The sequence below is a fragment of the Patella vulgata genome, chromosome 9, assembly GCF_932274485.2.
Source record: "Patella vulgata chromosome 9, xgPatVulg1.2, whole genome shotgun sequence".
NCBI classification, from domain to species: Eukaryota; Metazoa; Mollusca; class Gastropoda; family Patellidae; genus Patella; species Patella vulgata.
In genome coordinates this window covers 28,621,896-28,682,843 of record NC_065887.2, presented here as the reverse complement: position 1 = coordinate 28,682,843, position 60,948 = coordinate 28,621,896, and the positions used below count along the sequence as shown (strand labels likewise).

The 60,948-nt window shown below is 35.4% G+C and overlaps 1 protein-coding gene across 3 annotated transcripts; it reads left to right on the top strand.

Moving 5' to 3' along the window:
- The first annotated feature begins 3,691 nt into the window (after positions 1-3,691).
- On the top strand, positions 3,692-36,240 carry LOC126832669 (electrogenic sodium bicarbonate cotransporter 1). 3 transcript variants are annotated; one of them, XM_050563531.1, is made up of 23 exons: positions 3,692-3,789; positions 19,940-20,093; positions 20,508-20,624; positions 21,649-21,669; positions 22,410-22,545; positions 23,049-23,209; positions 23,620-23,820; positions 24,530-24,621; positions 24,935-25,180; positions 25,555-25,701; positions 26,236-26,321; positions 26,507-26,681; positions 26,921-27,054; positions 27,673-28,264; positions 28,939-29,052; positions 29,286-29,450; positions 30,040-30,218; positions 30,892-30,964; positions 31,287-31,355; positions 31,795-31,971; positions 32,642-32,776; positions 33,491-33,675; positions 34,381-36,240. In XM_050563531.1, the coding sequence occupies exons 2-23, from the start codon at positions 20,009-20,011 to the stop codon at positions 34,460-34,462; spliced, it is 3,372 nt and encodes a 1,123-aa protein (XP_050419488.1). In that variant the 5' UTR covers positions 3,692-3,789; positions 19,940-20,008; the 3' UTR covers positions 34,463-36,240. The 3 variants fall into 3 exon arrangements, with proteins under 3 accessions (XP_050419488.1, XP_050419489.1, XP_055959416.1); XM_050563532.2 differs by lacking the exon at positions 3,692-3,789 and adding an exon at positions 9,489-9,631; XM_056103441.1 differs by lacking the exons at positions 3,692-3,789; positions 21,649-21,669 and adding an exon at positions 9,489-9,631.
- Positions 36,241-60,948: the final 24,708 nt, after the last annotated feature.

Below are 60,948 nucleotides of genomic sequence, written 5' to 3'. Positions count from 1 at the left end.
CATCTGAGATATATCTGATTAAGATTACCTCGATCAATTCTTGGTAATGCTTCGGGTCGTTTGGTTTGGTTCTATCTATCCCACACGCAATGGGAGACAGGGGGCTTGGGATGGAGATGAAATATGATTGACGACTTTTAATTAGTTCGGATTTTGTGCTTTAAAAAGACGTTTATAAGTCGGTGGACCCTACCCCAGCCACTGTGGTACTAAGAATATTCTAAAATGTCCATCTAAATGAATGAATGAATGAAATGGGGTTTAACTTCCTGCTTTTATGCAACAACCCGGATGATGGAGACGGGCATTCTTAATTAATTAGCTCCTCTACTGTTGTTCCGTAAGCTCGTTCACATTTGGTTGATATAACTGAAGGGCGTGGTGGGACCTTTTAAAGGACACCGCTGGTTGACCGATATTTTAATTCCTACATCAACGATTTTAATCGAAAACAATAGATAACTGAAAAAGCTTATTTAGTATTTGTGTGAAATGAAATGAAATGACATGAAATGGGGTTAAACGTCCTACTGTCCTGCTCCGACTGGGCTAATGAAGACGGGTATACGCCATGCAGTGGGCAATGAGGTAAATTTTGCCCGGGGAGCGGCGCTACTGCCTACTCTTATATCGAATTCCAACTGTCAAGGGATCATTTACGTGCACGCCAATGTGTACACGGGACCTCGACTTTTCATCCCATCTGAACGATTAAATAGCTGTCCTTCCCATGCACCTTAATTCGAATTCCAATAGCCAATAGCACGTCAATGTGTACACGGAACTTTGGTTTTTCTTTTTATCTTAGATACTGTCCTTGCAAGGCCTTCCGCCCTGCAGCCAATCACAAATGGAGGAGGGGGGGGGGGCACGCTTGACAATTCCGGGGAACTTTCTCGAACTCCCCCTCCTGGTTAATTGGCCAGCACCTTACTTACTGACCCACCGCGACTCACAAGCCTTGTTTATATCAGCACGGTAATAAATATTAACCTGTCATCACGATTTCATTAAGACAATCCTACGAGTGCCTTTTATTGATTAAAGATGTCGCCGTATATCTGTGGCGCACAAAATAACATGACACATAATCCTGGCCGCCATGTTCTCGCCTTCGAATGATTGACAGGCAAACTAAGTGTTCTGTCAATCAAAGATCAAAGAGAATAATCGCTTACTTATATCCGGTATAAAACAACAGGCTACATATTATCCCATATAACAGCAAGATTATTCCTGAAGGGTAAATGGCAGAACAATACGACGATTCTTTCTTCTTGCACATACAACAGTGAAGTATTTGTCTTAAATCTGCATCAAATAAACATGTCATTTTTTAAAATTAGTTTATAGACATAGGCTATATAAACATGTCATTAAAAATAACTGTATTAGTGCATTAGGTTTAAATATGAATGTTATCAACCCCCTTAATTTTAAATTGTTGATGTTAATGTAACACTATGTCATTTTTAAAATTAGCTTATAGACATAGGCTATATAAACATGTCATTAAAAATAACTGTATTCGTGCATTAGGTTTAAATATGAATGTAATCAACCCCCTTAATTTTTAAATTGTTGATGTTAATGTAACACTATGGCATTTTTAAAATTAGCTTATAGACATAGGCTATATAAACATGTCATTAAAAATAATCGCATTAGTGCATTAGGTTTAGATATGAATGTAATCACCCACCCCCCTCTTAATTTTTAAATTGTCGATGTTAATGTAACACTATTTCATTTTTAAAATTAGCTTGTAGACATAGGCTATATAAACATGTCATTAAAAATAATCGCATTAGTGCATTAGGTTTAGATATGAATGTAATTAACCCCCTTAATTTTTAAATTGTTGATGTTAATGTAACACTATGTCATTTTTAAAATTAGCTTATAGACATAGGCTATATAAACATGTCATTAAAAATAATCGCATTAGTGCATTAGGTTTAGATATGAATGTAATCACCCCCCCCCCCCTTAATTTTTAAATTGTCGATGTTAATGTAACACTATTTCATTTTTAAAATTAGCTTGTAGACATAGGCTATATAAACATGTCATTAAAAATAATCGCATTAGTGCATTAGGTTTAAATATGAATGTAATCAACCCCCTTAATTTTTAAATTGTTGATGTTAATGTAACACTATGTCATTTTTAAAATTAGCTTATAGACATAGGCTATATAAACATGTCATTAAAAATAACTGTATTAGTGCATAAGGTTTAAATATGAATGTAATCAACCCTCTTAATTGTCGATGTTAATGTAACAATCAACAGATTCGATATTTGAGCTTACCACAGTTGATACTGAACGCGGCAAGGGGTGGACCTAATCCAACCTTACGGGACCATGATGCATCCAAAATACACGTTTAATTCTTACATAAATTGAGAAATGAAATGAGGTTGAAATCAATAAAAAAAATAATTAATTCAAATCAATCAATAAATAAATAAATGCAAAATTGATGTTGGTATTGGAATAATGACATGGGTTTGCCATCCTACTTGTCTGAACACACCGGCTTATACCATGCAGTATGCTATATGTGAGACAGAGGCGTTGCTTCCGTCTGCACTTCATCGTATTCCAATTACAATGGGTTATGTGCGTGAACACGTAAACCTCTGGTTTTCATTCCATCCGAATAACAAAGTGTTCTTTTCTTGCCAGACCCTTCGTTCTGCACCCCTGCCAATGAGAAAACAGACTGGAAAGGAACCTTCTCGGCACACATCATATAGAAATAAAGTTAAACTACCAGCAATCAGATGTCGAGTCGTCATAGAAGTGGCTTCTCGGTCAGAATTTATTTCTCTGGACAGTTAGAAATCGAAAGTCATAGGTACAATAAATGCCCCATATTCAAAATAATTGAGTTATTCTGTTGACAAAACGTAAACTTCGTTCTACGCTATCAAAATCATGTCGTGTTTATTGTACTTACGAGGTTTTCCACTGTCCTGTCAAATTTGGCCCCCTGGTGTCTACTCGCAAACTTGATTTTCAACGTAAACATCGAGTTTTCAAACAGGAAAAAAAACCATAACAATTCGAACTCTATTTTGATGTTCAAAGTCGTAATTATCGCAAGCGCCCTATGTTATGAGCTTTCAAATAGAAATAAATTGATTCCAACATTATTTTGATGTCCAAAACTCGTCATTAGCGTTAGGTCACATTTCCAATGGAGAATTAGTGCTTACAAAGCAAACCTATTGATGCCAGCAAAGCAACGCAGCAACCTAAAGAAAAAAACCAATCGAACTCAACTCGAAACGAAAACAGTTAACAAAACAAGAGAAAATCCCCCGATAATCAAGCGTACATTACTAAAACTCAATCAAAGAGTCTGTTAGCTACCTTTACCAGATGATCGGAGACTAACGATCTGTTATACAGGAACAAAGACGAACCAATTACAATTAGTCGCTTGTTTAATATTAGGGACTCCGAACAAATCTAGGAGTCATAAAATAAAGCCATTTATATATCTTTTGTTGCATATAGCCATAAATATATTAACGCTCAAGGAGACAGCTTCTGATTTGTCACGTTGACACTTTTCAACCAGCCCATCTATGTCACATATAATATGTTACTCACATTAATATTATCTGTCGGTTTTAATACGTACCAAATCTCATTTGGATTCTCATTTCATTAACTGTCTTCTTATTGTACAGAAGACTGTCCGCTGGTAGAACACTTTCACGGGTGGCATAGCATAGAGTGTTCGGATACTACACAGATATGATATAGCCATTAAGGTAAGAATTCTACTTTAATTGTTGGAAATTATTTATAATTTTTCTCTCAAATCTGATGATATGTGACTCGTGTTTCAAAAATAAATAAGTGCTATCAGTCAAAATAAAATTCACAATTAATTATAATTACTATTATAGTATGTTTATGCTTATCTTGGGCACGGTAGGACTAAGGGTTTCAAAACTGTAATGAAACGAATTGGGGGTTAACGCCCTACTGTTTTGCATTGACTTGGCTAATGAAAACGGGTGGGGCGGGTCTATAATACTATTTGTCAAAATAAAATTCCCAATTAATTGTAATTATTATTTTGAATTTTTATATATTTTAAGGCAAGTCTTGAATTTAACTAAGGAATGTCTTTCTCGCTCAAATAAGTTTTTACTCAAATCATATAGCAAACTCCCCAAATCAGCTGCATGTCATAATGATTGTATGTTTGTATACATGTCACGTGTTATTATACATGGGTAAAACATTTTTTTTAAAGATTAAGAATTGACATATGAAAAAAAAAATATATCAAGATCCCAGTTTTTAGCATTTAACCAAATCTTTAAAAATTAGTGTGATGCCAATAATTCGGGGTCTAAAATTAATCACTGGATTGTGTGAAATGCATACCTAGGCATTTGGGGTAATTGTATTAAATACCTGGCCATTTTTGACATTTCTGTAAAATTCAGTAATATATGTTCAAGCCGGAGATAGTGAAATTATCTAGCCATAAAGTATAGCAGCTCAGTCTCCAAATCTGCTAATGGTTGGTTAGTTTTCAAATCATTGGGTGTTACTATTGCACTATTAAGCAAATCAAAACTTTACCAATTTTATTTTTTTAAATTACTAAATCCACGAAGATTTATTTTTCCTTTGAATTGAGAAAGATACTTCAGAAATTCGAACTTTACTAGATCAAAAATGTTCGCAGTATAAACCAATGAGAATTGCTAGTCTATTACTTCGATTGCATATTAAATAATAATAGTTCCATCATTGTTCCCGATGGCATACAAAAAAATTAGCGTAGTGTCTGTCGATGAAATGCTGGAACAACTGTTTGTTGTTTATTCGAAGAGGTGATCGATCGGTATACCGTTTACCTCGAAATCGGCCCAGCGGCGCATTCTCCGAGATCCTGTTTATTTCCGGAATTATGACAATCTAAAGATCTAAATTTTGTTTCGTATTTTATACTGTCAATGGCCTCGGAATATGAACTATTAAAAAACAAAAAGTAATTTGATCTATGGTTTCATCACATGGGAGAATGACCGGCTAGTATGAACATTGCAAATGAACAATGGCGTGTATTCACAGAATGTGTATAGTGTAAAAAAGCAAGAGATATATCATTATATTATATTGAATTACAATCGCTAAATATCATTCAGACAAAATGAGCTGATAAACTATATTGACAAAATATTACATAATAGAGACACACGTTTTGATATAACATATAAATCAGGTATCAATAGTAATTTAGACTAAAAAGGGCAAATGGATTCTTTCATACGATGTGATACTTGTATAATATAATACCCTTAAATCATAGCTGAACATGGGGAAAAGATACGACAGACCTCTGCTAAGGAGCATGTTCCTGAAACAACGGTCGCGAGTTTTATAACATCTAGTCAGAAATTCCCGAACTTATAACTACGTTATCTCCCTTCATAGAAGACACGTGAACAGTAGCTTCCAATTAGAGGTTGTGACACAAACACACTCAAATCAAACATGGTGACCGCCACGGAAACCTTGGCAATGAACGAACCTTAGACTTAGCAACTCGATTATCACAGGTAGACATTTTAGCTGGAAAGCGCGAGACTTGGGATTCGCTATGATCGAGGAATCTGATAGGCTCCTCAGCTGGGTCGGTAGCTAATGGAAATTAGTGCCGAATAGGCGGGATATTACGTGAATGGCTTGATAAGATGTACGGAGTTAAAGCTAGATCAAACCTCCTGTTAAAGATGGCTAAGGGATAGATCTTCTGGTTTAACTCGGTAACTACACTTCCAACTCCACTTCCTTGCTACTAGTATTATGAACTGACTATTTCACAGTCGATATTGAGTTTGTGTGACATATGTGCATTGACTTATCGAAAATCGGTGACCTAACTCCATGCCCTTGATTGCCCAGAAAGACCATGTATACACAATTTCCGTACATTATGAAGTGGGAGTGTCAGAAGTATGTCCCTTATTCTAGGATTCTAAAATGTATGCAACCGATTCAAATTAAATGCCATTTACACTTTTTTCTATTTTTATTTCATATACAATGATCTTAATCACCAATTAAATAACGCTTTCTATCTGCGTACGTACGATTTGAAAGGCAGACGAGGGGTTCAATTGCGACCAAGAAAGGTATTATCCTAAACTGATGGAGTCAATATGGTCTAAAATAAACGTTTTACTTGAAATGTGAAGACTCTCGAATTTATAAAACATAAACAGTCAAGCGGTCGAAATTAATCACGGAAAACCCGAAGCAATTATATTGGCTGCTGCTAAATTTTAGTGTTATAAAGTTGGTTAGATCTAAATCATTGTAAAAAAAAAAAAAAAAAAAAAAAATCAACGAAACGAAATAGCAATCTAATGACAATAATATTGCCTGAAAAAATCAAAATACAAAGACGGCAATAAAATGCAATAAATTATGGAAGGTGTATCCTCGTTATTCTAGTGAAAGTCAAGAGAGAAGGTCAAGATGTTATGTGAAGAACTCTCTAGTTTTATGAATAACACGTGACCTCTAGCGTTGCTCTTCAAGACGAATCCAATGATAGTCAAGATTGACGTAATAATATATGACAGTTCTAGAATTGTAGCCTACATTTGGTTTGTAGTGACATATGTTTTGTTTTTATTGCTATGACAATTACTATAATTAGCATAATAACAGTTGTATAATGGGTGTACTTTTTACTGTCATCGGCTTACATTGCAAGGATATTTCTTTTTGTAGCGATTTTTGGACACGCTCGGGGACTTGCTGGTCTTGCGGACACTTTAATATCCCATCGCATAACATCCCAACACCGTGTCAATCATGAGGCATTGGAAGAAAATAAATGTAATTTTGGTCTAGCTGTCCATGTTGTTGTTCTTCTTCTTGGAGTGACACACCAAAAAATGTCTAAGGCTCCGCCAGTTTTAGTGAGATCGCTATAAAACTTGGCATGCGTGTTTCTGCATCGATTGACGGACTTGACATTACAATTCTTGTTATATTCTGAAAACCCAAGCCCTAGAAAACTAGCATAATCATCCACTGAACTCCGTGAAACACCGATACCTGTTATGGGATAAAAGTGGTGCTGAAATATCAATATTTCTTTAAAAACCAATAACAAAATGTGACTGGTAAATGTACAGTTTAAACTCTTTTATGTGAGGCATGGTTTGACAGAAATTTTACCAATGGTGCCCACAATCTTTTCTTTATACCTCCGTGATGTAACTGTATAATAAAGATAACGAAATAAAAAGTATTTGGAAAGACGAACTGTACAGCATGATTGCCAATTTAACGCGAGCCATAATTCTAATCCTAGATTTTAGCCAGCGTCATTCTTTAACACTATTCTTCAAGATTATTCTTAAGCAATATTCTTTAAGATTATTCTACCAATTCGCTTCTTTAGTGATTCTTAATGTTCAAATGGTTCTCTTAAACAGGAAACTCAAATTACCAGTCAGCCAATTTTCAGCTTTTGTGTAATTTCTGTTTGCTAGAGAAAGCAAACGAAAGACTTTGCACTGCGTAATATGTAGTGAGACAAAAATACATACCTAAATAGTTTTAATATAGTATAATATGTCATCTCAATAATTGGTTTATGAGATATTTGTTTTCTACACTAATGGTGTCTTTAATTCATTGTATTATTTAGTATTTGTTTTGCTTTCTTATAATTACGATATTACACTTGACTAACTCCTAATATACATAAAAATAATGTGATATTTTTAGCAGTCACTTCAATAAAAAAAAAGCAACAACGATATTAGGGCATGTGAAACGTGATAGCTCATAGTTAATATTAGAAATAATAAATTATATAAAATTTGCGAATGTAAAAACTATTGTTGTTACTTGTATTAATTTATTTAATTAAAGAAATGACCAGAACTTTAGTTTGAATCGATAGTTTTGATTATTATTTCGGCCTTAATGATAGTTGGGTTTTGCATGGTTTTAAACTTTATATTTAACCTTTATTTTGGCATGTTCGGTCTTTAAGCTAGTTCTGGCTAGGTGATCGAGAAAAGAAACGAGCATATACGATTGCGTTGCAATGTGCTCCAAGCTCTGATAAATTGTGTCCAAATAAAGACATTGCAGCACTCAGGGTTGCGTGCCATTGGAATTCCAAATCACTTCCTTTTCACGCCTAGCACCTCCGATTCTCTGGGACCCATGTCGAATACTGAACCTAACAAGTTCTTTAACAACCCGAATACAACCACCCCAATAACAGTTCTCAAAATATCTCATCTAGATCTCATTCAATCGATGTAGTTGAGCTACTTATACACAAGTAAATGCATTTGAAAAAGACAAATGGAACACGGTAAAACCCCACACTTCTGTGGTTGTCATATATGACCAAATTAAACCAACCCATGTTCCATGATAGCCAATTCCTGTATCACACGCCTGGCAAAAAAAAAACGAAAAAAATTATACGACACCGTGGCCAATCACCATTTAACGTCCTAAAATTGTCATTTAAAACGCGATGGATTTATTTGAGTTAGCCCTCACCCATTTTTAACGCCATAAATACTTAAATATAGATCTAGAATGTGTTTTATTGGTCTACATCCAGACGTCTATGTCAGAAAGTAAAACGACCTCTAACGGTGAAATAATTAGTTAAAAGTTAATGTATTGCACAAGGAAACTGGTTTTGACAGCTGTAACGGAATTTACAACTTGGTGAAAAGACCATGATGTGTTTTAAGATGGGAGACTAAAATAGTCACAGTTTCGTGATGTTACATTTTTCAGGTGTTTGGTAAAAAGTGATATTAAATTGTCTTCGTGTTTATAAATGGCTGACTACTGAAATGCAATTGGAATTAAAGTCTTACTTTTCTGCAAAAACAGGGCAGTGTACTATGACGTGTCCTGACATATATTTGGAATTCCAACTGTCAAGGGTTCTTTTACTTGTACGCCAACGCCCAAACCTACTGACGCCATCACGCAAGTCTGGCAGTTGTATATGATCACAGATCGGAAACCTCAAGACGATACAGCAAATATGCTAGGAGCGTCTCCCTCACTTCCCCGGTTTCTCGAAAAGCTCTACACATTAGACCACTTCTTCTCATCCCATTTCCCCCAAAAAAGGATTTAACTTGATTCATTTAGTTCACGTTCGTTTCGCACATACAATTTCAATGAAATAATAATCACGATCACGTCTTGGCTAAGCTCTACGCTCTGTTTAATATCGAAATTTAAATCTAATTGAAACACTCATTTTTAAATATTTATTAAGCTTCATATCGGCAAAGTTACTCCTTAAAATAACCGGCAATCTATCAAAACCGGTAGCACATGCGCACGTAGCGTGTCGACTATATAACTCTTCACGAAATGAGATAACAATAGTAATATGACCCCAGATAACCCCGCTTATTAGCATATGAGTAAGTATGAAAGGTATATAAAGAGTTGGGATGTTTGTAATCGGTGGTTATGTTTTCAATCAGCTATAGTATGCCCACAAGACAGTGGGGTAAGTCAGTTTGGACAAGTTTTGATTGTATACGTTGGGCTACGATCAGTAACCATCTTTTCATATAGGTAAGAACTTATAGTTTGTTATAAACCTATCATGCTTTATATCACCCGGTGGGCCATATTTAATACATCTTTATTACGTTGAATAAAACCCGAACGATCTCAAAAGAACATTCTGATTAAGGCAATAAATTTATAAACGAGGAAAGAGGTTAGTCAATTAAGGACACGTAAAATTAAAGAAAACTAATTAAGCATAATTATTAATTTAATCTAAACATTATGTTGAAATTTGTGTGAAATAAACAGCTGACATACATGTAGAAAAAAAAATAATGTTTTGAATATTGTAGCTTATACAGGGAATAATGAAAACGTGTTCAGTTTTAAATATAAAACGTCGGGACCTAATCGTAGTTTAACAAGTTGATCCGATTTTGTGATTTTGTTATTGAAATGTCTAGCCATCTGTTACAATTGATTTTTCAAATAAATATTTTTATTTTATCTTTTGTATATCTTATAAGTTTTGCTGTGTTATTAGTCTGTATATTATGATGAACACAGCTAAATAAAATTGAATATATTTAATGTCTCGTCTATAAGTTAATTAGACGGTTATTAATATTATTAATTATTATTTTTCTTATGACAACAAGAGAGGCGACAGCGGACTAATTTGTCAACATAGGCTATTTAATGTCTATTGTAGCGTGTTACTCTTTCTCCCAAAATGCACTCAATAGCGATAAAGCAAATGATGGAATACTCGCAGAGGATTTCTGCTGAGATGTGGAATCAGATGCTCTTGTTGAATAGATATACCATACATTGATCACGACACTTGACAACAAGAGAGGCAACAATTTAAACAGGTGGCTTCTAAGACGACACATGTTAAAGAACCGTCATTTCATTTCTTTGTCTAGAACCTAAAGTTGAACTTTTGTTGTCCGACCAAAGAAACGCAAATGATGGGTTAATTATTTTAACCCCTGTTCCGTTCGTTTAACTTTAAAGAGGTAAAACATTATATTAAAATGCTTCCGATCAATATAATAAACCTAGATATCATGGAAATTTATTATAAATACAACATTAATAATTATCAAGTCGAATAAACGTTATTTATGGTTGTATATAATTATGGTATTAGTATTGAGGCAAGAGCACAGTATGGTACTGACCTACGAGTAGGAGTTTACGTACTAATATAGCAACAATAGTTATCAAATTACTGTGTATATCAAATAAATAGTCGATATTTATGGATACTAATTTCATTAAGTCGCGGTGGCTCAGTGAGGTCTCTGGTTCGCTTCTGATTTTGGATTAGAAATTTATTTCTCCGTATTATCAGACGTGGTTTCCTCTTGTCAGTGGCAGGAAACGGTGTCCATTGTACATTGGCATGTACGTAAAAGAACACCTGACAGTTGAAATTCGAAATAAGAGTAGGCTATAGCGCCGCTCTCCTGGCTACATTTCCCTCATAGCACACTGCACATCTTCATTAGCCCGGTAAGAGCAGAAACGGGTGAAGTTATATAAAGCACATTTCATTTCATATATTACTAATGTTAATGATTTAGATATTCTACTGACCTAACCGTATATAAATGATTAACCAACTGGGGAGTCCACCTTCAGTCATTTTTTGTTAAACTTGTTCTTCCGGTTCTTGGTGATATTAAAAGCTAAAGGGAAATTTTGTCGAAAGAAATTATATTTATAATACTAATTACTAATAAATGTTAGACTGTACTATACTGGTAAGAAGTGACGTATATTGTTTTATTTTCGTTTGCCAAACCGGCATATTACAGCGTTTATATAGCAGGCTTTTGATTATATTGCGCGAGTTGTGACCCTTTACGTGTGCAAATCGTCTGCGTCAGCACTGAGTGACCTTACATATATCAAAGGAAATTATAAATAATTGTGTCAATTTGCTCTCTGCGGTATGTAAGCAGTAAAGACATTCACTGGCAGCTGTAGTAACAATTGCCACTAGATGATATGTCCCTTCAAATGACATCCGTTGGAATGAATGAACCGTTACTCATAGAGGTGGGGGATGCTAAAGGATTGGATGGGATATAATATCTCAGTTTCTCATTGGCTGTTTTTTTACTGAAATAACAATAATTGGGTACGTGTGAGAAAATATAATCCATGTGTATTTTACGTATTTCATTCATTCATTCATCCATTCATTCAAACTCCTATTTGTTTACTATATACTATTATCATCGCGAGCTTACATGAACGCCCGTATTTAATACATGGCCGAACATTTTCCGAATTGTTATGAGTATGAATCTTGTCATATGTATGTTTTGTTCATCCTCGCTAAAGAATGGTAATATGATCAAACATCTTGTCGCCGATTATAAAAAATTGAAGAGATATTTTTGTATGAAACCCTATGATCTTAGTAAAGGTCATTATTTTAATTGAAGTAATTCAAAATGTAAAGATTTAGAGACAGTCAATAAGGAGAGAGTTGGGGGCGGAGGAGATGGGATTAACGTCCACTCAGACACAAATTAGGTCAATTTTATTTCATTAATTCCCTTGCGGGTAGGGTCTTTAGCAATGGGAGGACCTGGAGTAAACTCACCAGGCTGGAAAGGCGACCCTACTCTTTGTCACGTACAAGCGGGGAATCGAAACCACGCCACTTGGCTCAATGAGAGATCTTATCGTTTCACAAGCACGCTTTAAACCATTTGACCACCAAACCCTCGGTCAATAAGGTTTGAGCATAATAACATCTGGTTAAGTCTATCTACACCGATGTCCATAACACGAACAAAGATCTCAACTGTATAACCTAAGAGTTAAGAGAAGAAAATTATTGGGCAACTCCCATCTTTAAAGGCTCAATACCACTCTTGTTGTAACTGAATAATATGTCCCAATCTTTATTCTGGTCAACAAATTGTACTATTTTACAATATTCCAATTAATTGATGATACAAATTTCATCTTAACACACCTAATTTAAAAAATTGGAAAAATTCAACTAAATGATTTTAAAAGCTTGACGTAAAGCTTTTCAAATGTGACCTGGATTTAAAAATATTTTTGAACCCTCTGGACAAGTAAAATAGGATTTAATGGATAATTTACACAACAGGTAGGACACTAACACATCTAGAACTTAGAATAAGGCTATTCTTTATTTTCTGGAGCTGTCAAGCCAGCAAGAGTGTTATTGTCCCTTTAAATGAAACATATTTACACTATGATATAAATACTGATTCTATTCATTATTTTTGATTGAGATGATCAGGCTGCTCGACTTCCTGTCTATATTCTAATTAGTTTAAATTTAATAAAATATGAAATCTGAACATCAATGATAAGAAAATGCTTCATCTATACAAATTTGTCGTCTACTTAATGAAATATACAGATGAAAATTAATGTTTCTTCAATCTTTTGACTTTACATTACCTCAGCTTCTGAAGTGTTATCACAAACCACTTGAAAGATGTCGTGCACAAGACGTAATAATAATTTTGAACATCCGGTACCAATTTTCAACTATAATGTCTTCCGCACTTTTATATTATAGTTGATGGTTGTAAAACAAAAAATAAAATCCCCTAAACTCCAAAATAGGGTTTATAATAATATCCTGGTGTTGGAAAAGTATTAAAATATAATTTCTATTATGATCAACAACAAAGTGTGCTATTTATCTAGTTTTATTTGTATATAAATGACGTAAGCAACATTGGTAAATAGCATGTTATCTTTTAGATTATAGTGAAATCAGTGATGCAGGATGGAGGGCCTGACAAGGACAGCTGTCTAGTCGTTCGGATGGGACGAAAAACCGAGGTCCCGTGTACACATTGGCGTGCACATAAAAGATCCCTTGGCAGTTGGAATTCGATAAAAGAGTAGGCCCTAGTGCCGCTGCCCGGGCAAAATTTCCCTCATTGCACACTGTATGGCGTATGCCCGTCTTCATTAGCCCAGTTTAGGAGCAGAACAGTAAGACGTTAAACCCCATTTCATTTCATTCCATCTTTCCTATATGACATGATTCTCATATAGGATGATAAATGATATCCTGTGACAATTCCGTTTCATTTTGTAAATGTAAAGAAAAGGAAATGCCCGCAGGTCGGGTAATTTTATACGAAACCATAGGATGTGACAATTATACATCTCTTCTACATTGACGTGTTCTGGCTTTGCGCCTGTTTTGCTATTTAGTTCACTGGGGCTCTGCCAAAAGTGATAAAAAGCGTTACGAATCTTCAGGTCACTGAACTTGACTCTTTTCTTCTGGCATTTACATGATATGATTCTGTAATGAGGAGTAGAAATAATATCATTTACCATATTTGGCAGTTGTCTGTCACAAAATATATTTGGTAGTACGTTAAGAACCGGGTTGAATGATGTCCGGATTGTACAAACTTTTTTGACAAATACCACCGGGATCCTTTAATGAGAGGATATTGCATGCTAAAATTGGTATCTCTGTGGAAATGGTAGGAAGAAAAAGTATCTTTAATGAACATTTTTAAATAATTATCAAAAATATTTTACCAGATGTGACATGTTTTTGTCTTTTGCTTTCATAACTGTGTCCGTGGTAGAGGTCCAGGTTTTACATACTTATATACTACATAACTATAGAAACACTACACAATTATCGAATACATAGTTCAAGACAACTTACATCAACCATGCAATATGTCCTCTTCAAGAAACAGCATACACGCACATGTTGTGATCTACCATAACTATACATACCATATGTCCCGGGCGAGTCAGTTGAATATAATATAATATTTATATTTATTGTGACAATTGTCTGTGGTAATATATTTCTGGGACAATAAAAAGAAGAAAAATACGAATTCCTTAACCATCTGAAACCATTTTAGAAGTCTGTATAACTCAATAGAAGCGATATTTATAAGCATTTGCATGCTTGTTTTCGTATCCTACATACTGTAATTCAGAGCAATGAAAATAGTAAACATTGCACATAAATATTTTTTAATCAATGGGCAATCGAAAAGAACAAATGCAAAGTTATCATCAGATTTCAGGTTTTTTTTTCTTTGTTTGCTCGATAAAGTCTTAGTGATGTGCAGGTTGGTGACATTTATTTTCTTCATAATTAAATAAAGTTCACGTAATATAGAGCCTTGTAGAACACCGATAACGCATTTCTAAAAATAACATTATTTCGGTATAATAAAATTTACAGCGTGATAAAGCGTTTAAGAAAAGTCCGTCGGCCTAAAATTTGATTTTTGGGGGACCGAAAAAGGCCCCTCGTTCTATTTATGTATAACTTCAGGTTACAACATAATAATAAAAAATTGGGTGTTGCGTGTAATATTTCAACTCGCTAGAGCTGATTTATGACTCTTGATTAATATGCATATCTAAATGTAAACATATATTTACTTTACATATTATTGTGATAAATTCACCCACATCATAATATATCTTATAAATCTATATAATTTGCGTGACAGCTATAACTGAGATACATTGTACATGTATTTGGGCAGACCATTAACACGAATCCTTATCGTGTACACTGTACCTAGTTCCAGACCTCTGCCACCTCAAGGGAACACGTCGATTTGTCTCTGTGTCAAGGTTATTTACGTGCAAGTCGATGTAAACACGGATGTGTTTGGGCTTTTTGTCCCATCTAAACATCTAAGCACACGTTCCTTGTCAGCTCAGCTGGCGCTACCACTGACAGTAGAAGGGTGGGCGATGTAAAATCACACGGGTCTTTCAAGATTTAAACCAGGGCCATTTTGTTTTCGAGAGTCCAGTACCCTTACAACTCACCATCCCTACGGACCTTTTGTCGTCATTGGAAACCATGCTCAATACGAAATCAATGAGGACCTGGACCTTAAACTATTTAGGACTTCACCCGATCGTGCATATGTAAGTTCTGATAAACTTACCTGCCTGTCAGTTATAGCTTGTCGTATGACAAATGATGCAGTTCTTGTCTAGCCGTATTTCCGTTGACTTTCATCTGACTTTCAACATTTTTACATGTTAACATTTCTACTTCTTAACCTAAATTTGAATTTAAAAAAAACACCTATTTGTTTGAGGTTACAATGAATTTTATGATGATTAATGATCTACTGTAGACCCAGCCCAAATACGTTTAAGACCATTACAAAATTGTCTATTGAAAGACATCCACTTTTATTGAAAATTAAGATGCATAACTTAACGAGGTAAAATGACAGCAGGATAATAAAGTATTTCATTATTTAAATCAAACATAACCACAGGGTGTCACAAGACCTATAAATGAAAGTTTGATAATATCCCGAAGTCGATGTTAGCACATACATGTGTGATCTAAATCAGTAGAAACTAATGTAAACTTCAAATCAGAATGGGCGGTTACGTTTGCAACAGGCATTTAGTTAAAGGGGAAATGTGTAAGATTTAGGTAAAGAGCTGGCCATTCTCGCTATAATATTTAAAAATAGATAATGCAAAATGAATATATTGACAATTCCATTCAAATTACTTTATTTTAAGCAAAGTTATCAATGGTTTAGCTTTGACAAGATGTGTGCATGGATCGTAACTAAAATGGTCATTCGAGTCTTGGTCTCACTTCTCCATTTTAAATTAAATTTAATCTACTTAAAATCGGAAGCATCCGGTGGCATTAGTAGTTGGTTATGGTCTTGTCATATTAATAAATGTCTAATTAATAATTTTTATAACATCTTAGGCCCAACGAAAGACCCACAATAGGCAGATTTAGCTCTTACATTATGCCTGTTTAAATGTTATGTGTGGTCCTCCTGCAGGTACTATTACTCTATTATGAGTGTAATAACCGTTGGTCTTGTTTGCTTTTTAGTAAAAGTACTTTTGTTGTGTATATATTTTGACTATGAATCTAGCTGCCGGAACTAGTCGGTTTAATGAGACAAACGTGTTATTAATAATATTGTTCTGAACATTGCTGATACAAATGTATGTCTAATTGAGCCTTAAGTTACCACCTTCTCCTTTAGTCTTAAAAATCCCATCGGCTGTTGTTCTGGGGGAGAAATGTATAGCAAGCCATTGTCGAATAATTCTGATATACATTTCCACAGGGCGAAGCTACAAACGGATGGGCAATCCCAAGAGGGACACTCAACATTTTGAAAGACTAAAATAGCGCTACAGTGTTAAAATCATCATGTGGACATATTTCAACCTTGATAATAAACGGTTTTTGTTTCATCAACAAACATCTTCCATCCATTCATATGGGGTGGGGTGGGGCTGAATTATAGTATAAGACATTTTGTAATGTTGAAAATTTATGATGAATAATTGTATTTCATGACCCATCGGTGTTTGACAAGAAGTCAACAAGAAACATTCGGCGTTCTTTGAAGGTGGTATAAATAATCCAGTGGCACCTATAAGTGTTGGATAAAATCTTTGATGATTTTATTTTTAAAAAAAAATGATTAATTTCAATACTTTTTAGCGTGGATTTAGTGGTGACAAATTAGATACTGGTCGGAAAAGTCGTGATCGTCAACTTTAAATATCGGAATTAGCTCACACAATCAGTTGATAACAAAGTAAAAAAATAAATAAGTATGATAGTGGGTAACTGATAAAATATAAAACTTTAATACACATCAATATGTAGCACAGTATAAACGGGTTTGGAAGATATTTTATTGACTAACAGTTTTAACTGATCTATGGCTGGTTTTGAAACATGAACAAAGCCTGTGGAATACAATTATTGTTTATTACTGGGCGATGTTTCGACGAATAACCATGTATTCTGTGTATTTTAGTTCATTTACGCAATGAAGTCAATGCAAATGAAACAATTTATCACTGCTGATCATTTACTAAGAAATTATGTGTTACTTTTAAGGATTGTTTTATGAAACTAATAACTAGGTCTAGGTTTAACTACTTGGTACACCGCTGACTAATGAAGGGGTCCCTGACTCTATGAAGTTAGAATACCCATAACTATGCTGTTAACAAGATTTTGCATGTCAGGCCTTACATTTTGACAGCCAAACAACAGTCAACCATTGACTTTGCAATACAAAACCACCCCAGCTCGAAATGTCATTTATATTGCCCTAACCATAGGCTTAACTACGTAAATTGACTGTAATCATTATTGTAGGAGGTTTTATTTGGTGAATTGTACCATTTTTACTAGCCTGGTGTGTTGTAGGGTGTGTGTGTGTGTGTGTGTGTGTGTGTTGGGGGGGGGGGTGTAGACCTCTTGCGGTGGCTCCAGTATAATCTGAAAATTACAATAGATGATCAAAATAGTAACGTCGTGATTCAGTGATAGATATGAACAGGTATCTAAGTGAAATACTTATATACAATAAATATATCAACTGTCAATAAAAGTATACAGTTATTATTATTTATATAGTACCACACTCCACACCTTCTTATGTCTTACTTACAAGCCTTTAAGTAGTTTAGAGAGACTAGACATATTACCAAGTACTGTAGGTGACTAAGCACAGTAAATGTCTAGTCTAAGGCTTTGAGACTAACATGTGGTCAATTTATACATACTCCATGCAGTGGGCTATGAACGGAAATGTTGTCAGGATAGCGGCGCTACGGCCTACTCTTATTTCGAAATCCAACTGTCAATAGATCTTTACGTGCACACTAATGTGTACACGGTACTTATACAACTACAGTTCGACATAGATATATCTTATACAGATATCTAAACGAAATGAATAATGCTTAACACATCATTAGTGCTATTTTTGTGTTATATTGAGACTAAAAAATAGTCAAAGTATTTGTTGTTCAGCTGAAAGAATAGGGACGGGTGCATAACCCATAATTTGTAACTAACCTACACCGTTCAATATTATAGAGTTACCATAGTTTTTCGAATGTATCGACGTAATAAATAAATATGAAACCATTGATACAATTGAATTTTATATTTTACCTTAGTTTGATAAAAATGAAAATTTCCATCCCGGGGGGGGGGGGGCGTATATTAAATTAGGGCATTTAATTCCGTTTAAGGATAATCACATTGTTCACTTAAATGATGGGACCCATGAGGGCATTTAATTCCGTTTAAGGATAAACGCATTGTTCGCTTAAATGATGGGACCCACGGTGGCTCCCGTGTTCGATTCCTGCGTTGGCCTAGAATGATCATCGGGATTTTCTGGTGTGCTTCACCCTTATCAGTGGCGCAGGGCTGATGGTCTGGCAAGGGATAGGGTTATCGTCCCGTGAACACATTGCCGTACGCGTAAAGATCACTTGGCAGATGGAATTCGATATAAAAGTGCCACTGTCGGGGCAAAATTTCCTTCATAGCACACTGCATGTATGTCATACAGTCGCAGCAGAAAAGTAGCACGTTAAACTTCATATTATTTATAAGAGCGCCGTCTTACATTTTTTCGCACAGTTTCGATTTGTTTTTTACTTCTAATAATATGTGGGGTTGTTTAATTATATTTTAAGTGTAATTAAACGAATTATATAATACACCAACTTCTTCTATTATTGGGTTAATTAAGAGCTTTGAGTAGTTTTTCCAGGATTAGAAACAACCAATATTATTTTGGTGGTTTTATTGACAACTCAAGTACGCAATTATTAATTTAATCAAGTCGCGTTAAATTTAATTGAGTTCATAATTTAACCAATCAAAAGACAGAGTCTGGCTTATATTTTGACTACAATATTATTACTTAGTATATTAGTACACAAACGGGAGGATTTTAGGCTACGATATCACCCCTGGTGGAAGTGGACGTTAAACTCCAGAAACGAACGAACGAAAAGATTTCAGGCCCAACGAAGGATCCAACGAACTTTTGTTTGCATTATCACCATCGGTGGAAGCGGCCGTAAAAGTTACAAAGAACGAATGGATTATCTGTGCGGAAATACACGACAAACCACAATTTATGTAGTAGCAGGTCCATCATCGTCGTCCAATCGGTGTTTCTAAGACTTATGATTTAGTTTGTACGAATTTTAGTATTTGTCAACCCTTCATATTAAAAACGATAAAAACGAATAGTTTTAGTGGCTTAGTTTTTAAGTTCACAAGTAATTGATGTTTTGTGGAGAAATAGATGCATGTTTAAATTAATATGCGATTCCACTCTTTATCCCATGCAATCGTGCAATTTGCATAGATGACCGAGTCGTGATCTGCGGCCTAGTAGCTTTGTTACTCATTTTGACCATTTTATTGTATTGTTCAGTGTTAGGATTGTACTATCTATTACATCATGACTGATCTGTGTGTAGGCCTACCTAAATTACGTATATCTATGGCCGTCTTCTTATTTCTTTCAGGTGATTGTACTTTACTAAGAGATTCGATCAAAAACTGTAGTCGTTAACGACTCTGCATTGATTCTCAAAATGGATTCTAATTTTACGATGGAACATCCAGTCAGAGATACCGGTCCTAGTCGTGTGATGGACGATATCGACATTGACAGTAGTGGTAAGTTGTGTGTATTGTATGTTTTTTTCATATATTATGTGATCTTTAATTGGCTAATATTGTCTGTCTCAAGTTCAAATACTGTTGCCGTGTGAAAACAAAAATAATGTAGCGAACTTGAGCTTCCTAAGTTGCCTTATGTTAAGCCCAATTCAGTTTATTTAATACAATATTGTATAAACCAAGACTAAATACAGTTGCTGTAAACTTCTTCAACGGTAACTTCATTCAGATCATTCGCAATGCCACGGGTGACAAGTATAGTTCCGAAACTGTCATTTGACATCGAATTCAAATTTATCTATCGCTAAAGAAAAAAGAACGGAAAAGGAAAAGTATCTGCGATCATGATAAAATGAATGCAATACCCTTCTCATTTTCTAATAATATTGGAGACGTTTCCTTATTTTACAGCACTAGACAGACGAAGCAGTAACGCCTTCATTGGATTACGTCTACCAAGACGACCACGACGTCCCAATAAAAACCGCAAGAAGGACAAATATACGATATCGGATGGAGTTACTCCAGGTGAGACATTAACACTTAATATCTTAAAATAAAATAAGTGCCTATGCAAATAATTCGCCATGTAAATGATAATTTTGCATATACCCCTTTTTCATTTATTGATTTATCTACAAATTATACAGGCGTTTTGATTTTTCATTCCGGTATAATTTATTCTAAATACGTTCGATTAAACGTAACACACTAATAACAACTCCCTAAATTTATTAATTGCACAAAACGTGGTAAAATTATCAGTTATCAATACATAAAAAAAAACATTGTATCGGTACCCAATCCTGATATTCACTCAAATATACGCGAAAAGTTTTATTAAATGTACTCGTTGATTTTTATCGTAATATAAACAGCGTATTTAATGTCAGATATTGATATTTATCGAAGTACATGTATAAACACCGTATTTATGATAGATGTGGATAGTTATCGATATGTAGATATCGTGTAGATAGATATTAGTTGTTGGTATCGAAATATAAACACCATATTTATGATAGATGTAGATATTTGTCGAAAAAAAAACAAAACAACATATCGTATTAATGTTCATAGTTATGGAAATATAAACTTCATATTTACGTCAGATAGTTATCGAAATATAAACTCCATATTTATGTCACTTATCGAAATATAAACTTCATATTTATATCAGTTATCGAAATATAAACTTTATATTTATGTCAGATATTGATATATATCTTAGTGGTGACTTTTTATAATTCGTAAAAGCTTGAATTCACTGTCTTAATACATTTTGCGTCCTTGGATCGCATGCATTAATAAGCAATGGCAAGTTAGCTAAAACAGCATGAAATGACAAGAAAGAACCTTGTCCTCCTTAACGCACATTCAAAAGGTCATGTGATGCTTTGCTTCTGGGATAAACTGCACAAATGCCCCGAAGAAACCAACGGTCAATAGCGCCGATGATATTTTCCTTATTATATTCATATGTGACACAATGACATATTAAGAGGTATCCATACAACCATGAAGATATTTTCTTACTTTTACAAATTTTCAGCATCCACAGAGCCGATGTTTAGTAAGTAATTTTGGTGAAAGGTTTTGTAATGTAGTATAAATCTGGGTACATTGTATTTGTAGTAAACGTATAATTTTAAATGGACAACGATAGTGAGGACACATGCTTTGATGTGAACGACGTCATCTTTGTACATGTGTTCAAGCTACCATTAGTAGCCCTAGAAAGATTTTATATGTTTTAGTTAGCTAACTGATTTAAACAAGTGACTTTGGGTCTTGCCATCACTGTCAAAACAATACTTAGTCTCTACGAAGTCTATCTTCACATGTAAATGCGAGTCAAGATTTAGCAAGGTCACTCTTACTGTTGTTGTGTTAAATTGTCGTTATAGAGTATCTGTTTGTTATGTACTAGTATTTGTTTATGTGGTATTTGTTAAGGTGAAAAGGTGTTGGTAGATTGATGGTGAACGTGGTGATATTTCAGAATATTTATGTACTTACATTATGTATTATTTCTCTGATATCCCTGACTGTGATAAAACAGTCACAAATTTCATATAATTAATAGATATAAAGTTTCCAACGATGTTCTTTGAAAAGTTCCTAAATATTTAGACGTTACATTTAGAAAACAGCTACTGTTTTGGTTTATCTCTGCTATCTTTAAACAATATATATCTGTTGCGGTGTATTTACGTATCTAAATGACTTATAGTTATTATGGTATGCAACAGGCGTAATGGATCTGAATATATATTTCCAAAGCTAATTTCTGACATGTTCCTTATTTTCCAGCATCGTTAACTCCCAGTGAACAGATTCAGCATCTACTCGGTGACAATGATGACGATACTCATTATCCAGATATATTCTGTCAGATGGATGTACTGTATAAACTAGCTGATGCTATGCAATGGAAGGAAACAGCCAGGTAACCTTTTTCAAATGTTTTACAACATACATTCCATTGCCCTGAGGTGTTTTTGGCATTCTAAACTATATTTTGGGATGCTGGGACTCCTCCGAGAGTTTTAGATCCAGTTACCATATCACTAGCCACAGAAATACCGAGGCATTGTTACCATTTAAGTTGGCTAGAGGTTTCATTGCACAATGGTTAAGGAATCAAAAATGAAATGGGGTTTAACGTCCTACTAGTCTGCCTTATCTGGCCGGGCTAATGAAGACGGGCATTCGCCATATAGTCTCATCGGGGACATTTTGCCTCTACAGCCGCGGTGCTATGAACTACTTTTTTCTATCGAATTCCAACTGTCAATGGATCTTGTACGTACACGCCAATGTGTGCACTGAACCTCGGTTTTTAGTACCATCCGGGTGTATATGTTGCCACTGACAAGGTCCTCAGTCCTGACAATGGGAAACCAGTCCACATAGTTTGTTATATAATATGTATACACTTTTATTTTTTAGATGGGTTAAATATGAAGAAGATGTTGAAGAAGGGGGATCAAGATGGTCCAAACCTCATGTAGCCTCTCTATCTCTACATTCACTGTTTGAATTAAGAAGTAGTTTATTATCTGGAGCTGTCATGTTATCTGTTGATGCATACCATATCACTCAAGTCGCAGGTAAAAATTATACATTATAGAAAAAAGGAATTTAAAAACAGTTTATGTACGTAATATGGGAACACGATGGGAACATAATAGGAAAGAAATATATGAGATTCGAAAGTTTGGATCCCAGCAGGGATGAAAAAATATATTGATTGACAACAATTTGGTGCGTACTCAGGAAATATTACATTCTAAACAATATAGTGGCTCGGATGGTGAAATGTCGTCCCGAGTATGTGGTTGATAGAATTTGTGGATAAAGAAAGGTTCAGTATTAGTTATTATTTCAGATTCTGACTTAAAACTGATCGTAATGCAACTTTTTTCTTACATAAGCATTACTGTAATTAGTTTTGGTAAATTAATTAATGTACATCAGCAATTGCACTAATTTCATGTTTTACAACTTTATTTTTGTTTAGACCTGTTGATGGATAATCTCATCAATGCCAAATTATTAGAGGAAGGCATGCGAGACCAAGTTAAAGCAGCATTCTTAGCACCCCATAGCTTTCAACATTCTAAGCGCGGAGGACGGCGTTCCTCTGTTGATCCTGAGAGTATGAATTTGGGAAGACGTCTATCCAGGGCTCTGATTGGTCAAATGAATGTTAAAGGGCGAGGTAAAAAAAAGGCAATATTTTTTCAAATGACAAATGTCTGTGTTGTAAATACATTGCGAATAATTTTATACTGGGGAAAATTACTTTTTAAGTAGGTCTTTCTGAAGAATTATTAAAAAGACGCTAAATTAATGTTAAATTGGGTTCGGTGGATTGCTGATTCAGAAACAAATCTATTAAAATATGATTTATTAGAAATTATGTGTTGCGGGGTGTAAATCTGTTTTTTTAAAAATGTTACGCCTCCATATGAAAGCAGTTTTCATATACTGTATATATACATGTATACTAATGTCCAAAAGAAAGTATACACACTAAAGATATGACTAAGTTTTGTTTAAATCAACAAAATGTGATAAAACTACACTGAACATCTCTCGTGCGTCCAAACTCAATATTTCTTAGTAAAAAAAATAGCAAAACAAATGGACATTGTACCAAAATACCGCATACAATGGAAATACGACTTTGTTTGAAGCAGGACGAAATGCACAGTGTATACTTTCTTTTGGACATTAGTAGTTAATGTCGGGTGCCTCTGCAGGCAAAATGTATACTGAAATCAGTTAACAAGATGCCCACCGCTTAATATAAAGGGTTTATCTCCATTAATTGTTGTTTCGTTTTTTGGGGTTTTTTTTTGGCTAGCTATAAATATTTATTAAATGAATGCAACCCGATTCAATTGACGTGATTATTAACTTTGTAGAGTCCAGTAAAAGTATATCAAAAGGAAACCCAGCAAGCAGCCCAAATATGCTTGAAAATGGAGATCTTCCGGAATCACCATCATCTACCAAGGTAATCTTCGATATTATTTATTAATAACCGCAATATTCCCCATCGGCGGGCACTTTTCGCATCTTAAAATTGTACCCATTACAAATTATTGTCAAGACCTTTACCAATTTCAGACAAACATGCAGTTTGCTTTATTCGCTATTGTTATGTGTGCAGTAAGGGGTGCGATTTTGGCCCAAACTGAATGAAGTGTGGCTTTCTAGTGGTGAACTCCGAGTACTAAGGCACTGTTGTTAGTAAGAATTGATGGGATTTGCTTGCTCCCCCGGATTGATAATATTACATATTATTACATAATTATATAATTTTTCAGTTAAATCAACAGTTTATGAGAAAAATCCCTGACGGATCTGAAGCAGCTAATATCTGGATTGGTGAACTGGATGGTCTGAAGTATCAAGTGACAGCCTTAATACGACTATCAGAGTCTCGAACAATAGGTGATCTAACCGAAGTGCCTTTACCCACACGTTATATTTTCTTCTTGCTCGGGCCACCTGGAAGTCAAACTAAAAATTATGAAATCGGTAGATCTATGTCAACCATCATGGTAGATGAGGTAAGTGTTATTTTCTGAAAATGAAAAGCTAAAATTGTTGTTTTAAAAAAGTATCGTGCTTAACGAAGATAGGGTAGGAGTGGGAGGAAACTAGAGATTTTACGCCCCCACACCCCAAAAAAAAACCCAACAAAAAGCAAAAAACTCAAAAACTTTGTATTTTATTGTGTGTTCCTCTTGATGTGTCAGTGGTGTAAGATGGAATACCCGTGCATGTAAAAGATAAGTTGGAGTTCGAAATAAGAGTCTAGCGCGGTCGCACTTTAACTTTCAGCGGAAAGTATTTAAATATTTGACCGACGTCCCCCAACCCCACCCCTCCATAACCCATTCTTAAATTTCACATTCACTGTTTGTATGGTCCTGGTTTATAGGTATTTAGAGAAGTAGTATACAAGGCCAAGACTCGACATGATGTATTGGCTGGTGTGGATGAATTTTTAGATCAGGTAACAGCTCTTCCACCCGGAGAATGGGATCCTAAAATCAGAATTGAACCTCCTCAAAGTGTTCCATCACAGGTGAGTAATTGAAAAGTTTAACTTCACAATATGTATGCCTCTGGTTTGAATTGGTACCATTTATCACAGTTGGAATGTTAATTATATCGAGAGTACATTTAATCAAGGCTACTGAAATTATTGGTCGTGTACTTTTTTACCGAAAGCTACAAATTTTGCGAAAGTACATGTATATACTAACATGGAAAATGCGAATATGCCATTTTTTTTACACGGCTGGGCTCTTGTTAATTTTCGAGTAGTTGTCGTCAACAGTAAATCAAACGGATTAATATAAGCTTTAAGAATTGTTTTCGAATCCATATAATTTATTATGTATTGTGTGTAATTGTGTGATCAATACTGTTTAAATACAATAAGCCAAATGCTACTTCCTTTGTAGTACGTCACTTCCTTTGTAGTACGTTACTTCCTTTGTAGTACGTCTTTTTGGTTCTGGAGTTAATGCCATGTTATAATGCGATCACTGTTTTTTAGAATCATACGGGCGGCATGGCTTATGCGATTTATTTATGGTTTATACATTTGTTTTAGGGAACACGGAAGATTAAACCAGCTGATATTATTGAAGTTGAAGAAGAAGAATCTCACTGTGACCCTACCCTCGTAAGAAGTGGAAGGTGCGTTACAATTCTAACCCAGTCAGATCTGGAAAGCGTCGACTACAACTTTTGTAGCGACCCATAGTCTACATTCAAATATTAGCCTACTTTAACTCGGACAGTACACTTAATTTTCCTGATTTCAATGATAACAATACAATATTATTGCTTCCGATCTTGAATTTTAAGTTTTCACATTTTAGAATATTTGGTGGACTAATCGCTGATGTAAAAAGAAAGTTGCCGTGGTATGGAAGTGATTTTAAAGATTGTCTTCACATCCAGTGTGTAGCGTCTGTTATATATTTATATTTGGCTACTCTCACACCTAATGTTACATTTGGTGGTTTACTTGGTCAAGCAACTGACCAATACATGGTAAGTGACCAGTGGACCATAATCCATCCGAAAATTCAATTAAATATCTGCATATCCATTTTCATTTCCAGCTTTTGTTTCATTTGACGTTGATTTAACCAATATTTGAAAATCCAAGCGATGTAACATAATGGAAAAAATAATTTCAAACAGTTTTTCTAGTGTGGTGAAGTATATTTCGTGTTTTCAATAACTTAATACCGTGTTTCCTATAACGTTTCGACTTTTTCTTGTAATAGGGAACAATGGAATGTATCTTAACAGCAGCTATCGTTGGTGTTTTATTTGCATTGTTTGCTGGCCAACCACTGAATATATTGGGTAGTACAGGTCCTATGTTGGTGTTAGAGATGATTTTGTATAATTTTTGCAAGTAAGTATTGCCGTTGGGTATTTATACAATAAATATACAAAACGGGTCCATTGGTGAACGGATGGGCTTGGTAATCTATAGAATGGATCACCCGTCTCAGACTGATCTGGCTTCTTGGTTAAGTCGCTTAAACATCGGCTATATCAAAACAGAAAATTAAATAAACAATGGAATGATTCTTTAGTGCAATACTTAGTTTTTATCTTTCTTTGTTTTCCTCTTTGGTATATTTGGGGAATGGTATCCCAAATTTGTAATGGCCCAGGCCTGTTATACACCAAGATTGTTTAGCCTTTCACCTGAACAAAACTTGATTACACATTTAATATCATACTGTAATTGCATACTGAAAACGTTTCATATCTACATAACATTATCTTTAAAAAGCATGTTGGGCTTCTCTAATGCAATTTCAAAACTATAACACAATTTAGTAGTGCAAATTGCTGTGTAAAACACGGTAAGACTTCACCTAGACATGGATGTGATTCCATAGATATCAATTAATCTATAGTTGAGATATGCTTACTCTTTTTAATCATCTGATACCACGTACTTTTCTATTATGTTTCACATTAATTATTTCTGTTAATTAACGAATCATTTTTTATATTTCAGTGACCATCATCTGGATTTCTTACCTTTTCGATGTTGGATCGGAATTTGGACGGCTATCATTTTGCTAATCATTGTAGCCTTTGACTTAAGTGCTTTGGTTCGATATATAACTCGCTTTACCGAAGAAAGTTTTGCTTGTTTGATTGCTGTCATCTTTATCGCTGAAGCTTTCAAGAAGTTAGTGGGTATTCTGACAATTTGTCCAGTCAACACAGATCCCGATCAGATCCTTAACTACCAGTGCGAATGTCTGGCACCAAACGTTACAAACTTCAACGAAACAGATTCCCATGACTTAGTTATGCCAGTGTTGAACTCCACCATGTCGTCAATGACCCAGTTTGTTAGTTATACCATAGAAGGCTTCAACAACACCTTAAATTCGACGCTTCACAATGACAGTTCAGTCAACTGGACATCACTAACCAAAGAAGAATGTACAAAGCAGAATGGTACACTGGTTGGGCCTGGTTGCGACACACCTGTCTATATAGCCGATGCCTTCTTCCTCTCCGTCTTGCTCTTCCTTGGAACCTTTGTTATAGCCAGTGCTTTGACAAATGCTAAAAACAGTTCCTTCTTCCCTTCATATGTGAGTAGTTTAAATAAAGCTGATATAATAGATTGCCTAATGCCACAATTTTAAATAACATTGATATAACACACTGACATGACAAATACTAGGACTGCCCGGGCGTCACAAACTTTATTTAGTCACCTTCTGCGCACTGCACCCGTGGTTATTTATTTTAAAAATAAACCAATAATTCTAGGTTGCGTTGTGGTTAATGATAGGTTCCCACAATCACGATTGTTTTAATCGTGGAGTAATCGTCGTGATCCTATCAGGTCTTATCATATACATTGTATTGAGGTCAGTGTTGATCGTATCGAAACGTATCTGAACGTATCTGCACGTACAAGGTCGCTGACACAATGGGGTCAATCCTATCGTAACGCATCGCCCGACAGTTGGAACCTAGCATTATTGATGGTAACAGAGTTGTCTTTTGAAAATATGTTTGTCTGAATCCATGATTCTTGGCATGCTTGTTGATGATGCATCCACTTTTAATTTGACGTCACAATTCAAACTGGCCGTGATGATGTTATGCTTGGTTACTAGTCTATATTACCCTGGTACTTGTTTCCGGTTGACTGAATTAGATTGTAATGATATTTTAAAGTAAGATAGAAGATATAATACTTTAGAGAATGCTAACTTCCTTCCACTAACTCGTCTAAATAACTTGGGTCTTATTACAGGTCAGACAAACAATGTCGGATTTTGCTGTTCTTATTGCCATTCTGTGCATGGTGGGCTTAGACGCTGCTGTTGGAATACCTACACCAAAACTGGAAGTGCCCCTTGAATTCAAGGTAAGTAGCACTGATCTCGATAATAGCCATTATCCAGTCGTTACGAGTCCCAAAATTCAATTTACCTTAAAATTTAGAATAATTGAAAAAAGTATTTCACAGGTACGTGAAAGCGTTTGTATATCAACTTCACCCTGTGCTTCAATGATCACCAGACATGTGTCCTGTTAGTTTCAAAATTACCAGAATACGAGAACAAAAAATCAATTAATTGTTCTCTTTATCCTTTACAGCCAACACGTCCAGGTAGACCTTGGTTTATTAACCCTATGAGCGACAAGAATCCCTGGTATTTAATCCTTGCTGCTATTGTACCTGCTCTTTTAGCTACCATCTTGATCTTCATGGATCAACAGATTACAGCCGTCATTGTCAACAGAAAGGAAAATAAACTTAAGGTATGTGGAAATGATGTTGTTAGTTTGCGATTATTTAGAGATTGTACAAATGGTTATTTCCCTTTGCAGTGACAGAATTGGGTCATCAGTGTTAAGCAACTATCTGTTTATAGTGGTTGATATCGTTCTTGCCATTTAATAAACATCAGCTACCGGATGTTTTACAATTTGAAAATGATTCGCTTTCTTATTGCCAATTCGTCCTTAAGATTTTGATCCTGATAACTGCTGGTTATGATCGACATTCAGCCACCACAACTACGCTTGTAGTTATCCTGATTCTAATCCGTTAGTATTTAGCAACCGAATAGATCAAGAAACCATAGCATAAACTTATAATAGAAAACAGCTACCAATGAATTTAGGCGACGTTTCGAAGAGTATTATCTTAACGTATGCGTTACAGTTCATTAAGCTATCGAGTTATCAAATGCCACTAAACGATTACTATCGTCATCGGTATGAAGATCCCCTTTAATAATTGTGACACCTAAATGTATTTAGTGGCCGTTTTTCATAAGTATGTGTTATAGTTTATTATCCTGGCGTTAATTATGACTCAAATTGGTTTAATTCTATGTACTTACAGAAAGGAAGTGGATATCATTTAGACATGTTTGTTGTGGCTATTTGTATTGTTATCTGTTCACTTCTGGGATTACCGTGGTACGTGGCCGCTACTGTATCAGCTTTAGCTCATGTGATGAGTTTAAAGAAAGAATCAGAATGTACGGCTCCTGGTGAACGACCGACTTTCCTTGGTGTCAGGTAAATATACCCCCCGCCCCTGTGAAAAATCATTCCTTTGAAATGCTCTTCTTTTGAAAAAGCCCTTGTTGTTTTTGAATGAATATATCCTTACTGTATGGCAAAAGAAAAATATTATAAAATCTGAAGGAACATAATCTTAAATTTGTAGTACGCCTTTTTTATGGGAAGTATGTCTCTGTTCTTTAGTACCTTAATATAGACGAAAATTTGTCTAAAAGCACATAATATTATTAATTAGTATGAATGTATATTTGTTTTATTATGATTTTAAATCATTTATGTTTGGTGAAATACATGAACAGTCGTTTACGCCTGCTTAGTCTTTAATTTCAAATATTATGGAGGTAGAGATCGCAAGTCATAGAAACCATTTCCCTATGATATATAAACAGGCAGATAAATACCAGGGCGTTTTCTGGTATAGACTATTAATCTGGCATTAGCATGTCCAATACACTTGGCGCGCTTTTGCTTCATAAATCTACTCTATATCTGGAAATTGCTGGGTCATTGGTACGCCATTTCGTTTCCCAACCTATTCATCTACGCTTTCTTTTTACATCTGCTATGGTGGTATGTATCTCCTTTCGGATTTGTAATCACATCCAAGAAAGTTTGTTCCATTGTCTGTTGTTTTTATATATTATAATACTCGTTACTTTTTCCACAGAGAACAAAGAGTAACAGCTTTACTGGTTGGTATACTCAGCGGTCTTTCAGTTCTGTTTACCGGTGTCCTTAAGGTAAGTCTTAAAATTGTTCAGTTTATGCAAGTCTTAAAATTGTTCAGTGTATGCCCTCTTTTTGTATGATTGCAAAGTACAAATCTCATAAATTGGTCCCAAATAAATTGTACATGAATAGTACGTACAGCAGAACCACCCAGCGCATTAACAAACAAAAACCCAGAAGAGAAAAAGTAATTAGTAATTCAAATTAAGTGAATCGATCCGCGATTTAATGTAATTTAATGTAACGGACATGTTCAGTTTCTTAGGCCTAAATCGTCCTATATATACGACCACTTCTTGAACCGAACCACATTTTTGTGCCCTTGTTTTTCAGTTTATTCCTATGGCTGTATTATACGGTGTGTTTTTATATATGGGTGTAGCTGCTCTGAAAGGCATGCAGGTAAAATATTATATATTTTTGACACCCGTTTTAATACATGTTTATATTTCTTTTTTAATGCAGTTAACTTTTCAATATCCAGTTATATTTAGATTGGATGTAATAATTAGACTTATTCTTACTCATAAACAATTCACATAGCTAAAGAATTTCGTTTTACTTTTGTATGTCATAAAGTGCAATAAAACTGCCCACTTTCCTTCACCGAAGACGAGCATATGCCATACAGTTCGCTATGGGAGAAAATTAGTCAGGACAGCTGTGCTACGGCCTACTCTTATTTCGAATTCCAACTTTTGGAAGTTATTTTACGTGCACACCTCGTGTTACTGTCAAGCACTTCCTGTATATTGATGTGCCATAGATAACAAATGTTTAGCCCCAACCCCAACCCATCTGTTGTTGTAATATTATATTCAAGGGTTCTTTTGTATTTCAGTTTATTGATCGATTATTGTTGGTATTAATGCCAGCTAAATACCAACCTGACCACGCCTATGTTCGTCATGTACCTATACGAAAAATTCATCTATTTACCTTCATTCAAGTCGTCTGTTTAGCTGTATTATGGGTCATCAAATCATTCAAATCAGTATCTATAATTTTCCCCATTCTGGTACGTATTTTGGCATTGTAATCATTAAACTCATGTGTCGTTTTATTTTGTATAGTTTAAAGGGGGGTTGGATGGCTGAATGGTTAGCACGTTCGCGCTTTATCATAAAGTCTGTCATTGAGTCAACATTAAGCTGCCTTCTATTTGATTAGCCAAATCCATGATTTGCATGCGGGAGTTTGGGAAATAGTTTTGAGCGATCTGGATAGAACGAACTGATCCGCAGTGGATCTCACTTTATCGATACTATCGCTGGAATGCGCGAGGGGAGAGAAGGTTCTGCAATGAAACCAATGTTTGATAAGAAGTTGTCTAAAATATCTTTCCAACTAATGGGCATTATGCCTGCTTGCAATGTACACGCATGCCATTAAGATATGACACGCTACAAGCGCAGATCGGTGTGTGTGTGTGTGTGTGACAGTGTCAGAAGCCATCAAAAGGTATAAAACGCGAAACAAATTTAGGATTTTCTAATATAAAGTAAAATCTACAACGACGTTTGAATGAAAGTCGTGTTCTACATTGACAATCCTTATTTTAAAGTAATGATGACTTGGTTACGCATATTCCAGTTTGTATTTGGGTTTCTGTTAGGTACTAAGCATTATATCTATTGAATGCACATTTCAAGGTTCGAAAATTATGTAGGTGTCTCTTTATTTTACAGGTATTGGGCACGTGCTTTGTGCGTAAAGCATTGGACTATGTCTTCCCTAGTCAAGAGTTAAAATGGTTAGATGATTTGATGCCCGATGCCGCTAAGAAAGCGAAAGAGGACGCTTTACACGAGAACGAGGAAGAGGTAATTATTGAATGAGGTTTTGTGTTCAGTACCTTCATTATTATTCCGAGCTCGAGACAGAGTGTGCTTACATTTTCCGTATAGAATATTTAGCACAACATTTCTTTTCATCACATGCAGGACGGAGGGCATGACAAGGGCAGCTGTCTAGTCCTTCGGATGAGACGAAAAACCGAGGTCCCGTGTATATATTGGAATGCACGTAAAAGATCCCTTGGTAGTTGGAATTCGATAGAAGAGTAGGCGATAGTGCCGCTGCCCGGGCAAAATTTCCCTCATAGCACACTGTATGGCGTATGCCCGTCTTCATTAGCCCAGTATAGGAGCAGAACAGTAGGACGTTAAACCCCATTTCATTTCATTCCCTTTCATTTCATTTCTATTCATCACCAATTTGCAGGGCCGTAACTAGCTCAGAGCAACGAGGGGCGGGATGTGTTCTCAGGCGTGCTGTAAAATTGACGGACAATGTATATCTATTGTTTTTATGGTCGACATTTTTCTCACGGGGGCTGCACCCCCCCACCCCTAGTTATGGGCCTGCCAATTTGTCCACTGAGATAACATGGCGAATTTGCAAATTTCCGTCTGCAAGAGAAAGCCACGTCGGAAACTTTCTCGGTCAACACCGTGGGTAAACCCGAGACGATGTTTGCCTAGAAAATGTTACCATTCGCCATTTGATTGATGACGAATTTAAATCTCTTCTTTCAGGCAGAGAGCTTGATGGACGGATATGACAAGATGGCTGCCATAAAATTACAACAAGAGAAATTAGGAGAAAAGTTTGCTCCTCATATGATACGTAGGGCTTCAGTCGACACAGAAAGAGTGAATATTAGTGAAGAAATGTCAAAAACATCAATCTGGTTAAAACTGAAACAAGATAGCGAAGACAGGTATTAACATTACACATATCTTCCAGTTCCCACCTTTTTGCTGAAGTCCATATTATAGGGTCATTTGGCCATAAATTGCAACGGGTATGTGTACACGGTAGAGTCTGCGTACTACTAGAAACTGATTACACCTTAGGTTACTTTTCTACCATTATTATAGCTTCCACATGCACGAGTTATGGACGAATAACTGTTTTAAATTGAATCCGGTCATTAGAGCTGCTATTCTTAAAGTTGTTTTGACTGATTTTAATTCTTAACAATGTATCAAAATTTAGTTGAGACATGCTTAAATGTGAGGGGACTGTCTTATGCTTATGAAACTTGATTGATTAATTGCACTGAAGCCACACCACGACAGATGCTTCATGTGCACTATTTTAAGGTAAAAGCTAATTACACCCGAGCTTTAAAAATCTTTAAGAAGAAAGAAGCCTGTACGAACTAGACCGATCCGCATATTTGGCGTAATATATAGAGAGCGGTTGCTGCAGCCTGAGGGGTCATTAAACACCATTTCATTTCGACTTGCCTGATGTTGATTGTGTATTATAGCATATGTGGTCTTTATTTACGGAAACAATATTTATATTTATTGTTTTGTTTTAGAAATATATATACGGACGATAATAATAAAGAAAATAGAAGAAGCATAATACATGCATTAAGTAAATGATTTGAAATGGTATATATTTCTTCTTTCAGTGGTAAACGAAGACGAAGCGAAAATAATAATAAAGAAAATGGCGCTTCGCCACTAAAGCCTGCGTTTTATGTCGGCGATTAAATATATTTTAAATGTGTAAATATTAAAATCAAATCTACCACCATGTCAATATTAAACGTATTCAATTATGTTTTTTTTAAATATTATAAGCCTTCTGCGTTACAAGGTGGGTGGAGTGGACTACAGACTTTCTCAAATTTTTTAAGAAAGTTTAGTTATTTTCATTGAGTTTGTGTTATATATTCATTGATAAAATGAATCTCACGCTGATTTAAGAACAGCTTCCCTTCCCAGCAATCCCCTACTATTAGTCATACATATCGTGATGCTACGTTTTATGTATTCGAGTGGGCAATATGTAACGACCTAAAGCAATAAATGAGCTGCTGGAGAATATATATGCAGGTCTTATTTTATCTTAAGGAAAGAAATAATCAAAAAAAGTATGTCAGTTATTTCATTTGTATATAGTAAATATTATTATTATTATTATTATTTCATAATATTTTTGAGTCACATTCCTGTTGTCATAACAATTGTTTTAATCTATGATGTATATTGGTGCTTTTCAAATTCATGTGTATTGGTTTGATGGAGAACTAAAATGCGAAAGGCTATTTTGCATAGTTTTGCTTTTTAAACGTATTCGTAGACATTGGTCGTGATGCACTATATGGACAATATTCAATAAAAATTGTATCCATTATGTATCTCATAATATTTGCAGTTCATTAAAAGGTAGAAGTAAAATTATTCTATGCATTATAGAAAATTTGACATAACAACGCACTGATTAATATTTCTGCATGTGAGCATTGCGTCGAACTAATTATACCGTGCGTCACGGTATATTTGGCAAAACAGTGTTTGTAATTGTGTTTAGAAGACATGACTTTGAATCTGTTCAACACACGACAATGTGTTGTGCATCACGCGGGATATTAGTTTGCATCCTAACCATTCCATTATTATTTTATTGTACAAAATACTAGCATCTATGTATGTAATATTTATGTGAAATAAACATTGTACTTATATGCACATTATAAACGAAACAATAAAAAATAACATATCTGTAGAATAACTGTAATATATAAGGGTGATTTCAACATAATCAAAATCGTTTCATCTAGTCAAACATATTTAGGATCATTATGGATAACGTGCGTAGAAAAAAGTAGAATCAGGTTGTGTGTGAATGGATACGTTTGGTTCAAAACGTTTTCCAGAATGGAGAGCCAGAATACAAGTAATATTTAGAGTGCACGGCCATGCGCTAATCAAAAGGAAAGTTTACCCAAAAGAAAAACACACACAAAAACAAAACCAACAACAATGGCATGCTGCACGCCATGTGGTCAATGGTGAGATTAAAAGATTGAGCCGTTCTAATTAAAATGTTTTATTTGGAAAGTTGTATCCGTGTACAATGTACATAAGTTCTTATTTGTTTAAACAATTTGAAGAAATGAAACTGCCAATATTTCGACCCGTAACCCTGATAAAAATTCTCCAAAATTAAAAAGGATTGGTAATCGACAAAGCTATGGGTCGATGGCGTTCCTTTGTTCAAGTTAAGACAAATATACAAATTTAAATTATAAGTTTTCACAAAACAGTTTGTTCTGCCATGTTAATAATTTGTAAATTAGAGTTGTTTCCCTTAATAACCCATGGGCTGGCGTAAAATCACACATGTTATTAATTCAATGAATTCTGATCATTCATAATTGTATTTATTAAGTTGAAATGAAAAAAAAACCTGAAATGTGCTTGTACCACATTATGCAACTGTATATTTGAATTGGGCTCGGTGTCATCATTATATTATGTTTTATTCAGAATAAATGATACTATACAAATTTTTAATAATTGTATTTTGTTGTATTAAATCTAAATAGAAGACCCCCCCCCCCCCTCCCTCCTACACACACACACACATATACACACAAAAAAACCAACATAATTTTGGTTTTGAGAACTTGCTTCTATCCAAGCACACGTACACGTGTTCTGTTCGCTATATATTTCATAATTTCAGAAGACGCCCACACTCCGTGAAATAATCGTTCAATGTTCCCAAAATGTGAAGTGAGCACCAGGAGTGTACAATCCTTCATTTGGACCTTAAAATCAGGGAGTATTCTAGATTAAGTCTGCTATAGTAAAAAGAAGAACGTCTCTTTCATCCACAGATAAATTTACCAGAATTAACATGTTTTTGCTTTAGATGTGATATGCGTCCTCTTATATATACACGCATAAAAATACCACAAATATGAAGTAGAAAGTTCAGAGTAAGCTGCATCGCCCATGCAATGCGCCCTGTTGATCTACCTTACCTACAGATATCTCCATGATATTTCTCCTGATAGTGGTAATCCATAGCTATACCGTATGTCCCGGACGGGCCAGTTTAATATAAATATATATTGTTGCCTTTGTGCGTCATTCATCTGTGGTAATATAATATCTGGAACATTAGAAATAACAATACACAGATTCCTTAACCACCTCAGACATAGATTATGAGGACACGAATCCATAATCATGGCTTGACATTCTAACGTCACAATACGACCCACCCAAAGAAATAAGAAGTCGTATGCTTTTTTGGAAGAATAGGCATAGTAATGTATGGCAAACAATGTTGATTTACAGTATGACATTGTGACTGGGAATCTGTCATACCAAGTATAAACACAGGTTGTGGCAAAAAAGTGTGAAGGGTTCTTGGGATGAACTAGTGGTTAAGTGTGCCGCGCTTCGACCTCTAGCTGGCCGGTCACCTCTAGCATGCGGTTGTGGTTTCGATCCCTGGTGTGGACGTATGTGGCTTAGATATAGGGGCGCCTTCTCAACCTCGTGGATTTACTCAGGGTACTCCGGTATACCGAAAGTGTGAACAACCGAAGTCTGTTCGTGACAAAAACAAAATACAAATTTCCTTTTGTACGTTCCCACTTCTGCACTTCTCTCTCTCTCTCTCTCTCTCTCTCTCTCTCTCTCTCTTAGCCATTTTGGATTTTCGTTTTCAGTAACCACCTGTTGACATACCACTGAAGTACGAAAAAATCGCCAGGTTGATCGAACATCCTAGGGGAATACAAATCGAGGGAATCAATTATTTACATACCTATATAATTTTAAAGATCAAGACATTGTATTTCTATCGTGATCACTGGTCAAGTTAAATCTGAAAGTTCGCTGGCCAAGCAAACGACCATCACTAGTCCAGTGGGTCCACTTACTAACTTTAATTGGTCGGAATATTTTTTCTCTCGACGGCTTCTTATGGACCAGGATTGTGCGTTTTGAGATATCTAGGTAATTATCCTAATTAGCTAATTAGATGTAGAATATCTTATAAACTATGCACCGTAGATCCTAAAAATGTATTACCAACAGATTAAAAGGTGTACCCAATCGATGATCATCATTGTCCTCAGAAATTTTCAGTAATTCAGACGCTTTGACACTGAACATGCGCGCTGTATCATAAGGTCTGTCCAACCTCGTGGGTTTCTCCGGGTCATCCGCCCCCCCACTGCTGAAGACCCCTACGCGCAAGCGAATTATTGAAATAAAATTAAACCATGTGTTAGTCCCGAAATGACCTAGTTTGTGTCGAGTTGGCGTTAAACTCCATTTCTCTGTCTCTTGTCTCTCTCTCTCCCTATGGAAGACCAAATGGGACAATATTCATGATTCTTGTTTCTACATTCCAGTTTGAACATTTTAGACACGAACGCAACATTCTAAACTAATGATTCTTGTTTCTACATTCTTATGTCAACATTTCATGCACAAAATCAACATTTTAAACAAAAAATTGACTTTATGTTTCATTTTCGGCGTTTTATCGGTAACTTTTAAAAATCATTAAATATTAGAATTAAAAAATAATTTCTTAATTTTACACGACAAAGAAATCAATTCATTGGTTTCTGAAAGTATCTAAACAAAATCTGGAATTTGAACTCTTATGAAAATATTTTTCTACGTTTCAAAAAGTCTTGAAGTTAAAATCTTGAAATGAAAATTTCCAGAAAAATATAATGATTTATCAACATTATTACACCAGACGGCGTTAGCGTATGTGTACAACTTTGATACAAACTATAGATTTATCATCATTAAATATTAGAATTAAAAAATAATTTCTTAATTTTACACGACAAAGAAATCAATTCATTCGTTTCTGAAAGTATCTAAAAAAAATCTGGAAGTCTTGAAGTTAAAATCTTGAAATGAAGGTCTAATTTGCAAACACTGTCCTATAGTTATAGTTAATATGAAAAAGTAAACAAATAACAGTGAATAGATTCCATTTAAAACACAGCATTATCATCCATTTTTGCCATATTCGAAACACGTGTAGGTCTAATTTGTAAACATAAGAAAAAGTAAACAGCGAATATGTAAGAAAGGCCTTTGTCCTAATTTTTCTAGCTGTTTAAATTGTAGAAGTTATTTGTATTGTTATTATATCTCGAGCTTAATTTCTGTTTCATGCAACTAATTACTGTAAACACAACAGGGGCCCACTTCCACTCGTGGAAAAGTCTACTTTTGATTTCTAATCTATAGTCTGTATCAAAGTTGTACACATATGCTAACACCCTTTGGTGTAACAATGTTGATAATTCATTATTTTTTTCTGGAAATTTTCATTTCAAGATTTTAACTTCGAGACTTTTTGAAACGTAGAAAATATTTTCATAAGAGTTCAAATTCCAGATTTTTTTTAGATACTTTTAGAAACCAATGAATAGATTTCTTTGTCGTGTAAAATTAAGAAATTATTTTTTAATTTTAATATTTAATGATATATAAAACTTACCGATAAAACGTCAATTTTTTGTTTAAAATGTTGATTTTGTGCATGAAATGTTGACATAAGAATGTAGAAACAAGAATCATTAGTTTAGAATGTTGCATTCGTGTCTAAAATGTTCAAACTGGACTGTAGAAAAAAGAATCATGAATATTGTCCCATTTGGTCTTCCATATCTCCCTGGACCAGCGAGTCCTTTGTAAGCATAAATTGATTTCAAATAGCAACTTACATGGCTCTCTTTAGGTTCCATCAGTATTGGGGACGAGGTTAATGACTTTCTGAAGAGTGTCGGATGTCCTCTCTAGCACAAACTTTTCAACATTTCTACCGGATAAGAAAATATGTCAAAGTCAAAGATACTAATCCTTGCTCATGTGATGGCATATTTAGTCACGCGTTCGAATCATAAGCGTTAATAAAAACGTGTGATAACAATCAAAAATCGAGCGAAAAAGCAGTGGTTCTATCACTGACCACATGATGACATGCTGACTGGAGATCAACCCCGAAAATGATGACCGATTACTGAACGCTTGCAAACCCAACCCTAACCCGCTTCCACCCACTAACTGGACAAAATCTAGTAAGGTACTCAAAACACAGTACAGTCGAAAAATGGGCCGCGGCAGCCCATTTTTTGTTCAAAAGGTCTATGACGACCTAATGTGCCGGACCAGGGCCAGTTAAGGTACGTTTTTTGAAAGCTTAGGTGCACTTTTATATCTGTTGGTAATACATTTCTAGGCTCTACGGTGCATAGTTTAAGAGATATTCGACTTCTAATAAGATAAATAGCTAATTATCTCAAAACGCACAAACCTTTCGTTGATCCAGTAGGCAGAAACGCATTCTACTGGTCCTGTTCCATATGAAGCCGTCGAGAAAAGAAAAACATTGCTAAATATCCACCGGACTATTATAACATGGTTTGGGTTAACAGAAATAAAAGATGATCTGGATTCAACATTTTATTCTAACATATACAATGGTTTACTAAATATATGAGAAACCCTTCTCTTGTGAGCAACCAAAGCTCGTCTGTCTATATCCCAAAACCTAACTCAATTTATACTAAAATGGTACATTCATTAATGATACTGAACAAAAGAACTTTGAGATTATCTCACGATAATTACATAGCAGATTACAGAACAGTGATGTGTGACAATTGAACACATTGTAGTAGAACGCAACTAGCGGTCAGCGTATTATCTAATTTGACCGGGTGGCTAGGTGGGTAAGGCGCTGGCTCGCTAACATGGAGGTCTGGTGTTCGATCCCTGCATTTGCCGAGAAAGTTCTCCCGATTTTCCGACGTGGTTTCCCCTTGTCAGTTATGCAGGACGGGGGGCCTGACAAGGACAGCTGTCTAGTCCTTCGGATAATACGAAAAACCGAGGTCCCGTGTAAACATAGGAATGCACGTAAAAGATCCCTTGGCAGTTGGAATTCGATATAAGAGTAGGCGATAGTGCCGCTGCCTGGGCAAAATTTCCCTCATAGCACATTGTTTGGCATATGCCCGTTTTCATTAGCCCAGTATAGGAGCAGAACAGTAGGACGTTAAACCCCATTTTATTCATTTTTATTTTGGATCTAACTTGGCTACTAAACATATGCCAGCCGCTGGGCCTTTGTTAAATTACACAATGGTATGGTCAATTAAAGGACATCGGAGATTGTATCACACAAGCTGTCATATGATGATTCTAATCCTTTACCTATCACTGTCGCTCATATTATGTAACAATTCCTCCATTGCCAACAGTTTGTGAAACAAACAAAAATAGAATACGTATGTACGTGTTTTATTCGTTTCATATTTTATAATAACGTTAGAAATAACGTTGAGTAAATTTTATCAAAATGAGCAGTGATTAGCCTGACATGTGCAGTGAACATCCTGAAATGTATGGCGGTATATTAGATTCAAATTCTATAATTTCTAAATTAAGACAATGTATAATCCAACTTATTTGTTCAGTGTTAATTGTAATTCGGCTTCATCTTATTTCTATTATTAAAACGAAAAATGTCTACTTCATTGTCACTTTACATGTTAAACTTCAACGTTGAACAAATTTTGATACTTCTACCTAGCAACCATCATCATGACGTCGTATAGTGTCGCCACCATTTGCTCATTTTGTCGACTGAGCACCTGATCGGGACCATTATGTTGATACAAACGACTCGCACTTCGTTAGGTTGAATGGTTTGGTTGAGTGTTAAAATTGAAAACTAACATCGGACCTGGTATGGTTTGCAAATACTATCAAATATATATATAAGCTAAACAGCATTTGTTCATTCTTTTAAACAAATGCGGGATTTTGGGGATTTTATTTGATTTTTTTTACAGTTAAGCCTATTAATATTTATATACTGTTAGTCTATATACTTTTATTGCTCTAAAAAATTGTCTCTTTATACGATCTGAACGACTAGCCGCTTTTCGTGCCAGGCCCTGTTCTGAATCAATAACTACGCCGAAAGATATCGCGCAATACCCCCCCCCCCCCCCTCCCCGAGCTATAATGTATGGCGCATTTGGGTCTGTGCATAACAACAAGACAACGCTTACGTCAACTCTATTCTTTACAGATTTAACAAAACAGGACAAGGATATGAGGTAAACCTAGTTTGGGAACGGATATAGAAGATACCTTTTTTCAACATAGAGAAGAGCAAACTGGGATTTTTATGTACACCTAACACAAACTAGGTCATATATATATATATATATATATATATATATGAAAGAGGAGAGAAGAGCAAAATGGGGCTTAAATGTCCAGCCAACACAAACTATATCATTTCTGAACTAAATGATCGTATGTCTTTATTTGAATAATGCGCTTGCGTACTTGCGTTTTAGCTGCCGGGGAAACCGGAGAAGGCGGAGGAAAATCACAAGGTTGGAAGGCGACCTTCTTGGCATATACAAGTCTGGGATAAAATCTATGGCGCGTGGGTTTCTCAATAACTAAAGTCTCGGGGCGTCGTTTAGCGCTAGGAGTCTCGAATTGGAATATCAGTCAAAAAATGGTTCATTTCAGTTCATTAGTTACAAAGACACTTGTTTTCCCGAAATATTATTGATAGATCCGATTGACATTATCTAGCGTTGTTTTTTGATTTTGTTTTCTTAATTAAATTCTAACAAGATGGACAGAGAACAAGCTCAAAAAAAGAAGTGATTTTTTCGTACAATCAAGGGCCATAATTCAGGAAGTTACAATCCAATATGCATGAATATTGAGAGGAACCAAGATCTTTGGGTTATAAACATGTATTTCAAGTTACATCAAAATCGGATCAAAATTGTGTCCACTCTCTAGAGGGCCCAAAACCTTGATATATCATATATTTACATTATTTGCGTACAAGGGGCAGCCATTTTGTCCGGTAGTTTTCGTCCGATTTGTACGAAATTCGGACTCAACCATCATAAGGGTTTAACAGTGATATATTCAAACGTTTTTTAAAATCGGATAAAAATTGTGACATCTAGAGGGATCTAAAAATGCGACTTTTCGTACAATCAAGGGCCATAATTCAGGAAGTTATGATCCAATATTATTATTATGTGCGAATATCGAAAGGAACCAAGATCTTTGGGTTATAAATATGTATTTCAAGTTTCAATAAAATCGGATAAAAATTGTGACCTCTATAGGGTCCACAACCTTGATATACCATATTTTTACGCTATTTGAGAACGAACGGCGACCATTTTGTCTGTCAATTTTGGGCCGATTTTCACGAAATTCGAACTCAGTCGTCCTTAGGGTGTAACAGTGACATAATAATACGTTTTTTTAAATCGGATAAAAAGTATGACCTATGTATATAGGGTCCACAAGCTAAAAACGCGATTTTTCGTAAAATCAGGGACCATAATTCAGGAAGTTAAGATCCGATATGCGCGAATATCGAAAGGAACCGAGATCTTTGGGTTATAAAATTACATTTCAAGTTTCAACAAAATCGGATAAAAATTGTGACCTCTATAGGGTCCACAACCTTGATATACCATATTTTTACGCTATTTGAGAACGAACGGCGGGCATTTTGCCTGTCAATTTTGGCCCGATTTTCATGAAATTCGACCTCAGCTGTTTTTAGGGTGTAACGGTGATATAATAATACGTTTTTTAAATCGGACAAAAATTATGACCTCTATAGGGTCCACAAGCTAAAAACGCGATTTTTCGTACAATCAGGGGCCATAATTCAGGAAGTTACGGTACGATATGCGCGAATTTCGAAAGGAACCGAGATCTTCGGGTTATAAACTGACATTTCAAGTTTCATCAAAATCGGACAAACATTGTGACCTCTATAGGGTCCACAACCTTGATATACCATATTCTTACGCTATTTGAGAACGAACGGCAGCCATTTTGTCTGTCAATTTTGGCCGATTTTCACAAAATTCGAACTCAGTCGACCCTAGATTGTAACGGTGATATAATAATACGGTTTGTTAAATCGGATAAAAATTATGACCTCTATAGGGTCCACAAGCTAAAATCGCGATTTTTCGTACAATCAGGGGCCATAATTCAGGAAGTTATGGTCCGATATGCGCGAATATCGAAAGGAACCGAGATCTTTGGGTTATAAACTTACATTTCAAGTTTCAACAAAATCGAATAACCAGCGGCTGCCAGGCAGGATACGCCCAAATTTTCGAGAGATGGATAGAAATCAAGCTAAAACGAAAGTGATTTTTCCTACAATCAAGGGCCATAATTCAGGAAATTACAATTCGATATGCGCAAATATCGAAAGGAACCAAGATCTTTGAGTTATAAACTTACATTTCAAGTTTCAACAAAATCGGATAAAAATTGTAACCTCTATAGGGTCCACAACCTTGATATACCATACTTTTACGCAATTTGAGAACGAGGGGCGGCCATTTTGTCTGTCAGTTTTGGGCCGATTTTCACGAAATTCGAACTCAGTCGTCCTTAGGGTGAAACGGTGATATAATAATACAGGTTTTTAAATCGGATAAAAATTATGACTTCTATAGGGTCCACAATCTAAAAACGCGATTTTTCGTACAATCAGGGGCCATAATTCAGGAAGTTATGGTCCGATATGCGCGAATATCGAAAGGAACCGAGATCTTTGGGTTATAAACTTACATTTCAAGTTTCAACAAAATCGGATAAAAATTGTGACCTCTATAGGGTCCACAAGCTAAAAACGTGATTTTTCGTACAAACAGGGGCCATAATCCATGAAGTTTCGATCCGATACATGCCAATATCGAAAGCAGCCTTGATCTTTTGGAGATAAACCTATATTTCAAGTTTCGTCAAAATCGGATAAGAATTGTGACCTGTAGAGTGTCCACAAACAAATTGTGGACGGACGTCCGGACGGACAGGGGCGACGACAATATACGTCCACATGAAAATGTGGGCGTATAAAAATACATTATACAACAGCTAAATCTGCCTATTGTAGTTCTTTAGGCCTGAAATGTTATCTAAATTATTAATTAGTTCACTTGTCCAAACCATAATCAACTCTCGATGCCATCGCTAGCCTGCTATATTTGGAGGATTGGAATAGATTTTGTGAATGATAATTAAACGTAAAAAGGAATAATCGAGACTATGTCGGAAAATATGTAGTTTTCTTTTGCCATTTTTTTATTTTCTCTCTCTATATATATATATTTATAATAAATAATAAAAAAAATCCGTCCAGATAAAAAATTCTCCACTTTACTTCATTCTGACATACATTAAATCATATAAGCTAGCTCTCTTCTATGGGCGTCTTCAGATCTTTTAAACCAGTGGTCAACATGTAAGATACGCTCACATTTTGCAAGAGACGGACAGAGAACAAGCTAAAAAAAACAAGCAATTTTTAGTACAGACAAGGGGCATATTCCAGAAGTCACCGTCTGATACGCACAAGTATTGAAAGGAACACAATAGAAATGCAATTATGTGTACAATCCTGGACCATAATCTAGGAAGTTACGGTTCGACATGCGCAAATATCGAAAGGAACCGAGATCTATGGGTTATAAACATACTTTTCAAGTTTCATCAAAATCGAATTTGTGACCTCTAGTGTGGTCAACAAGCTCAAAATATGATTTTGCGTACAATTAGGGGCCGTAATCCAGGAATTTACAGTCCGATATGCACAGATATCGAAAGGAACCAAGATCTTTGGGAGATGAACCTTTATTTCAAGTTTCGTCAATATTGGATAAAAATTGTGGCCATGTAGACTGTTCACAAACAAAATGTGAACAGACACATGGACGGACAGATGGGAGCGACAAAAATATACGTCAACATAAAAATGTGGGCTTATATAAAATTAAACCAAAAGACAAAATCTCTTAAATAAAATTCTAAAACAACCCAATATTATATGAAACGTTAACTGAAAAGCATAATCATACAATCAGCATTTAGTTTTAATAATTTTCAATGCTGGATGCTAATGTCAAAACTCGGGCATTAACAGTTAGCCTCTTCTTCTTCTGATTTTTCTTCTCCTTATTCATATTCATTATATAGCTGGAAAGATACAGAGAAAATATGTACGTATTTTTTTTTATGCGAAAGTTCATGTAATTAGGTATTTCAACGTGAGTGCTCTCCCCTTAAAAATTTGTTTGCTTATCTTTAATTTGAAATGGTGGATACTCGATTGAACCTTCATGAATCAAATTCTATCAATTCCAAACATAGTGTCAATCGAGTGAAAGGGGGGGACTTTGGAATACAACACAAAAACCAATCATGACAACTGAAACATATTTGTTACTTAAAATACGTCACAATTCTACTCACACCATGTCAACTGTCGGGACTGGCAGAAATGTGACAGGGCTGAATTCCATATTACTTGATTTCAATTCTGTCAATTCGGGATGTTCTGGATTGACAATCGAGCAACCCCATGGTGTTTAATGTCCTACTTTTCTGTACCAACCGGGCCAATGAAGATATGCTATGCAGTGTGCTATACTCTTCATCGAATTCCAGTTATCACAAGAATTTTTACATGTACGCCAACGTGTGCATGGCACCTAGGTTTTTTCATCCAAGTGACAACTAAAAACCTCAGTAAAAAGTCACAATTATACTCAAATAAAATAGCAACATTCATATACTCATAAGAAGCATTATATTAAAATTTGAAAAACTGAGTTATAATAAAATTATGTAAGGCATAGAAAGGTACAAATCATAGATGATTTGAATGAACTTACTGTTGAAAAGATTCTAAGGAACAGTCTGCTTTTAATGGGTATTTGATGTCAAACACATAAAAAGCCATAAACCATATGACTATAGCTTTTACAAAGGATTTGATACTGTACATTATCTTGCCTTCAATCACTATTTTAAAGTTGTTATCTTCTGTTTGAAAAATTGAGTCTCCTAGAAATACAAAAAAAAAACATATTCAGCACATGGAATAAAGAACTTGGAATACTACAATCAATGAATAATAGTAACTTGTGTTACAAGTACAAAACCATCTAAAAGAATTCATTGAAATGTCATTCAGAGCAGAACAGTAGGACGTTAAACCCCATTTCATTTCACATAGAAATGTATATAGTAAAATGCCTAGTGAAACAACCAATTACTATCCTTATACATGCTTACTTGCAAAGCCCGAAAATACGCCTAAACAGCAGCCATCTTTCCCGACAGCAGATTTTTCGAAATGAAAACTTGGATGTTGACCAATTTTGATATGAAAAGGATGGCCAGATAGGGGCAACAACTATGTACGCCCAAACTCCTTAAATACAATTTAAATTATTGTAGTCTTGAATTATAAGTTCTTTATAGGTAAGTAAATGTAATAGTGATACTTTCTACTAACTGATATTATTTGTGATGCGAAATAAATACTTGTATTTGAAAGATCTGGTATGATGAGAATGATCTGGTGTCCCAGTGAGTATGATAAGAAAACATCCTAGGATGGTTACCCATGAAAAGCGAGAAGTTAACATTCATTTCATTTTGAATTATCTATTAATGTAAGCTAAATTTTTACATAAAATTCACCTTTACATATGCATTAAATTTGTCCCGACTTACCTAAAACAGCAACGAATGGCGTCATTGGCATATTGCGGTCATCTTCTATATCATTTATCTGCAATTACCAAACCAACCATTTTAATATCAATGAAGTGAAATATATTTTGTGATAATCAACTTTCTATTCAATTTGATGTGCTGTATCAACACTGAATATTTGTATGGAAACTTTCTAGCTTTGAGTTCAACATATTTAGTGAAGGATTGGGTGGTTAAGTGGTCTAATGTGCACTTTACTTCATAAGGTCTGTCGTTGAGTTAACTGGAGTGGTTTCGATCCCAAATTTATACCTGACAAGGAGTAGGGTCGCCTGCCCAACCTCGTTGCTCCTTCAGTTTCCATCCACTGCTAAAGATCCCTATACTCAAGTGATTATTGAAATAAAATTGTACAATGCTCGGCCCAAAATGACCTGAATTATGTTGTGTGGACATTAAACCACATTTCTCTCTCTTTCTTTTGACATACAGCGGTGGTTTTCAATCTTTTCTGAACTGTGTCCCCTTGTCAACCTTGCTTTCCAACTATTCCCCCCACCTGATGCCCCTCATTAACACTTTCTACAATCAACTAACAAAACCGATCTGGACACTTTGACTTCCATTTATTAGTCAGAAGACTTGCGACTTGACATCTCACAAATGCACTCAGCGTGAATGCCATCCTAGGCCTCAAGGTCTTTCAAACTCCTCTTTGAATAGAAACCACGATAGGCCATCTTCCGGGAAAAACTATTTTTAAACCCTAGGTATGCAATATGGAACTACATGCCGAATGCAACTGGCTACAATATTGGAAATGTCCTATAACTTTTCTAATTCTTGGACGATCTCATTCCCCCGCTCCTGAAAGTGATCAAGTTTGAAAACCACAGGCATATATACAGTAACCCTCCACTTTACTTACCTCATAAAACCTTACAACTTGGTCTATCGTCTTCATTAACTTATGACAACAAAAGAAAAATAATTCCCTCAGACTCTGGTGTTATAGTTCTGGTTCTTTCAATTTCACCATTGATGTCTTTTAACCAGTTCTTCAACTTCTCCGTCTTTTTCACAGACTGCATATATGTGAAGATATTGTGACCTTTATTTCTAAAATTAATGATTCTGTCATTTCACTAATAGGCACTCTAGAGATTCTATCAAAATAGTTTGAGAGACCATCAAATGTTTTTAGTCCAGGATGTTATTCAACAATGTCACATACCAAAGCACCATCATGAATCATTTTCTGTGTTAACAAGCCTTCATTGATATTTGTTGGTTCTGGTTCTGGTTCAAAACTCTTTCCTTTCCTTGATACACTATTGGCTTTCGGTTTTGTAACTGGATCAACAGACTTTCACAACCACTACTTTCATTTTAAAATGGGTCTTTAAGAACTTGGTAATCTTGAACAGTTGCTTTAGAAACTTGTTTCATAACTAAGCGTTTTGGTTTACCAAGTTTATCAATAATTTGATCACAGATTATTCTCACCATTTCCCGGCGATCTGCTGGATCTGGCCTCCGACGAGCTTTGCGTGATTTTACTAGCTTTTTTGGTAATTTGTTCCAAGGAATGAGATCATTCACATCTTCTATATCACTATTAGAACAACACGAGGAAGAATCACTGGATGAAATGGTGGTAATATTAGATCTTGTACAACACTATAGGGTTATTTTAGGTCTAAGAAAAAGTGTTTAATATTGAAATCTTTACCTACATGATGTGTGGCGAAAACTAGGGTAATGAAGTAGCTTGCATTACTCTGCTATCTTAGACTAACTCACAGACATGGATGTCAGTATCCATTTCTGGAAATCATCTCGTGCACGGATTAGTCCAATTAAATAGAATAATGTTGACGTTAAACGGTGGCTATATGAAACGCTTACCCAAAAATGGTAATTGTCCCGCCCTAATAGATGACACATTACATTTTCTATATAGGAAAGAGCGGTTTGATTTACCCTCAGACAATCTTTTGGAGCTCGTGAGATCACCATACCTGTAGCCTCCTCGGCTTACAGGCTAGGGTGAACACATCATCCTAGCGCGAACCTTATGTAGAACTATCAAGAAGAATGTGGCTATTGCCACGTTTAAGTCGTTCTGGTCTGAGTTAAAAAGGATATTAAACTCAGAGCGTGGATATTTTAATAACTCGAAAAGTACTATCATGACTTTGTAGTTTGCTGTATGTATTTAATTATATAAACTTAGTAACAACATAAACGGTGTTCCAGAGTCAGTTAATTGATGATTGAAATAATTGTTCTCACAACGTGAAGTCAAAGAAAGTCATAGACGAAAGTGACACACATCTCTACCCCGTAGTGTCACAGCTATTTCTTATTTGGAGTCCGTAACCAGGATAGTCACATCTGTCCAGGATAGTGTCACAGTCCGTTTATTTGGTGCCGATGACTTAAGGATGTCGACCCTGGAGGAAATCCTTGCAAGAAGAAGTTTCCAGTCGTTTTTAGATAGGTACATATTTTCTAATAAACTGACTATGGAAAGCCAAAAAGACCAAGGGGTAGATTTAACATATTTTAAAGGTTAGGGATTTGCTTAATATAAAGTTTTATTAGAATGTCAAACTAGTAAAATAATTAAGGAACTAAGGGGAAATAGTAAAGTTTAAAAAAACAAAAAAAAAAGACCGCAAGGATATTATACTATGTAGCAGTGGGGAGAGTATGCGTCGCACGTTGGATGTGGGGGTTTTGCGGAGGGATTTCTACATCTAACAAGCGACTCATAGAACTGCATAGTGCTACATAGTAGATACGATACAATGTTAAGTAAATAAGGCTTAGGTTTAAACATGGGTAATTTGTCTATTAACGTAGGGAAAAATCGACAAGAAAAAAAAATTGATACAAAAGATTCCTAAAATTGAAACAGTAAAGCTAGGAAAATAAAATAAATGATTGTCTCCGGTCTTGGCAGGAAGATCGTAATCACACCGTTTCAAAAAGTCTTGAATTGATTGAAGATTGAAGATGTGTTTTTGTAAATGAATGTGATGTACCTGTATATGTATTTAGTAGAATTAGCTTAAAGTATAAACCTGTAAATCGCGGGTAGCGTTTAGGTTTAGGGTAAAGGAAAATGCCCAAGGTAAATTTAGAACTGAATGGCCTTTTTAAATTCGAGGGATAGCCTGTGGGTTAGTATAAGGTTCTAATGAAGGTTTTAAAGGAAACACGGGGTCCTGCAATATAAGCAATGTACCGGTGTAAAAAGCGTGTAGGTTTAGGGCAAAGGCTTGCCCCAGGAAAATTTAAAACTGAATGGCCCTTTGTAAATTCGCGAGTTGCGTGTGTGTCGGTATTAGGTTTTAAATAAATGGTTTAAAATGAAACAGTGCACCTTGTAATACAGCGGTTAGCTTAGATTATGGAATGGTTTAAACTATTTCTGGATTTTTTCGTGTTGTGTTGTTAAAAATGTAAACATAAGTTCAAAGTATGTGTTAAAAGCGGGGAAACATACCATGGTGAAATTGGTAATTTAAAGTTGGATATGAATGTGCGGTTAAATGATAAATTACATCTGAGTAATTTCAAATCAAACATTTAAAACATTGTTCTAACATACACCACCAGATACACAATATCAAATCAACATCTATATATATCAATAACATCCAGGTGGAATTGCATGTTTTAGAGCAATATAAGTAGATGAGTTTATTTCATAGGCAACAAGGGGATACTGATCAATCAAATCATTAAATGGATAATACACAGTAGAGGTGGGATTTAATTGTAGTTGATACAAACCATAGTCACTTACCCAAATACCCTCCAATGTTTTCATAACAAAATAAGGTTTCTTTGCAGATACCAAAACAGATAGTATTTTGCCAAATGTTAAAGTATTGCAACTAGGCCGCATTCCATGAGCACAAATTGTCGTTGCAAAAATATTTTCGTTCCTACAAATCCGGTCTAGAAGAAATTTTGTAAATGTATAGATCATATAAAGATATTTCGTAGTTCTTCGGTGATATTCTTCTTATTTATTGATAGTAAAATTCATAATGCGCGAGGTCACGGGGCAGAATTCAGCGTTGTTCGCCGCGTCACGTGATCGTTTTTCTACAATCGACCAATCACGGTATTGTCTACATTAGCGTGTGTTGTTGGTAAACACAAAATGGCGTGCTTCACGAGGAACACATTGCAGTTATACATGTAGAAGCTACACGAAATGGCGACAAAGGCTCAATTAACTTGTATTGTTCACTTAGACAGTAAATAAGGGAGGTGCAGAACCCTTTACAAACACAAGGTGAGACAAATGTCGTGAGGTAGCTATAGACTGGTTTCAATTGGATGGAAATGACCAATCCATTGCACTAATACTAATTGCAGCATTTTTCGATACAAATGGATTTATTACGAAGGATATTATATTGAAGATACAGTCAGCAGTGATTTTGGATTTCACCCAATGGTTTATAGATGTTTTAGGAACAAAACATTTAAAAGATGCCAGAAAGAAAAAAAAGTGAGAAGGCAGCGTCTACATTCAGTCCAACCGAAACTAAAACTGTCACCACATACAGACTATTACTGTGATGTGGTCATAATATATTTTACCAAACATTATTTAACAACTGACTATTAGTATATTAATCATTCGACAAAAATAACAATTCACTCATAACATAATATTTTAAAAACGGTTTCACCAAACCTTCAACAAGATATGACCACTTCTATTCCAACTAGTAGAAGTAATAAATAAATGTTATAAAGGTGCATCATATATAGGCTACAGACCATAAGTCCAGAAAAATTGTGAAGGAAAGAATTGAATATAACCATCAAAGTCAACCCAGAACATTGCAAGCTGTGATTCAAAGGAAAGAGGGGATACTAATTAATCAAAGTTTTTGATAATCCCTAATTAAGTCCTTCACACCCCACTGATAAAGTAACATGAGCTGAACATTAATGTCCAGACTACACAAAGTAGGTCATTTTGAGGTCCAACATATGGTTCCTTTTTATGTAAATAATTCGCTAGCGTGTAAGGGTCTGAAACAGATGGAGGAAACTGGGGGACTCGGAGAAAACCCATAAGGTTGAACAAGTGACCCTAGTCCTTGTCACGTACAAGCGGAGAATTGAAATTTTTGACCGCAACCCCGCAAGCGCGATCGCTGATTGGCCAAATTTTAAATAGCTGCGCAAATATGGCTCCGCACTATAAAGAAATAGTTCATCGATTTCTAGCCTATTTCGAACTTGAACTATTAAATTGGCAAATTTTATTGGAGAACTTTGTTGACATATTGATTGCACGATTATTCGTAGTCCGATTTGTAGACCGGTTTAACGAAGTTAAGTTTAATCCTTTCTTATATTCCCTTTCCGTGTATGTTATTGCGTCACTTATAAAAGAGGTTTCTATCTCAAGATTCAATGAGGCACAAGTCAATATTGAACTGGCAATACCCTCATTATATAAATCAATGTGAAATGGGATGGCTTGATCAAAATTACTTATTTCTGATTGAAAAAAACTTCCTTCAGAGCAATAAGCCTGTAGTAATTGGTGCTTTCCTGTAAAAGATTTCACGACATTGATAAAATTTTGGGTGTGTCTTGTAGATGTTTTAAAAAAAACTATGCTAGGATTCAAACCTCATTGTCCAAACTTTAATAAGAGTCCAAAGCATGTTATCAAATATGGATAGTGAGTCACGTAGTGGTGTTTTGGTTTAATACGATCATTTTGAAAGTACTTTTTACGCAGGTACAAATATTCCCCATTACCGTAACACTGACAAATATCCAATTTGTCCCTGTTGAATTGATGGTGCACATATTATTTCCACTATCTCACGCAACAGGAAAAGAATATGTCATGTGTCATCATCTTTTGAGATATCAGATGTTTTATTTAGCAAGAAAAGAGGAAGAGTTCTTAATAGGCACCAATTTTGAGCTGCATGTCTACTGATCTTATTGGAATTTTCTTTTAAATGTGATGGTTTATCTTGTGCATCATATGATTTATATCTAAATTTATCCATTATCCAATTTAAATATTTGTAACTAAACCAATGTTTTTTTTTTACAAGATCTTTGATTATCAAACCTAAATCATACCTAACGATGCCTTCAAAAAGGTCATGGCCTAAGCATGGAGGTAAACCAGGATTACAAACGTGAAAGTAGCTTATTTGATTGAAAATGGAATTGAAGCGTATTCCTTTATGTAAGACATGATCTAAATTTTCTTCAAGGAATTTAATACTTTCTAAATAATCACTTTCTGTTCACAGTCACGATTGCCTTCCCTCATACTATCTAATGTACAATGACAAAGTCTGCAAAAGTACTGTACAGTACTAAAATTTTCTGAAAATCTACCAATTGAATGGCTACCCAGATTGTCGCCTAATAATGCAACTAAAGTACCATTAATGACCGTCATAACCAAGATCTACTCCATTTGTTTCTATATCCATAATATCATCAACTATAACTTGGAATACTTTTCCCTATGTAAAATACTTAACATCAGCTTCTTTACACAGCATTACTAATTGTAATGCATCAATCTTAGACCTATTATAAGAATGCAGATCTATTATAAGAATGCAGATTTGTTAAGGTCATATATACTGCCAGAATTTTATGTTTTGTCTTGGCTGAACCCAAGGGACTGGCAATTTCAAAAGCATCCTGATAAAGGATTATTCCAAGGTTTCTTTCATTATTTAAAAGAGATATTCTTTGAAATACAGACCCACCTCTGATATCATTATAAACTGCATTTGGACAATCTTGGACTTGAAAAAGCTCTGGGTTTTCAAACTGAAACTTTACATATTTGTCTAAATATAAAGACTATAATGTTTCTTTTATTGGAATATATTGGCAAGATTTTTCAACATTGTGTTCATCCCTTCCTAATGTTAAGGTTAGTGGTTGAACATATCGAAGATGTTTTTCATAATACTTATTTCGCAGGTAAGTTGAACGTAAAATTCTATCTTGTCTGTCATGGACTAAGGCGTGCAAATCTTTGATGAATGTGTCATCAATAATGGAATTTATTGCATCATTGTCAAGATCTTCTAATTCAAAGCGACACCTTAAGTTCTCTTTGAAATAACTATTTTGCATCATTTGGGAATTACTTAAATTGTCTATGATGACTGAAATAACATATGGTCAAGTGATCCTTCACCTGCATTTTAAGATAAAATAAAGCAATATTATGTATGTACTCCGATTCAATGTATCTATTACTTTCAATACTGTTAGACTGGTCCTGTTCGTCAAATGCACCAGAATTTATGTTGGCTATAACTTCATTTGCTTCAACTGTTTCCATATCATTATCTGAATGGCCATGACCTGCATATGCTGTATTTGATACATTCTAATGAAAGCGTGACATATGCGAACTAAAAGAAGACACTACAGAATAGCGAGAACCACATCCCCTAAATTGGCAATGAATTTGCTCCTCAGAACGAATATGAGAGTTAAGATGAGAGGTTAAGGATCTTAAATCCGAACTGATATAGTTACAAAAGGGCACATGACAATGGAGGTCCACATCTTGGGCTATATCATTATCTGAAAGCAATTTTTCACGAATCCTACTTCGTATCTGTGAGTGCTCGATAGTAATATGACTATTTAGACTTGAATGACACGAACGAAAATTCTCTACAGCAACTTGCTATTGCACATGGGAATTTACAATTGTGAACATTTTTATGTGATCTAAAATGATTTACATATAGCTGTAAAGATACCAGTTATTTCTGGCAAATATAGCAGACATAATCATATGCCTAAATTTAAAAAAAGTCTAATTTAGAACACAATTATTGGCCTATTAAATTAATCACTGAAGTATAGAAAGGAATGAAACTGATTTACACCTACCTCAGTCACCAGTGGCCGTACAGAACACAATTAAAACCGTTGAGGGACGAGAAGTAATGTGACAGCATAAAGTCCTCTTAAAAAAATGCGAGGAAACTAAAACCATTCAAATAAAAATCCCAAACATCTATCTCAAAGTCTGCACAAAAAGGAGCTCATCTGAGAATGGTCCAAGTCATCCAAAAAATAACATGAAATGAAAAGAAATGTGGTTTTATGGCACGTCAGCTCCAACCGGGCTATATTACGCCAAACATATGGTGATTATTTCGAGTCAGGCTAAATTATATCACAGAACAAATTACATGCATAAAAAAAAACAATATCACAGTAAGTAACATTAAAAATAAAATCTATCTTTTATGCATATAAAATACAAAAATGAAATGATATATAAATACAAATTAAAATTTATGATAAAAATCTGTCTCTTTTAAAAAGTCTTAACACTTTCCCATATAAACCCGGTAGGGCAAACATGTGATGTAATGATTGACAACGGTAAAAATGCGATCTAATATCCTTGAGATGCTTGCACTCAAACAAAAATAAATAACATGAAAGCTACTGGAATATCATTCAAAAGTGACATTTTCTTCATAAAATCTTGATGCCGAAGTCACTAAAAAAGTAATATAACGTCTATATCAGGCCATGCTTTTATGGTCAAGATAAGAGTTGTGCCCCTTCTTTTTGTCCCCCGCCTTTCGTAGAAAGCAGGGGACTATTAAAATGGGTTCGTCCGTCTGTCTGTCTGTCTGTCCGTCCGTCACACTTTTTGGGACACAATAACTCTCTTCCTAATTGAGCTAGAATGTTCAAACTTGGTGTATGTGTTTATTAGGTCAATGCCTTGATGGAGTTCGAAGATGAGCATTTTCCGCTTAGGGTAAGCAGAGATAAGCAATTTGATTGGTTGATGCTTTGGGACACGATAACTCTCTTCCTAATTGGGCTAGAATGTTCAAACTTGGTGTATGTGTTGATTAGGTCAATGCCTTGATGGAGTTCGAAGATGAGCATTTTCCGCTTAGGGTAAGCAGAGATAAGCAATTTGATTGGTTGATACTTTGGGGCACGATAACTCTCTTCCTAATTGAGCTAGAATGTTCAAACTTGGTGTATGTGTTGATTAGGTCAATGCCTTGATGGAGTTCGAAGATGAGCATTTTCCGCTTAGGGTAAGCAGAGATAAGCAATTTGATTGGTTGATGCTTTGGGACACGATAACTTTAGTTCTAATTAAGTGAGATTGATGAAACTTGGTGTATAGTTTCATTACAGTAATACCTTGACTAAGGTTGATAATGAGCATTTTCTGCTCAGGGTAAGCAGAGCGATACGCAATTTGATTGGTCGAGACTTTGGAAAACAATAACTCTCCTACTTTGATTGTTAGACTATAAGTAAAGATATACTGTTTGATTGTTCAATACTTTGTAAAAGATAATTTGTGATAAATTTATATGTGTCCTCTAATTATTTTCCTATTTCGGCGGGGGACATCAGCCTCACTGTTGGCTTGTTCATTTTTAATATTTACGGAAACTGAGGCCTATTCACATGTTATTAAATTCGATAAAAACCCTTGGTTTGATTTTAAAAATTCAAAAAGGATGATATGTAGGTTGAACTTACATTTACAGTGTAAAAACAGCGATAATCAGGGACAACGATCCAGCACACATAACAGTTGAACAACATCAATGTCGTCGGTCTAGGTTTGAGCGGGAACTTTCATGGAAGTGTACACCGCGGGTCAAAAAGGTCGTGACCCTGTTGAGTATAAAGCGTGACCTTTTTACTGCCGTCTCGCATCTATCCAGTTTTCCAGGGCAACACGCAAATGCATCTTCGAACAAATACCGCCTAATGTCCTATTAAGGTTATATGACGCACAAAATGATGACGTTAATTTATTTCGATGGGAATTTTTAAAAGCAAAATAGTATTTGTGCATGGTAATGCATGGTACATTTACAGCGGAACATGGATTCTTGGCATACAATTAAACAAAAGATTCTGTCGTAGTCTAGAACGTAAAATCTTTAGTAAAATTGTCGAACAAGTATACTAGGCTACATGTAGGCCAAACTAGTGTAGGGGAAAGTGGGAACAATGGGTAAAGCGGATCCTCGACATGAGGTCATGGGCTTATTCACCTAATGAAATCCTTAAATTAATTTTAACTTTTTGTGGTATTTCGATGCGAATAAAAGCATTTGGGAGAGGTCATCGTCATCGACTTTCATCTACGCATCTACGGGATAATTGAAAACCATTTTATTAAAAAAAATACGTTTCTTGACTTAATAGTCAATAAGTAACAACTGGCCATTAACTTCATTAACTTTCTTAAATCTATTCCATGATTATCTTCCACTCATTGTTCCTAAATTGAACTCATATACTACAGATTAACACACGTAACTATAGCCAATTAAAACCACGGTGTTACTATGTAAATATGTATAAATATACTATACTGACTATCTTTAGACAATGACATCATTTATGAATAGACCTAAGACGGACGACAAGTACTTTAAAATGTTTATTAAACCAGTGGTGAAATCAGTTTGTGTCGGCATACCTTTTTTCTTTTCATCGTTTACCGTGAAGAAACAAAGTAGTGCAGCTATACGGTTGTGTTAATATTTCTGGATATATATATATATATATATATATATGTATTAGCGAGAATGGAGTAATATTGGGCTAAATAGAAACACCGGTACAGTGGGGTTAATAAGTTTAAAAGAAATGGACGGCAATAAATACTGGCACTGGCATTAATAGATATGAATAGAACAAATATTATATCTTTGTTTACTGTTATTGATTTTAAACAAATATTAAATACAGGTGATATGATTATAAAGTCAATATAGTCACAGAACAGAACACAAATACATGTTTCATCACTCTGAACATTAACAATACATTACAATCGGTGCATGTTACAAAATAGAATGACATATTGTTTAAGATCACTGCAGATTCCACATAGAATATTAAAGGGACTGTTCGTTCTCTTTCTAGAACGTCTGACATCATAATTATACAAAGACGCTGCCTTCACACATAATACCCCCGTCAGACCGGGTTGTCGTCTTTACTGCGCTGATGGGACCGTACGGCGACCAGAAAATGCACACGGTCACTTGCAAACGTGAACACAACGCGAGAAATGAAATTAAATGAAACGGGGTTTAACGTCCACCTGCACAACCTTGGCGTTTGCTTTGAAAACGCTCAACACAAACGCGATGACTCGGCGATCATTGGCGAACATGGAGACCACGATATCTGGCGTTTCTACCACGCTTGTACCACGCTTATTGCGATCTTGGCGCGCTCTGAGACCATTTCCCGTCGCCATAGCAGCGCAGTAAGAACGCCACGCCGTCTGACAGGGTAAAACGAATACTTCCCTGCGCACATACTACACGTAAAAATTCGATAGAACGTGATATGCGGAAAGAAACCCCCAAGTGTAAAGATACCTATGCTCTCAGCTGTCTGGCGAGATCTTTGTGAGCGTATAAAAAGCATGGTGGGTTCATGGCAGGAACATTGAGAGCAGGATAGATCACCATCTAACAACGCGGGTTTGGAACATGCACCACGCTCAATGCCGCTCGTCGCCATGGGGTTGTGGTGTATATGTGATACAATACTGCACAGTTTGTCTTCTAGAACACCTAACCACTTCACATAGTACAACTTGGTACTGCAATAATGTAGAAACGATTAAATATAATTTGCTAGATTCCTAGTTCCCGGTAAACTCCTAGAGTCATTAGCCAATAAAGACGTTTTTCCTTAAAATCGCCCAAATCTTATGTTTTATAATCCGAATGTCCATATAGATCTACTGTCTTTCTCTATTACATTTAATATCGAGCTTGATTCAATTTCCATATTTGAATTCCTCAGAAATAGTGTGTAATAGAGAGATATGCATGGTAATTTATAATATACACCACAATGTTGCTTTACAACATCAAACAACAATTAATATGTAATGCCATAAGATATGATTGAATGATAAAACATCCCCGATTACAGTTAACCCTGATAGTTAGTTCTAAGATGTGTAATTGTCTAGAATAATCAGCACTAAGGTCATGCATCACGACAATCTTCCTGGCCAAAATTGAAACAAATGTTAAAAGGAAACAGTTGGTCATAGGTCATGGTAAATCGCCCGAAAGCAGTTCAAAGTTTAGATTTGTGGATGCTCTTCCATCTACCAGGGTTTCACTTCTGGCATTCCGTTGGATACTTAGTCATCTAACTCTCTACTGTATTCTTTGAGGTTCCACCAACAACAGTCTCACTAACCACAGCTACACTCATAGTAGACCCAGTCTGCGATGTTATAGTCATTTTCGATGTGGCTGAAGTGAGAGAGCCGCCCTTATTTCGACAGGGACAGAAAACAGCCGTGAACTGGTCTCTGAATCGCTTTCCACTCAAGAAGTAAAGAAGGAAATTCAAGGCATGGTTTGTGTACATCATGTTGTTAAAAACGGTTCTCACCAAATAGAACACAGCCGATTCATAAGGACTTTCTCTTACCCATATGTATTTTTCAACGACGATTATAATGGCCATCGGACTTACAAACAAAAGGAAACAAAACGTAACAAGAAGAAGCATCGTGGTGATCTGACGTTCTCTGGCGCTGCTATCGGCTTTGTTGACGTTTGACGCCCGATCTGTTTGTGTCATACGTTTCTGCATTTTACCGGATTTCTTGACTTGTGTGACAATGAGTACATTCAGAATACACAGGCACGATAATGGCAAGTAACAATACCATACGCCATCAATCCACGGATAAACTTTGCTGAGAAAAAACTGATTCATTTCACCTTCAGAGGAACATTGGGTGCCTGTGCCATCTTCAGTTGGTACCATTTGACGGGTAAAGAAGTTGTGCATATCCAACAGTAACACTATCAACAGTTCTATCAAAATAATGATGCGTGCTTTTCGAACGCTGAACCATCCCGAGGCTTTCAAAGGAAACTTGATGACTAGGTATCGCTCCACCGTCATGGTTACCATAAGGATAACGTTAAAATGAATCGCAAAGAAAAACAAGAACATGATCAATTTACATGTTCCCACGTAGAAAATTTCGTGTCCTGGAAATTTTCGAACAAGGAACATGATGTTGAGGATGAGAACTAGGGTGTCGGTGCAAGAGATGGTGGCCATGTATTGGTAGGTAGTTGTGCTTTTTGATAGCATCAACACAAGAAAAGACATCGTGTTCCCTATTATTCCTAACGCCGAACAAATCGGGGCGTAAATTGTATCTAACACCCACCCTGCTTTAAACTCAATAAACTTGCTCAGACTGTCATCCTCCGATAAATATAAGTCAGGTTTTGATTTATAAGTTGTTACAAGTTGCGCCATTGTCGTGTTCATCATGCTGCCCATCATATCGTGGGTGTTATTTTCCATCATATCACCAAAGCCGGATGTGAAGTTGCCGAGGGATGATGTTGTATTCATGGTGTTTATCATTCAATGTTCAGGCCTATAAATGATAAAACAATACTTATAGAACAAATCACAATCAAGGTTTATTTCACTTATTTCCAGATAAACAACACCCCTTTGATCTGGGTCAAGAAATAATTGTGGATTTCATTGGA

What these genes read in the sequence shown, in the direction of transcription:
- LOC126832669 (XM_050563531.1), top strand. Translation starts at nt 20,009, where the DNA reads ATGGATTCTAATTTTACGATGGAACATCCAGTCAGAGATACCGGTCCT. An exon ending in TATCGACATTGACAGTAGTG is followed by an intron (nt 20,094 to 20,507) that starts GTAAGTTGTGTG and finishes CTTATTTTACAG; the next exon opens with CACTAGACAGACGAAGCAGT. An exon ending in CTCAAAGTGTTCCATCACAG is followed by an intron (nt 25,702 to 26,235) that starts GTGAGTAATTGA and finishes CATTTGTTTTAG; the next exon opens with GGAACACGGAAGATTAAACC.